Genomic DNA, 72,089 nt, shown 5'->3' with positions numbered 1-72,089 from the left:
TGTTACACGTACATCATGTTTGCTATTTCCAAGGAATTGCCTATGGTTATCGAGGTGTACGTTTCTCGCTGGCCGATTTTGTGACGCTAGAAAAATGGTGCATTTATGCTCAAGAAAAAGGAGAAAAAAAAGGTGCGGACGCAAGAAATGAAAATAAAGTGCGGACGCACCTTATATATATATATATATATATATATATATATATATATATATATATGTATATATACAACACGGGCACTTCACACCATCGTGGTGTGAAGGTGGAGTGGTGTTGAGGTTAGCACACCCGACCGGACATTGGGAGGCCCAGAGTTCAAATCCTGGCTCCGCGTTTTTTGGCTATCGGCGGGTTCCTGAAAACTTTGATTGTTTGATTCATTGGATTAACTACGGTTCATTCATCTGCACATATTCGTTCATATATATATTTCATCGAGTATATATATCATCAGCATATTTTCAAAAATATGCTGATGATATATATACCCGAACACGGCGAGTCCTTCCCGGAGGTATATTGGTTTCAAGGGCAGAGGGGCGATGATTGCCTGCGCACAGTCCGCAACATCTACGCCGTAACCGACTCCGGAGGCAGCTGCCTATGCGCTGTTGCGTAGCGGGGGGAAGGGGGAGCGGTTGGCAGTGGGGCAAAGTCGGCCAAACACGCAGAAGAAAGGTAAGCCAGTTGAGTGAACAAGAAATTTGGTCTGAAACTTCGCCGTACGGGGACGAACAGGGAAAAAACCCAGAGCCATAGAGAGGAAAGTAAAATGTCAAGTAGCCCGCCGCCCCCTGGAGCGCATTGAGGGGAATCGAGCACTCCAGTGAGCGAAGGACACAAGGAATGGCTCGGAGCAGTTCTGGCGTGTGCGAAATGGTGTCATTGGCTGTGTCGAGCCTGAACCAAAGAAAACCCATGCATGCGTCACGTGGACTCTGCTCGTGTCGTTTAGGTTTAAGCGAAATCCCGACAGCAGCAAGTCCTCCACGAGGAGGCGCACCGTAGACGCCAACTTGTCTGGGTCGGAATGGGCGCACAAGAATTGACTATGTGAGACCAAGCCCAGATTCCACGCGCCCGCATTTCCCTGGCAATGCCTGTTACCACGAGCAGCATGTAAAACGGCGCCGGGCGTATCGCGAAGGGCATACGGCAAAAACGGTAGAAACGGCGGCCTTATCTAAATGTGGTCAGGTTACGGGAGGAGGGATGAAGCGTGATATGATAAAAGGTCTCGGCACGGTCGAGCTTCACCCTATGCGCTTGGGGAGGAAGGGGTTTGCTTTTATGGCTTGGGGTAAGCGGAGTAATGGCGCATTCACACTGGAAGCGGATCCGCGTTCGCGAAGCGGTCGCGGATGCGGCTTGCGAGTGACCCCGTTCAGACACACCGAGAGCCGGTTGGCGGTTTCTCGGCGATCACGCGTGATCTTGTGAGACTTACGTTTGGCAACCCTGTTTTACCATCCAAAACCCACTTTAATACAAGTTTTAAAGCGAAAGCTTTGCTTTTTTGGCACTCGGAATATTTTTCTTCGGGCTGTTCACGCGCATCACGAGTTCACGCAGGGAAAAAAGAAGCATGGACCCGCCAAACTCGCCTGTGATTCCCTCGACTTCGCTCATAAGCAAAGCCCAGCTAGGCGCGCCTTGCTGACTCAGAACAGGATGCTCCCGACCTTTTCTTCGAAGTGGACCCTTCCCGCATGAATAGCTGACCTTTGTTCTCGGGATAGAGGGCCAGTTTTCCCCCTTCGTTGTTTACTCTTATCATTTTCGAAGTTGTGAGCCGTGGGGTGGACCGCGGTGCGGGGGAATGTGTTCGGTGCTAGCCGGTCGTGGCTTCGTTGGTGGCGGACTTTCGTCTCGTCACTCGCTCGTTGATCGAGTCTACTGTTTGTTTGACATTAAGCTCAAATAAACGCCGTATGGATTACCTCTGCATTGTCTGGTACGTACACTTTATTTCTTGAGTAGGTTCCCTTTATTTATTTTATTGGTAGTAAACGTTACAGGTCGAGCTAGCGCAGGTACCCTGCCCCCTCCGCGGTAATGCGTTGGCTACGCAATCAAGTTCACGACGTCTTTATCGGTCTTCGTGGTAGTCATGCACGGTGTCAAAAGCTTTCAATAGTTCACGCGACTATCCTAGTGCGTAGAAAAGCTGACATTTCGGTCAATCAGGGGCGGGTTCCGACGTTCTACAGGCAGAGATTAACAAGGCAGCGAGCTTGGGCTGTGGCACCCGGAATAATAAACAAACTCTTACCCGAACCAAATCACCGGTGCGAAACCCGCTAAAATTACGAGTCAATTCTTTTCGCGGCGGATTCAAGTGACGGACATGAACATCAAGTTTCTCCGTTGATTTGTCGAAAGCTAAGACTACAGCGCCTTGGACGCCTCACCAGCGACAGGTGCCATCTTGTTTCGAAAGTCACTGACGTCACGTTAGCGTCGCGTTGTGATTGGTTGCCGCTTTGCGGTTCGTGAAAGCGGTTAGGAGATATCGGTCCCGAGGCGGTTGGCAAAAACGCGCTCCAACCGCTCGATCCTAGCCGCTTTGCGGTTGAGAACGCGCGGATCCGCTTCGCGAACGCGGATCCGCTTTCAGTGTGAACGCGCCATAAGGCGGAACTGAGGTGCCTGGAGGTAAAGAGTAAGTGCGGCGCAGTCTAAAACTAAGCGGGACTTTGCGGCTGCCTCGGATACGAAGACGACGGGGTTAAGGTACGGACCACGTGAGTAGCGTTCGATGATGCCGCCAACATGGTTACGGCGTCATCGATCATGGGGACCAGGTCAGGCAGAGGGGGGCGGGCCGTGAAGCAAGAAGCCTTCGTGCAGCGAATGGAAAGTGCGACAAAGTCGGGCGGTCCGTGAAAACTACATGCCTCACTAAACACTGCACAGTCGACTTGAGATGCCTGCTGGGTCGGAGGGACTGGCGGAGGAGGTCCCGTTGCTTTTGACTTGTTGGCAGTGCTACCCATGTCCGACTCGGAGTCTTCGATGTCGCTTTGTCTGTCTGTAGTGTGTTCCTTTGTGTTGGTGTGGTTTTCCTCCTCGCCATCGTACGTGTCGAAGGAGTCGTCATCGGCGTGGGGCTCGACGACACTGTCGGTCCTGCTGAGACAGTCCAGGATTTGCTCGGCGGCGGTGGCCGTCGAGTCCGGATCTAATGGGTCGTATTCTTCGGTCCAAGATCAAGCACGCGTGCAAGGTCGGCCGAGGCGCCATCCTCGCAAAATATATAGGTGAAAACGTCCTCGACCGGGACGTTCTTGGTCCTGCTCCCCGGAGGTCGCGGTGCGAAGCCACCCCCTCGCCTCCCTCGTAGCATGGAGGGAAGTAGGGCGCACGTGTGTTGCGTGTCTCAGCCACTGGGGAGCAGGACAGAGGGCGCGTGGATGCGCTCCGATAAGGAACCGAAATCTAGAAACGCGCCCAAATGGAGCGTTTTTACTGAAAGCCGTAAAACGCTGCCCCGGCGTTATATCCTTCTCAAAAGAGTTAATTTAGTGGTTTTCGATGATGCTCAGCAAGTTCCTAATTAGAACTATATGTCTATTTGCACGAATTAAAAAGTTAATTAACAAATTTCACTTAATTAGCCTTCTGATGGTTGCGACTATCTCCCTATGTATGTAATCCTGGCCGTATAACACACTTGCACAAACCGCATAAGTGTAGCTTTAACGGCTTTTTTTAAGCATATCTGAAAGAATAAAAAAAAAATCCTGTATACATATACATACAAAAAGCCAATGTCAAATATCTGATATTTCGTTTCTTTCAGTGTTGTCTCGAAATGGTCACTCGCGGCACGTTTCAGACTAAATGAATACCAGGTTTTGTTTTCCACAAGCTCTGCATGATGGTCAATTTACCTCGTTTCTTCATATTGGTTATTATGTCCGGAACATCGGTGGTTTTGATAGAACCGAGTTCGATGGACATCTGAGAATTCTCACTTATTAGTTAGTAGCCTGAAGGCGATATGTGCTGAATACATGTAGCGATGTTTGAGTGTGGCAGATTTAGAAATAGAGTCTTTTTGAATAAGCTCGGCTACTGGTTCCAATTAAGTATATTTATTCCAAAAGTTAGATTGAACGGAAATGTATTACCAGATGCACCACTCGCTGTCAGTAACTCTGTTAAATGGCTACGACATTTTAAGATCCCTCCTCCAGGTCATACTTGAGAAAAAACTAATATTTTTATTTTTCGCTTAATATCGGTTAAAGTCGGTTACCGGTAAATAATTTATGGTTACGGTTACGGTTACGGTTTTTATAAATTTCAAGTAACGGTTTCATTCCGGTTACGGTTACTGAAAAAAATTCGTTCCTAAACGGTTTTCGGTTTCGGTTACGATTTGAATCTCTGCTTTGAAGGAAACAAAATGATGCAACATATTTTTTTGTGCATAAACTCAAAAGTATGGCGGATAACTATCTTTATAAATTTGAAAAAAAATTGAAGATGGTTTTTCTTTAATTGCCTTTTGAAGTTTAACTTTTTAATATATAACAAGTTTGGTGCGATATATAAATGTCAATCTCCGAGCAAAAGCAATGATTTATGTATAATTTGTTAACATCTGTATATGGGAGCCAATTTAATAAATAATTCCTTATTATGTTGAGTGCCCTCTAATCACATACTTCAAAATTTTCCTGAAAATGATATGTTTTATTCAATCAAGTGCTTTTTTACCAATAAACTCTCCTAACTTACGCAGGTGCTGCTCAGTATTATGTATTATTTATTTTATATTTTATTCTTAATAATGCCATTTCCGCTGGTTTTTGCTTTGAACGCCGTACTGTTGCTTCGCGGTATTTGTTTCTTGAAATAAGTTTAAGAAGTGTTGATTAACAACTTGCTCTGTTTTTTTTTTTATGTGTAGAACCGAAATCGGCATAAAACAATTTAAATCATTTGGATCCTCTTCATTGTGTATTACTGTTACTCTTTCAAGATTTAATTTATCTGAAAATGCACTGGTACTAATGACTTTTAAAGGATGAGCTTTAAAGCCACCTCCAACGCCTGAGCTTGTTTGTTTGTTTTTTTGTAACAGACTCTAAATGTCTGCTTCAGCAGGAGGGAATAGAAAAAAAATGGTGTGCTAGGTTAGTTGAGAAGTTCGCAATCAGCACCATTTGAAGGGTGTCCACTGAAGGTGCCAGATTCTAAGATATTATTATAAAATTTTCATAAAATTTATAAGCAAAAATATTTCCTGTGAGGCACGTTTCTTCAACTATAACTGCAGTAACAGTTTTTTTTCTTACATTGATATATGATTTTTTTACGAATTTGCTTTTATCATAACGGAACCACGCTCTCTAATGTCGTTAAATACTTTTTCGTGTCTTTTTCTTCAATTCGGTTACACATTTTGGTTGCCTCGTTTTTTTAAAAGAGGCGTAAGGCCTATCACGCAAGTTTGTTCTTTTGCAAGGTGCAAAGTCTATCCAAGGTTTCCTTGATTGTCTGTTTTTTTTTATTCCCGCCATAAAATCCGCTTACTCATAAAGGCATTTTATTTTTAGTATAAACAAGCCGTATACTGTACCGGGGTCAATCAATTGTAGAACATTGTTCCAGTTTACTTTCGGCATTAAACTTTGAAAGAACTAGACCTTTTCATTGTTTATCCGTGTATATGTAACTTTTTCTGTTTGCTGTGGTGTGCTGAGTGGGGTGTAAGAAAGATAAAGACTGGAAAGTGTTCACTAAGATTCGTAATTATTATACCTGCATGTTAGTCGTTCATGTGGAAGTTCGTGAAAAACACGTCCGACAGGGTTTCGGACATATTCGTTATTCTTGTCGCTACATTACCCACTAATTCACAACTAAAAAAATTTAATACATAAAAATGTTTTTGAGTTCTAGGGTCTGAATAAAACAGACATAGATTAAAATTACCGCAAATAACAACGTCAATGCCTGAAGCAAGGGTGCAGGCGAGCTGGTTCAATACTGACAGGGTAACCCTGGAGCCGAGGAAAAGAAGGGATGTTGGACGGACACAAAGTTTAGCTGTGTCTGGAGTTCTGCATCAAAGCCTATTTGTGTACAATGTTCTAGCATATTTCCGAGATATTTTAGAAAACATGGGCACTCTGCCAGATGCGGCCTGTATACAATGATGAATATTGCACTGGCATATTTCATCATCAAGGAGTTGTAGTTCAGTGTTATCAAACAATACTCTGTTAATATATCGAATTTAATATTTCTATATATAGCGCCACACCTACTCTTCTCCTATTCTTTTGCAATGTCGATGCAGTTCTCTACGCTGGAAAATGTATGATAATGATACAGTTGAAAAACCACGTTTCAGTGAAATCTCAAATGTCAAAATCATAATCTAGCCCATGAAAAAAGTATTCAACAAATTGCTTTGTATTTTCAGCGTCTGAGCATAGTGGGAATTACAAACATAGTGGACGTTACTGAAAGCGCCAGCAGACTGCTGCACAAAAAAAAAAAAAACCACTATCTATTTTTCTACATTTCAGCGGATTCTTGCTGGCCTACAATATACAGCCGCTGAAATCAAACCGGGTTCTTATTGTGGCCGTGGCTATTGTGCGCCGTCATATCAGGTACGTAACGTTTTTCTCTAAGTACTCCAGTTAGATTTTTTCAATGATACAACGGTTTCATGGGAGTGCAGTACATGCCCTTAGTAAGAGGCCTGCATTATTTCGTGCGAATCGGATGTTTACAGCACAAATATTGATAATGTTGAATGTAGCAGCAACGCTAAGCCACCGCCCAATAATAGTTTGTAATTTATTTCAGAACGACGATTCCTTTGCTGTTCGTGATTGGATTTCTTTATCTGCTTCCATTGGCCACATCGGGGCCGGGCCTGGTCGAAATGATGGACAGGTTTTACCACGAAATGGACAATCACCTTTATCAGCTGATTCTCCAAGTACGAAACTTCGGCAAAGGACTTGATAATGTGAGTGTCAAATGGGTCATCGATGTCTTAAATCATGTCGCGCATCATTGAATAGCTGATTTGTAATCTTAATAACTCCATGAATCGGCTGTAAAAAAGTGTTGATCTAAAAACGACCTAGTGATTTTTAACTCCTCCCATCCTCCAGACATTTAAAAAAATCTTATATATATAAGACATTTCTTTGTCCAATATTTGCATATGATCAAATTAGATCTTATAAGAGCATGCAATGACCATATGAGAGCATAAAAGAGAAATATACGATTACATTAGAAGTTATAAGTAACGGAGAAGTTTCTTATATCTTCTCAGTAAATCGTATATTGTTGTTATATATTCTTATACGGTTCTTGTATTCTCTTATGTAATCACATTAGATCATATACGTTTATTGGACAAAGCAATTTCTAATGCATATACGATGTATCTAGGTACAAAGGACTTATGTATGTAACTTCGCCATACATAATAAAAGAAACGGAGTTCAACAATAAAATTATCAAAGTTCCTTCTTGCAACACAATCAGTGCTCAAGTTGTTCATCGTCGAGGAAACGTGTATGCTGGAAGCCTTCGACAAGACAGTGGCGCCACGTTGCGGGCTTCTAGTAGAATCATTTCCCCCCGACATCCAGCCGACCTTCGTGTCAAATAATTTTCAGATTACCTGAGCACAGCGCTATATGAAACGTTCGGGCCACAGTCTGCGTTAGCATTTTTATACAAGGCCTGCAAATTGAGAACACGGGTTCCTCCCATGCGCTGGCGAAAACAGCCGTGTTCATTTCCATCCCGGCACTTCCACTCAATCCACGAGAGAGCGGAGATGTATCTGATAATAAAAGGAGCGGAAACAAAATATCCTGTAGATTCTATCAGCTACCGGCACTGGTGAATGTAGTCCCGTAGTGACTTGCAGACATTCTAATACAAAAGCTCTTTGTAGATACATGAAACATATGGGGAGCGTTTCGTGTCGTTTCGCGTCGCTTCGCTTCACAACTGCGGAGCACACGATTAAGTCTGAGCTACGAGCAACTCCTGCAAGTCGAACGCCGTCAGAACGTAAAAAGAACCTCGGTGGAAATCAATTTGTGTTTGAATGTCAAACTGCCAAACATTTACTTTGGAGCGAAATCGAAATGACGACCGCGGAGAGACGCAGACGCCTACAAGGCGCTGCGGGCGCCATTGAAGAGGTCGGAGCGGGCAGCAGTTCACTATGTGACATAACGCGGACGCTGTCGATGTGACGATGTAACCCAGCTGTAAAAATATGAGCGGCCCGCTTCCTTTATGAGTCGCACGCTACCAAAATGATGATTTTTCTGTTAATTTATTTTGAATCACAAGAACAGAAGTGTACAGGGAAAGGAGGGTAGTGTTCGACAGCAACGAGCACTATACCTTAACTGAGGCAGGTCTTTTGCTAATACAGTCATGTCTCGATAATAGGGACCCCGTTAATATAGATGGGGGCGCTTCGCGTCTTTATGGACACCATTTTCGGGGACAATTTTGAAAAAAAACTTGCATTTTTGTCGCTTTAATATGGTCAACTCACATTATGGACGGTTTTCGAAGTGATCGGAGGCGTCTATATTAACGAGATACCACTGTACATAGTTGAAGTTATAAACAAACGAAAAAAATTGAAATACCCATCCGTCTGACTTCGAATAGCATAAGTTTGGTTACATTGTATGAGTGGCCATAGAAATATGGTCTGTTCTCTTTTGCGAGAGGGACCCTAGATTGGCAGGAAAGCAGCCTTCTAGCATAAATAACATTTCAACACCATGCTTCGAAGGCGGCTGTCGAATAATCTAAACTCTATTCAGTTTAGAGAATGGCGAGCTATGCAAAGAGATATCGTCAATATAGGGTTTTTGTGTAGGGGGCCTCAAAGCTTGGGGACTCTTAGAAATCAGGGCTGAACACTGCGCGTGAGCGAAACCCAAACTGCGTTTTGGGTTTCTGGTTAACGCTCGGCCCCAACAGAAAATTCCTTGCAATAGCGTGAGGCCCCAATCTGCTTGCAGCCGAGTTGCATCCGAAAACATGGCGGCTTTCTTTCCGTTCGCTTCGGAGCGAAATCATTGCCGTATCGCTCTTTCTCGCGCGAGTTGAAATCTGTTGGCGCCAGTGTGTCAGTAGCCTCCTACCACATCCGGTTCGGCACCAAACGACCGGTTTCGCAATATTTGCGAAATCAAATATACACGCTACATTCAAGATATTGCCACTTATAGCACTCTCAGACCTTATTAATTTTTATGCTAGAAGGATAAGTGGTAAAAATGAGAAAAAATACTTCAAACTGATGTTTGCCGCACTACCCAACAGATGGCGCCCCTGCGTTTGTTTCCAAACAAACGGGGGGCGAATAAAGGGCAGTCCAAACTACCCGCAAAACGTTGCCCACAATAATTCGGAAGTGACGTTGACTTTACATCAACAGCCACGTATTTCCTCTACCCGGAACCGGGGATGAAAGTTCAATAGAATGATCTCAGCCGCACCCGGACGAGGCCGCTGAACGCCGGATTTGGCAAGTAGCCAATCAGGGGATGGCTGTCCACTCTCCTTTCCCTCCTCATTAACCTTGCCCGGGAGCGGAGTGGGTGTGGCATGGGAGGGGGGGGGGGGGGGGGGAGGGGGTGTTTGTCGCTGCTCGAGTATAAAATGCAAATTTCGTTTACTGTGTTGCTTGAAATTAATTTTGCTAACGCAGGCATGTATATTGAAGCAGCAACTAATACTACAAAGCTGTATACCGTGCCACCTTTTGCACTTCTGTGAATTGCGAGGGGTAGAAGACCAGTCAGTCAGAAATGCCTTTATGCCACAACCTCCCTACCGTACTTGGCCCGTGAAAATCCCAATAAACTTCAAACTTCAAGTCAAACGCTCAAATCCTAGCATATTACAAGTCAGACTGGAAGCTTCACGGTTTTAGTCTTCTCAGTCATTATAAATAGCCCTATGACTGATGTACTACATTTAATAACTATCTCTTAATCTGACCTAAAACGACTGTTATTTTATCGGAATATTATATTTAACTGTTTTGAAACAGAGTTTTGTAATCATTATTTAAATATTGTGTGTAAGCTTGATGGAGGGCATTCAGATTGTATTACGCTCTTTTATTGGCTAAACGAATATCTGAAATCGTATTTCATTGTCTTTTTTAAGCAATATGAAACAGTAGCAGTTCAGTGCACACAGATAAGAGGAAGAACACTATCGTGAAGCAAATATATCAATAGCTTAAGAGCAGACAAGTTACCAAAACAGTTATTTTCAATATTTTGCTCGTTGTTAAATTTGCTACATCAACTGTACAATCACGCCGCAATCGCTAAAAAAAAATTTCGACAATCAATTTGAGGGCATAAAATGTAGTAGTCAACACTATGACAAATATTTCAATCACTAGAATATGGCACTCTTGTTTATTTATCACAAATGCATGGTAGAGATCCAAAGTACGCAACCATTTACTGTTGACATTTCTCACGCCAATAATCATGCGAAAGGTCCTAATATGCTATAGCTTATGTACTCACCGAAGGTCTACATTTTATAGTTGTTTTACAGCAATTACTTGTAAAATGTACGGATGCTATATTTTCTTTTGATACAAAAAAGAAAGCCAAAGAACATTTTTCATTTACAGGCAGAATGACGAGACTCACACTTCTCCCACAATATATCAGACGACCGCAGAATACAATTCACAAGTAAAAGCAGTTATGAACCAAAATGTGTACCCCTTGATAAATTAAAAACATGAACGAATGTGAGTTTTAAATGAGAATTTAAGAAAATTCTTCGCGAATCAACTAACATTCAAAATACAGGTCAACAACTAAAACAATTAGACGCATGTATGTAAAATTGAGGAGCATACATTAAGTCATCCAAGATGCATCTTGCCTTACAACAATATCCATTTTTCTGTTTTGAAGAAATGTGCTGCCACTGAATGATAACAGTTCATTAAGCGCGTCCAACATTTTTAATAACGGAACCGTTATATCGAAAGCTTTGTGTTTCCAAGTGTATGTTTTTTAATTCGCGGATTAGAAAACAAAAGGGTAAATTTCGTAGATGCAAGTTTAACTTAGGTAATGGAATTCTCTGCCAGGTTATGCTAGTCTTTAAACATTGCCTCATTTTTCTTCTTTCCAAAATAGTCGGGCTGCTTCCAGCATCTGTGGTACATATCAGCGGATTTCCAACTGTTTCTCGTGGGCCTGCTTGTGTTTCAATGTTTCAAAGGGTAAGTCAACTCTTGCGTGAAATTTATGGCAAACTCAGGGTGCCTTTTGAAACGATGTAACAAAGTCGATTATTGATTACGTTCCTCCGCAGTGATCAACAAAAAGAATACCGAAATATACACGGAAGCTCGAAAAATTACAATGCCAAAATAAAACATATCGTAACGAATGACAAGCGACGAAGCGAAAAAAAGTGAAGTAAATTTAACGTTTAATGCGGCGAACTTGTGCCCAAAAATGAAAAAAAGGAACAGACGATAACAACAGAGCGTCGTCGGCGTCGATAGCGGCGTAACAGCAGAATTGAGAGCTTGGGCGAGACTGACTTCGGCTCGCCACGCGGAGCACCTTTTGTAGCCGCGTGTGTCTCTGGAGCATTCAGCCTGTACATTCGGTGCGCAGAACATTCGGAACTCGACCAGAGGAGAATGTTCTCCAACTTACGAGAACGTCAAGCTGAAAGAATAAATAAAAGGACAGTCCGCCGACTGGGGAATCGAACCTACACCTTCCGCGCGAAAGTTAAGCGCAGTAACCATTCGGTCACGCACGCGCTCGCTCGCCGAAGCGCGTGGCAATATTTCCACTGAAAAAGAGAGCTCCACATTTTACACTGAGTGCGACGCCAGCACGGGAAATATACTGCTTGGTGACTCATTTTATAACTCGGTCACCTTAAGTCAAGATACAGCTTCCTCTACCAGCTAATGAAACCAATTTAAGAGAGTCAAAAGCACACAATCACGTTGTTCGTCATGTTTCTGTACGTGTTTTTTTTTTATCGCTGAACCAATCATAAACAGAAGCAAAAACTCTGACCTGCGCTCTTGAAGCTGCTTGATTGGTCCCATTAGCCCGCAGCGTCGTCTGCGTCTCTACTTAAGCTGAAACGCAGTTTAGATTTGCTTTTTTTGTAAACCGTATATATTTTTACCACGTCGTTCCCTGAGCACCAGTGTAGTTCAAAATATATGCCTATGTGGGGGCTATGGAAAAGGGTACGCTCCCAGTCATTTTTTTTTTTAATGTTTAATAAACCTATACATTTTAATGTCTCTATGCTACACGGCGGTACCTAGCGGGACAAGGGCCTGTGACATCGCCGCCGTCTGCTATTGGTCAGCGGCGAGGAGTTGACCAATCGCAAGCGGAGGCGATGTCCCAGACTCTCTTGTCCCGCTTGGTCCCGCCACGTAGCATAGGGCCCCACAAGAGCTGAAGCTTCTATTGTACAGCAAGGCACTTAGGAGCGCCAATCACTGCTGCAATCGAGGGAAGGAATATAGAAAATGACGAGGCTGATAATACCTTAAACTATGCTTAGCCCGGAAGAAAAGGTCTGAGCAGTAACACAGCGTGACGTTTTAATATGCTCAGTGCCACACCGCACACTGTTTCTTCGGGCCTACACATATTTTACGTCTCGACATTCTTCGAGCTCCCTCCATCGGATGCTCTGATTGGCTCTCCAAAGCGCTTTGCGGGAAAGTAGACGCTGGAGATCTGTTGGAGTGTAAACATAATACCGACGTTATGTTAGATTATGTGAAGATGTAACAGTGCATTTCCTCGGTTATTATTTGCACCACGACTAATCGTGTTTTCATCGTGTGAGCATTACAGACGTGCTATTTTGGTTTTCTGACGACCGGATTCAATAAAGTTTTAGTGCGCTTTTGTGTAGGTGTTAGACTGAAATACGAAAAAAACCTCTGCTGGTTTCACACAAGACGCACACACGAACCTTCTCACATATGAACGCCGAAGGTTAAACATCACACTGAATATTCTTCACTTCTTATCGTCTTACCGCTTCTTAAGACGCGTACATGTGTGCTGATTGTGATTGTAGACGAAATGAATCACCCGACACACCTGGATATATTCGGGAAATATTCACTGTACAATACAGGAGAGGAATAGAGAAGCGTATTTGCACAGGACTTTATACACGAGTCGGTTAAAGAATGGGTAATAAGGCATAAGTTCTTAAGATTCAAATCGGAGAAGCTCACGGGGCTGAAGTTTTTAAAGTCCGGTTCAAGGATGCTAACAGTTGACTTCATGTCGATGATGGCAGCTGGCGTGGTGTTCATGATGGCAACTAGAGGGAGAAGTTATAGATGTCGCAGCTGAAGAGCCATGAAGCGTCGAAACTTGGTGGTGGTTGTTTCATGTTCCTGATCGCCTCCCGCTCAGCCGAGTCGACCTCGGGCAGGCCGGCGCCTGGACAGCTTGGGAGTTAGCAATGCTGAGCCTCTCTGGGCCTGGTCGCCAGACGGAGGTCACGCATGCGGCTCCTGCCTTCATCGCTGCCTGTCCCGAATTCTTCGGCACGCCAACCCCGCTCACGCACACTTCTCCCGCGGCTTGCACTCTTCTTCCTTCTCTGCAATGTTTCGGAAACGACCTTGACACCTCCAACTTCTCGGTCGCCGCAGCTCAATATTTTAAAGTTTCAATATTTGGTCAATTACGGTTCATCAAAGGTTCGCCAAATGGCCCTGAACGTTTTATTAAAAAGACGCGATGCGCGTGAGTTGATCATTCGGTTTAAATCTGTTTCAGTACGGGTGCCGAAAAGTAACGACATAATTTTCCCCTTAGGAAACCATGGACTGCGATTGGCGTGTTCGGAACCCTCTCTCTACTCTGCTGTTGCTTCTCGGCATGGCAGTTGTACGGAACGCACTACTACCCTTTCCCAGTTGTCATCGGCGAAACGTTAGAGTAAGTATTTTAAAGTTTTATCTTCTGTCAAAAATAAAGTCGTGTCAGATGCTTCGATACACCAAAAGCTCAAGAACAACTTAACAACGTAACTGAAATCTCAATCGGCTCAATGTTGCCAAGCAACAAATAAGCTCCGGCGATTCAAACCCGCTCCACAATACTGTGTTGCTCACTCGCTTAGACAGCCTTGGTGTAGTACGCCTCAATGAGTGACTTATCGCTTAGCTGTAGATGACATATTTGGTCACTGTTGTGCAACCTATTACCTGGGATCTTTAACCTGCACCATGGAGTAGTGATTACACGAACGCGCTTTAATGTTTCTATACAAAATGTCGACGCTGTAATTGACTCCTTTGTTACTTGGCAAAATTTTGTTTAATGTTCCCCGACTACAAAATAAGTACAATATACTTTTAATGCGGCAGCATTGTTAAGCTACTCATCACAGACATCTGGGTATCTGGCCTCTAATGTTCCCCACGAAATTGAGGGGAATATTTACGTCACGTGACATATACACCGATTCAGATTCCCTGCTAAATTTGGCGGAAAAATTGATGTCACGTGACCCGACATTACTGGACATAAAGACAAATTGAGGTTCCCCGATAAGTTTAGCAGGGAGCCTAACTTTAGCGGGCTCAGTAACAAAAGGAGGTAAACATATGACGAACGCTGTCGCAATTCATAGACAACCAACAACAGTGGTTTCTGCAGCCTGTATCTGACCGACTCTTTTGACAATCTGGAACTCCCTTGAATCGTGTGCAACTTTTCTATAATAAGTCAAATAACCCTGATATATATTTTTCGTGCCCTTTGAAATGTTGAAGCAAAGTGTGCGATCAACGATTGCTCATGAGGTTGTGACCATATTTGTTTATTTTCTTTCTTTTATTTTTATAGCAGCCTAATTTAACCCAATTTAAGTGTTTAAAACTGATGGCATAAATAAATCTAAATCTATGTCTAAAGAAAAACTGAAAGAACGCGCAGAGAGCGTGCGTTAACGAGGCAGTGAAGTGCGCGCCGTCATTGGCTGATATCGGGGGGGGGGGGGGGGGGGGCGGAGACAAAAGCATATGGGAGCATGCGAAAGGTAAACAAACGCACGAGGCAGGCACGTATCCAGGTGGGGGAACCATGGGACCCGCCCGCCCCCCCCCCCCTTCCCCCGAAAGCTTCCTATTTGCTGGGGCCTCCTCTCTTCCCTTCACCTCAAAAGCGTTTGTCATGGGCGCCCCCCCCCCCCCCGTGAACAAAGTCCTGACGACGAGGTGCGCGAAAATTTGAATGGCTTGCACGCCGTGTTGGCTCAAGTCAAGCGTTGCCTCTTCCCGGTCAATCCTCCGCAATGAGCTTTGAAGTTGGCGTTCACTCAGCAACAATTGGACGGCCGGACAGGGATCGGCAACAAATCTAGAAGGAACATAAAAGCTTCGCTCGTGTGCTTTAGCGCCTTTTTAGAGCGCAGCTCTTAGGGGCCCGTTCCCGGCTTGAGCGGCGTCGGCGTCGGCGTCGCCGTCGGCGTAACCAAGGTCATCCCAAGGTCACGTGACCCCTCCCAAGGCCATCTCAAGGTCACGTGACCCCCAAGGTCACGTGACCTTGGGGGTCACGTGGGGTCATCTTGGGGTCACGTGACCTTGAGATGACCTTGGGAAGAATCACGTGACCTGAAGGGGTCACGTGACCCCAAGATGACCCCACGTGACCCTTTGAAGGTCACGTGACCCCCAAGGTCACGTGACCCCTCTAAGGTGACGTCACCCCCGAGGTCACGTGGTCTCCTCCCCAAGGTGGCCCCCACGTGACCCACCAGGTGACGAGACCCCTCTGAGGTCACGTGACCCCCGAGGTCACGTGGTCTCTTCCCCAAGGTCACGTGACCCCCCGAGGTCACGTGACCCCTCCAGGTCGCGTGACCCCCAAGGTCATGTGACCCCCTGAGGTCACGTGGGGGTCACCTTGGGGGTGACGTGACCTTGAGGTGACACCCAAGGTCACGTGACCCCCAGGTCACGCCTCCCCGAGGTCACGTGACCCCCTCCCCGAAGTCACGTGACACCCCCCCCCCCCCCCCCCGAGGTCACGTGACCCCCCCCCCGGAGCATATTAAAGAATGAGGGGAGGAGGAGGAGAAGGAGGAGGGGTCTACCCTCCCCTCAGTACCCTTCCCTCCTCCTCCTCAAGAGCTGCGCTCCAATTCGGCGTTACAGGGATTTGTAAACGGCTTTCACTTTTTTGTTTTTGTTTTCTTCATTTTTGTCCCTGTTTAGCTAAAAGAGGGAGGCGAGAGTTTCGTTACGAAACAATCACCGGAATAATGAAAAACTGGAAAACTAAAAGCTATAAACTGGAAGAAAAGCTTCATAATATTGAAATTAATTTTTGTGAAAGGAAAGCTTCGAAAAGAATACGTTGATGCCGTCAATTATTTTGAGTCGGACTGAACAAAAACGAAAACGGGCCTGCACAGCACGACATATTTTTCGTAACTATTAAATACGCAATCTTTACTATCATTTGAGACAATAAATAATATATCCCGCTCTGAGGACTTAACCTAACCTTAGTATACATATGGCGTAGAAAGTCGCAAAACCAGTCGCGTGCGTTCACTGGCGCGATACATTCTGACCAATGCATGGTTTTGCACAATCAAAAAGTGCACAGTGAGACGAATACTGGTACCTGATGCAATTGCGCGCCGAAGTGGTAGAGGATTACTGTCACTTAACGTTTTCATTAGATAGCGACTCCAACAACTTATAAGGAAATTCCGCTCCATTGCGGAATTTCTTTTTTTATGTTTCGGCAAGTGTTACTAGAAACAATGTTCAAAGATTACTAGCTATGCAACCTGCGTTGTAAGTCCGTAACCCTGCACATTATGCAGAATTAAATAACCTACATACTCTAAAATAAAGAAAATAAGAGCACAATGTTGCCTTTTTCTTTGATCCACTGAGTTGTCTTTAAATTTTCGAGGACACAGTGGGAATGTTTGTTAAATTGTGCGCGTCACCCAGAAGTCAACTTGCGGTGCGTCAACCTATTGCCGCGTCTGAAGTAAGAATAATAGATCCGGACATTGCTTGCACGAGGAATCAAAATCGAGACTCGTTGACTTGCCCGCGATACATTAGAGCTAAAAAGATATTAAGGTACTAACAGACCAAGTTTTGTCTTCATGTGTGCGGTAGAACATTGCTAGGATTTATTTATTTATTTCATTTTATTATTTGAGATACTATCGGTCCTGCACAGACCAAGAGAGGAGTGGATTTGCAGAACACAGGAACACGCACTAAAAAGGCACATATCAATAACACGTATACAACAAAACGACGAAATGACAACTCAAGGTACTGCTGGTAGTACCTAGAGTATATGCAGAGATGCTATAAGAGGAACTCCCTGGACATATACTCCAAAACTCACAGGACGTTGTAAATCACCACTTCCTTTACATGCCCGATATGGTAAAAAGGGAACGCTGAACACGTATATATTCTGTAATGACGGCTACACAAAGTCAAGGCAAGGGAAAGTTTACTTGGTAAAATATCCGGACGCGAACGGATATGACAACGCTGTCTTGAGAGGTACAGCTGCGTTTTTGTTTATTTTGCTGGTACTATGAAAGCACGTGTTGCCTGTGCTCAGCAACCCGAGAACAGTCTACAGCAATGGGGCGTTTCACTGCAGTCATTCTATAGTGCTAAAATGAAGTAGAGAACAATGCAATAATTTGGACACGCTTGTTTTCTGTGCTCTTCTATTTCCAGTGCTTTATGCCTGTAAAATTACTTTCCTGGCGCAAAAAAAAGCCTCAACTGGACATTTTTGGAAATAACCACGCTTTGAGAGCTCTCCGCCAGTCTCAAAATCAGTTAATTATAAAAATATACAATTCTCCTGAGTGTTTTTAGAAGTCCTGAAATTATTTCTTACATAATCCGTGTAGGCTGTTTAAAAGGCCTAGGTTTCTGGTTGTTTTTATAAATGAGTTTACTTATTTATTAATGAAGACTATTAGTCTTATAGAGACTTTTTTCAGAACTGAAAAAGCATAGCTTAAATTAAAACGCGACTAATCATGGACACGGAAACTGAAATAACGATTTCTCAAGATGGTAAAGTGTCTTCTTTTTTTTTCGCTTATGAAGCAGAAGTTTAAATGAACGAAATATGGACAAACTGATGTTGCGCCGTTCGCCTATTTATGTCGGGTGGTAAAATGACACCAACATAAAAAAGATTTACGCTGTGCATCACTGTCTTCAAACGTTTCAATCTATTTGTCTCTCAATATAGCTCTGTCCTTGGAACAATCAACGACGTCTACGTGCTACCCAGCTATCATGCTGCTTGCTACTTTGCGGGAGGAGTCACTTATCTGCTAATAGAAAAATACGGCAGTGCCAAGATTCCCAAGGTAAGTAATGCAGAATTGTGGTTACAAAATGCATTTTTGTGGTCTATCAGTTCCGCTCCTGAATCAGGGAGCCCCTTTGATTCAAATTTTCTACAAGATCCAGCTATTTCAGTATTGTAAAAAGAATCCAATCGGAACAGTACGAATCTTACTCGAACATTGCAAGAATATTATTACTCATTCAATGATCCAGCAACGCTTCACAAAGGCAAAAAGAGCGGTGTAAGCCAAACCCAACCATTCCTTCACTTTGGTGCTCGGACATTCAAAAACGACGAGCGTAAAATTAAATTTTAATTTATTCCATTACTCACACAAATCTGTTGCCCTGCGCTCCGGCAATGGTTTGTTGTTTATACGAAGGATGTTTTTGTTCTAAAGATTTCAATATAATTAGAAGTAAGGGGCCTTGGTAAAAAGCAATACACTAAAAGTATACTTTTAGTAGGGAAGCCTACTAAGTATACTTTAAGTGTGAAACAGTCTACTTGAAGATTGTACTGAAAGTGCGCTGAGTTAGTTTACAGTTATTAAAGGAAAAATGACCCGTTCAGAAACAGTGAATCCTGTATTTTTGTTGTTTTGTTTTGTTGCTGAGCTGAAAAAGAAGATAGTTGAGGTAGGAGTAAAAAAAATAGTTAATTACTTATGAAATGTGAAGGTTCTTTTTTTTTCTTAATTACAGCAAGTTCCCGTAAAATATATCTAATTTCCAATATGCCCATTTTTACTCAACATACATTGACGAAGCAAGCTTTACATTTGTTCAAGGTGCTTCTTCACGGTGATGGACTACCAGATCGGAAAGCCAAGTAAAAAAAAAAAAACTATTTATTTTATTTGCTGCTGCATTGCAGACAAACCGTTAAAAGAAGGCTCCTGTGATTTTGGGAAGTTTTTTAGGGATTATTCATCTCCGATTTCTTTGCGACGAATTTGTTTAAAATGGCGTTATTCAGGGCCGGACTCGGCCAACGCGAGGCACCGAGTAAAACAAAAGGCGATGAAATAAAGTTATAAAAGAAAGCTCATAACTTAGCAGTATAACAAAAAATCAAAATAAAATAAAAAAAGCTCGTAAATAGAAAAACCGTATGGTTTAGGCCAAGTATCTAACAGCTTTACACACTAGGGGTACCGAAATATTTATTTTTCAAGCAGCTGCGCAGCCATTTTGGAAGGGAAAACCTTTATTATCGGCTAGAGTTACAGGTAGGTACGCTGATCCAGCAAGGTCCAGGATTTTTTTCGGCGTCTCGCGCAGCGGGGCGCCCGTTACATGCCTGCTGTCTTCCGCTTACCTTTTCACTTCCGGCGGCCGCGTCACGTGACAATCTGCCAGGCTTTGTCAGTATAGAGGACGCTATGAACGTATACACCAAGGGGCGTCCCTGACGTCACGATGCTGCCGAGACGCTAGTATTGACAGGACGGATGCGCAGACAGTCAATTTTAATACAATCTGCTTCCCGTTCACGCCCATGTCCTCGTGGGGGAGCGGCGCGTTTGCCCACACCTCGAGTGGGCAACCGCGGGCCTGTTTGTAAACAGCGCGTTGACAAATATGCAATTCTATCCTTTGTTCACCGCTAAGCTGATAGTGCAGTGGAAGCTAAAACGAACCTTTGGACATCCACACGTCCATCCTTTGCCGCGTTATCAAGCTCTCCTGCCAATACCCAGCGTAGAAATAGGTGTGTCAAGCGACAAAATAGAAATGGTTGATTAGTCTAGCGAGCGGACACCTCCTAACGGACTAATGGCTTAGGGGAAGTGAAATGTGCGCGTTCATAATTTAATCTCATCTCCGATAAGAGTATAAAGGATGGTTCACACATTTCCAACGGTTGCGTTTACAAAAACCAAAACAACAGAAGCGACCAAAACACAAAAAAAAAACGAGATTCATGGATTGCTTCGCGAAGCTACCCCCGGCATCACTTGCCACGCTGTGTACGGCGAACACTTGACCCGATGACTTGATCGTAAGGAGGTTTAAGTCGCTGCGAACGCAACCGACGCAAATATGTTGACCAGCCTTAAAGGGGCCTAGAAATGAATTTTGGGCAGATGCAAGTGATTTTATATTTGGACTTTTTGATCGCATCTTGGTTAGTGGGCCAAAAAAAGAGAATAGAAAGTGAAAAAAAACTGTTTTTCGTTACGAACTTTTTAAAATATAGCGGACTATTTTGTACCTCTTTTCCTTCGAAATTTCTTCGTGCTTTTACTGATAGATCTGCGGTACATAGAGCACGTCAGCTAGCCCAGCTCAAGCATTAAACAGACGAACTGCGTTACTCGGACGTATGGGCTTATCAACCATTATTCCGTCGACGAATATTTGGATTCGCATTTTATTGCCAATGAGTGCCCTGACGGCACTTATTATCACTTCCGAATGGCATGCTTCTATGGTATGAATAAAAAGCACGGTGGAAGCTTGGAGTCATCCTACCGGTGCCCAAGCGTGTCACTAACACGTGATTTCTGAATTGGCTTTTGAGTTGAGGATTAGAGCTAAGCTGGAAGAAGTTGAAGAATCGTTACATGGGCCCTTTGAATTGAACTATACTCCTTTCTACGCTTGGTGTACAACACTGTCAAAGCTACTGCATTGAGCGCGTGCTTATAAAACGATAAAATAAAACTCGCTCTGGCGCCAGCAACTTTCTCACCATCGAACTCAAAACATTAAACGGTGGGTAGGTGCGTGACCACAGCATTGACCGCGTAAACTCAGAAAGGTATCCTCGTGTGTGTCAGAGCTATGGACGCGCAATCACTGTATAAAGAAGGCGTAGAAAGTTAAGGGATGTTTGAGCTCAGCGCTCTTATGTGTGGTGCAAGGTTTTCTAACTTCCCAAGACGGCGTATACATACTTGTTGGGCTGTGGAGAAGGCACACCGGACTGTTGATGTTATGAACATTTCATATTGAATGGAAATACAAGAAACGATGGGACTCACCTGTCAGCTGAACGGGTTCCCCCTGTCTTTCATGTCTCGCCCTCAAGGGTGTCCTACTCTCCGAAGCGCATGTTGTGAAATAAAAAGAAAGCTTGGGGATACCCGAGCCGCGAAGAGGGAAGGGCAAACGACTTCGAAGACGAGCCGAAACCGAGGCACCAGCCCCTTTCCAAGAAACCGCGAAGAGGGTCGGGGAGCCGCGGGGAGGGCTCGCCGCACCGTGGGGTCATAAACTACGGGCCCCCTTCTTGGACCGACGCTTGGTGCGGGCAACTGTTGCTTCTTGTTCGAACGACGGTCGAAGGCAGACGTGCCTTCGCTAACTTTACTTAAATATGTTTTCACTAGAAATAAACAATGTTCTGTTATAAAAAAAAGAAAAACGCGTCCTTTCCATAATTTCACACTAATAAAGAAATGGTGCGGAAACCTAAGAATGAAGGAAATTAGGACATGACTTTAACGCAGAACATCCAACAGCAGAAAAGTGAAAAGAACAAACGATAAGAAGGCAGAAGCCATCTTGGATATCTATCTTGGATTCAGCCAACGGCCGAGACAACGAACTCCGGACCATGGAACGACTCAAGGGGAAACGAACTCCCCTGAGAACACAGGTGACCAAACTCCTTTCTGAAATTGATTCGTACATCGAGAGCAATGAGAAAAACGAAAAGAACCTCAGCATCTCCTCCGCAAGGCTTGGCGCCCTCCAAGCCCAACTGAACAAGGTGGACGCCGTTATCGAGCAACTGGTGCCGGAAGGAGAAGCCGAGCAAAACTGTATCCGAACAATTTAATACTATGATTGGGTGCGAACAATTGAATACAATCAAGAAAGTCCGAGCAACGGTACTACGAAATTTTGATTCATCGCCGATGCGCAGCAACGTAAACGCGACAATTCACTCTAAAAGAATCCCGTGGGTCTACTTTCCCACATAACACTCGGAGAGCCAATCACCGCAGTTTACGGAGGCAGCTCAGCGAATGACGATGCCGAAAAATATGTTTAGACCAAAAATCGCAGTCTGAGTTCTGACATTAAGCAATGCTTAATGTCACAACTCAGACCGCGTTTTTTGGTCTAAACGTATGTTTCGGCATCGTCATTCGCTGAGCTGCCTCCGTAAACTGCGGTCATTGGCTCTCCGAGTGTTCTGTGGGAAAGTAGACGCACGGGCTTTTTTTAGAGTGAACGACTGCCTGCCGAGTGAAGCTCCCAAAGCTCGAGCTACACAAGTTTGACGGCAAAAGCATCTCCTTGCAAGAGTTCTGGGAGTAGTTCGAGCAAGTAATACACACCAACGACCAGTTAACGACCTTGGACAAGTTCGGGTACTTCAGAGCTGCGGTGACCGGCGAGGCGTCCAGTGCCTTCAGAGGTTTGACTCCCACATCGCGGTGCTACGAAAACGCGGTGCTTCTGCTGAAGAAACGCTTCGTAAATGAGGACATCCTCGTTCAGACACACATGCGGAATCTCCTAGATCTACAGCCAGTGCGAGACGCCGACGACGTCGGGGGTCTCCGTCGACTCTACGACACCATCATCTTCTATCTCTGAGGACTAGAGGCACTCGATTAGAAGCATCAGACCTTCGGTGCCCTTTGTTTTCAGTAGTTCAGCGTGCACTGCCAATAGAAATCCTCCTGGATTTTAAACAGAACGATTGTAAACGAGCAGGCATCGGGAAGTGTAGACACTGGACGCTTCAGCTGGTGCGATGTCGACGAGATCGGAGGACTCTCAGGAACGACTGACTGGGACAAGGACCACTGAACGAGGTATCATGCCACTATTCTCACGACTGCTTGCCTTTTTGAGAGTCAAAGTCCAGAGCCATGAGAACGTAGCTGCACAACAAGCTATGGACACGAGGAAACAGGCGCGTGAATTAAGGGAAGAGAAGAAAACGAGAAGAAGGGAAGTCCCGGAGAATGCTATCAATCCTCCGCAGCATTACTCCATCAATCAATGAAACCTGATAGCTGTTTCTTCTGCAAATAAATAACCCACGCGACAGCTGCCTGCCCTGCTGGCATTTCAATCGAAGAGAAGACTGCTGCGCTTGGAGAGACGATGCTTCCGTTGCACGAAGCCTAATCGCCGCTCGAATGGATGCAGAAGCAGCATGCAATGCAGGAAGTATTCCAGACGGCATGCGACAACAATGTGCGACCCAGGCTACACGCCAACCCTGGCAGAAGTAAACCGAAACGCGATAACGAGCGCTCCAGTGAATCTGGAATCCGCCACAAGCGGAGCTGCCGGGCTAGCTCTCCTTCTCCAGACTGCAACGCTCTGGAATGCAGAAGGAACCAGCGGGACGGGACGTTCGTCCGAACTCTCTTCGACGGAGGGAGTTAAAGTTTTTTCATTACAAAGAATCCGTCCGAACGTCTGGAGTGCAAGATCTTGGGACCGGAGTCACTGACCTTCGGAGTGTTCAGCGGACACCAATCAAAACAAGTATTTAAAAGGGTACTGGTTTCCTTAACGGCGCAAAACGGCCAGATCATCAGCTCGAAGTTCTTGAAACGGACGTGATATGCGATCAGAAGATCTCTATTGCCGAACACAACCTGAAGAAACTACTCGGACACTTGAAGATGGCCGACTCGACTAACAACAAGCAACGTAGCGATATTGACGTTCTCATTGGCTCAGAGCATTACTGGGATCCTGGGACAGGGAAATCCAAACCACTAAAGGAGAAACTAAGAACAGTCAAGATCGCATTCGAATGGAGTATCCAAGGCCCTGTGAAACAAACAGTTCACGATGTACATTGTACGCAAACGATCGCCCTGAAGACATCCATGGCAGAGACTGAAGCAACAGACTGCTTGGAGTGGTTTTGGACACTCAAGTCAATCGGAGTTACTGAAGACGAAGGAGATAACTTGGCAAAGCGAAACAACGGCAGCTAGAGTTCTTCAAGGAGAGAATCAAACGCGTTGGTTCCCGATACGAAGTTGCTCTTCCCTGGAAACCAAACGTGAACCTCGACAACAGTAGGAAATAGCAGAAAAACGACTGGCCCAGCAGACGAATCGTCTTCAAAAAACACCGGACCTGCTTCGCAAGTACGACGCTTTAATGAGACATTACTTTTCGGAAGGAATGGCGCAGCCGGTAATGAGGAACGACGTCAACGAGCAGAAGCCGACCTACTACATGCCACATCAAGCGGTGCTCCGAGAGTCAAGCAGTACGACGACGTTACGCGTAGTGTTTGACGTTTATCGCATGGCAACAAGTCGAGGGCACTAAACCAAAACCTTGAAAGCGGACCTAACTTGACCGCTGACCTCGTTGGCTTGCTAGTCAACTTCAGAAGCCAATGGATCGCGTTGGTGGCAGGTATTGAAAAGGCATTCCTGCAGATTGTAATACAGGAAGATGAATTACGCTTCCTGTGGTACCAGACGACACCAGACGTGAATGGACCGCAACCCAAGATACAAGCTTGGTGCATGATGAGAGTTCCCTTCGAAACTACAGCCAACCCTTTCCTGCTCGTGGCAACCCTCAGGCATCATCTGAAGAGCATGGAGGAAGACTACCCAGACACGGCAACATTTCTTGCGGAGTGCCTGTCTGTCGACGACCTCCTGACGGGAGCAGAAAACGAAGAGGAAGCTCTGAGGCTTCACAACGACGCAAACGCCATCTCTGGACTGCTTCCATGACACTCCACAAGTCGGCCTCAAATAACCAGAGTACGAACGAACGCTTCGTGAATGACATTTCTAAGACCAAGCACCTAGGATATCTCACGGGCGTCCTCAAAGTGTTGGGACTGACGTGAAGCCCCAGCACGGATCACCTGACCTTTACTCATTCGACGACTACGCAACCAAATCCTGGAATGAGCACGAAGAAACCCAAGATACAAGCTTGGTGCATGATGAGAGTTCCCTTCGAAACTACAGCCAGCCCTTTCCTGCTCGTGGCAACCCTCAGGCATCATCTGAAGAGCATAGAGGAAGACTACCCAGACACGGCAACATTTCTTGCGGAGTGCCTGTCTGTCGACGACCTCCTGACGGGAGCAGAAAACGAAGAGGAAGCTCTGAGGCTTTACAACGACGCAAACGCCATCTCTGGACTGCTTCCATGACACTCCACAAGTCGGCCTCAAATAACCAGAGTACGAACGAACGCTTCGTGAATGACATTTCTAAGACCAAGCACCTAGGATCCCTATTGAAAATTCCATCAAGGTACGTAATTTGGAACACTGACTGCCAGTCAGCAGCCTTCGTGGAACGTGATGGACCATCAGACGTCATCTGACGGTCCATCAGATGACGTCTGACCATAGGTCGGCATTTTAAGCTGTCCTCACTCAAACTCACGATCACTATTTTTTCCTCAATCAGAACTCACGCCCACTCACGATCACGATTTATTCAAAATAGGATCATCACCCGGACTCACCCTCACGGCTCAACGCAAAACCAAAACTCACTCGCCGTCATCATCACGGTCGTCACGCTCACAGATCATCACGGTCATCACGCTCACAGGTCATCAGGAATCATCAGACTCACAGGTCATCACACTCACAGTTCCTCACGGTCCTCACACTCACAGGCCATCACACTCACAGATCCTCACGGTCCTCATACTCACAGGTCATCACGGTCCTCACGGCACTCACACTCTCAGCTCCTCACGGTCCTCACTGTTACAGGTCATCATGCTCATCACACTCACAGGTCCTCATACTCACAGCTCCTCACGGTCCTCACACTCGCAGGTCCTTGCGGTCCTCACACTCACAGAGGTCCTCACGGTCCTCACACAGGTCTTCACGCTCATCACACTCACAGGTCCTCACACTCACAGGTCATCACGCTTGCCGGTTGCTTTCTTTGTGCTTTTCTTTTGTTTCTCTCAAGCCTTTGGTTTGTCTTCGCGTGAGTCGTGCGGCGGGGAAACTTCTGAGCCACTAATCCAATTTGAAAGAAATGTACTATGTTAATGTTTATGCTCCGCACATTTCTACCAAATTTCGTCAACCTGGATGAATTACGAAAGAAACTAAATGCAAGCTGACTAAAGTGGGTGCGTTTAACTTTCGCCTGCTGACAAGGGCGGCGGGAAAACAGAAACGCGCCTTCCAACAGGTTACACAGACAATGTCGCAGTGATTAGAACATCGCCTCGCTCATTTGTACACAAATAAACAATTACTACATATATCACTTCCGTTTCTTTTTTTGTGCCACCCACAGGTACTTCTACGGAAGTTTATGCAGAATGTATATATAGTAAACATATGGGCATCGACCCATATTTTTTTTTTTTGTGTGTGTGTGTGGGGGGGGGGGGGGGCGGTTAGGTAGGGTGGTTGCACGTGACGACGGTTTGAAATCTCACCATAATCCCTGTTGACAGTGGTGTCCGTCAGTCGTATGCTATTCTATGAACAGAGGCCGCGGTGGCCGAGTTTTCTTCTCACTTGAGTTGCTTCTGATTTTGTTGATCGACCGTGCTTGCCGGAGTGCTGCGATTTAAGGAGAATCATCGGCTGGCATTGTTTTTCAGTCATCTCGGCCTTTATAAAATACTGTCAGCATTCATTATCTTGATACATGCAGCCGTCCTTGAATTGATTTCGTTTGGATTGGTTTGACTTCGGCATGACTTTGCTTGGTTTGGTTTCGAGTAGTTTGGGGGTTTGCGGCGGTCCCCATGTGGTTCTTTGTCGCGCTCTCGATCATGTAGGGCGCGCCACTTTTCATGTGGCAAGCCGCGTCATTCTTGACACGCAGTTTTATAATGGGCAATCAGTTCGTCGAACAAGGTTTCATAGACAGGTTGTTTCATCGACACTGCGATGTTTCATCGGCAGATCGTTTCTTCAACATTTGTTTCATCGATGTGTCATCCGAAGATCGTGTCTTCGACATTCGATGCTCGACAGAGCTTATCGACAGATGCTCGACAGAGCGAAAGAGCTCGACACTTTTTTTGTTCGTTTTGTTTTACTCGTACATCTAACGACATTTCTCTTTTCTCTCTTTCATCGACGCGGCGTTGGCTCCTTGACGTCATGCGTTCTTCGCGTGTTCGCAGCGCACTACGCTGTCCGCTTCGGACAGGGCGCAGGTGGCGCAAGCGCAAATGCTCCTCACTCTTTGTACGCATGCAGTGCAGTGTGCTGTGCGTGGTGTTGGCTGTGCGCTTACGTCGCTTACGTTGCTGGAGTGGTGCGTGCGGCGCCGCGGCCTTTTGCACACGTATGACCGTTTGGCCGCGTGCTCGGCCTGTCTAGCGGATATTGGTTTACGAAAGGAGCGTGCCCTATAGCGGGGGGGGGGGACTGAGGTTCGGAGCTCGGCAGCCAGACGGTCGGACGTAATTGTGGCTTTCTGTCGTGCTTTTGGCCGCGTGCACACTTGACGCTCGCGAGATGCTGAATCATTCCAAACTTTTTCTAAAAGGAGTTTTTCTCGACGCAGTGGTGGCTTAGTATACCGCTCATTTTTTGTAGCGTCATGTGAGGCTGATTTTGTGCCCAGTAATGCACGCGAAATTCCAAAACTGACGTTTTGCAAGTGTTCCGAAATAGGTAGTGACGTAGAGGTTAATCCGTCGGTTTCGGTAGTCTTTAAAAGTCCAATGAACGAGGTATTTGCATTGTTATAGAGTCGGAGCATAAGGAGTTTGAGCGAATATAGGGGGCACTCCGATCGATCCAACATGGCGGAAAAGAGGGGGATAGATTTGCGGCGCCCGTAGATCGGTAGCGTATAAATTAAACAAAGCGTGCTGTTCTGTTTGTCTACGTGTGCGAGACGATCATCGCTTCAACCAAGACCTACCGTGATGCTACAAATGAAGTGTTCAAGCCAGTTGAAGGCAAGCAATCTTGCCATAGTCAAGATATGTGTGCAAGTGTTCGACGTGAGCTCTCACGCTGGTGCAGCTGCCATCAAGTTGAACCGAATGTACTTGGGTCCAAAGAAAGGCGCACATCAACAATGTTGGCGCGTTGAAACTATGACGCGTACTTTATCTAAAACTAAACTTATCGGTCTGCGGCTACAAACATTTTCGTTGACGTTGCTTAGATGATGTAACCATTCAGGCCTCGCATTAAACGGTGTTGCGAACTCTTCTGTTGTTCTAGTTAATAGTGCTAAAAAGCGGTTGGATGGAAAGTATGACAGCTACAGCATACAAGGGACGACTGAGGTCTTTATCCTGCGTTCTATGTATGGAAACATCGGTATCCTTGGTGTTATATTGCGATCAGCTGGTCGCCGATCGTCCTGTTTCTATGCATAATGTAAACAAGCCCCGGAAGCGCCAATCTCATTTCGATGTGCTTGTGCACCCCTACAAGCCTCCTTTTGGCTCTTGTGGAAAGCTTTATTGTAATAGCAATAGTCTCATCGGCCGTTCGAGTTGTATGTACCACGGTGATATCTGCTGTGTGCGATCTGCAAAATAAACAAGTCTGTATTAAATGCCAGAAAGAGAACAAAGGTAAAGCTTTTTTAACTTTTTTTTTCTTTTTACAAAAGAGGGCAAAGCTTCTGAAACAAGAGCAACCTAAGCTGATATTTGAGTGTGCTCAAGAATGAATGGCAAAAGGTGCTTATGCTAAGTGGCAGATGTACACAGTTAATTTTCTTTTGCCTCTGCATTGTAAATTGAAAGATATGTATCAGCAGAAGGCACGTGTCCTTTTGAAAAATGTATTTTATTAGGGCGAAAATAGGTTTTCATACACAACCGAAGAGTTCGCAACACCATTTAATGCGAGGCCTGAATGGTTACATCATCTAAGCAACGTCAACGAAAATGTTTGTAGCCGCAGACCGATAAATTTAGGTTTAGATAAAGTATGCGTCATAGTTTCAGCCTCAAACGCCAAACATTGTTGATATGTACCTTTCTTGATGACAACTGCACCAACGTGAGAGAGCCCACGTCGTCGAACACTTGCACACATATCATGACTAGGGTATGGCAAGATTTCTCGCTTGAAGTGAAGATCATCTCGCTACGACTAGCTACGACCACACACCGCAGCGATGCAGGCGTCGAAGGGGTGCATCGCAGTCGGTCGCCGTCACCCGACGCTGCTCGTTTGACATTCACGGCTTTCCGCCCAGGTGCTTCGTTTGTACTTGGAACCAAGTGTTATTTTCTGTGCTTGTGTCTGTGCTCAGTGGCTGGATATGGGCCTCAAGAGCAGTTCTTCAGGCTCAATAGCATTCGCCGAAGAACTTGCGAAGAAAATGTCACCCAGGAAAGGAAGCACGAAGACACAACGCACCAGCTTGGTGGACTATGCACTGGTCGCGGAAACCAGGCCCTGCGGAGTATACACCAAATGCAAACTATCTAAAAAAAATCATTTTTAGGTTCAAATTGGCTTCTGCGGACTAAACGCCTCGACACTGCCTGTTGTTATGCATTGTATATTCACCACTGTTTGTTGCGGCTTGAGACTGCCTTCCTGTAATGATGCAGAGGGGTCAACTGAACCTTGAAATAAACATATTTAAGCACATCTAGACACGATGTTCCTTAAAGCCAGATGGTCAGGGAAAAGGTGTGCCATTACCTAATTTGCCAACAGCACACCAATGGTCACAATAAAAACTCACCGAGTCAATGGGCAGTTTTCCACCGCATTATCGCCGTGTAATCACCCATTTGGTCCATTAAAAACCTTGAGGCTGTAGCCACCAGCACACCCATTCTAGATCTGGAGAGCTTATGCTGTAGACGAAATTCCCATATCATCACATTTTTAGCAAACTGAATGGTCCCACCTGTTACACTTTTAGCTTTGGAAGTAAACCAGTTCACAATACCACCAGTGGCATACATCGTGCCAAGCATTCGCGTGTGGCAGCAAAATGTCCTAACTAGGGAAGCAAACTTAATCGATCGTGTTGATTAAGGCATCTAGATACGGGAGAAATTATCAATCAATCAAAAAAGGACCCTCGAAAGGGAAGTTTTCTCGCCGAACGAACATTACTTTTTATTGGGCGTTCCGCAATGTAAGGCCGAAGACATTCACTCCGTGATCGGTACAGAAGCATTTGCTCAGTAGTCGGTCGTGCGTGATAAAAACAACAACAAAAACAAACGTGGATTAGAAACGCGATAGATTCGCCTTTGCACGGAGTACTTAAACTTAAAATCGTGTCAACATAAAGCGACTATGGCCCGCCATGCTAGCAGCTATCTTAAATTTTACCCGTGTAGTCGTCACACCCGTGCACCAAACGAAAGCGTTGCTGCAAGCACCTCCGCCGTCAACTTTGAGTCGCTGTTGAGTCTGAAGAACTGCTCTATGAGGTCCATATCCAACCACTGAGCACATACACAAGCACAGGAAATAAAACTCGGTTCCAAGTACAAGCGAAGAATCCTGGGCGGAAAGCCCTGAATGCCAAACGATCTGCGTCGGGCGACGGCGACTGACTGCGGTTGCGCTCCTTCGACGTCTGCATCGCTGCGGCGGGTGGTCGTAGCTAGTCGTAACAGATTGTGTCAGCTCTGTTGCTCATACCGGAACACTAGAGCCGCGCAATATTCTTGCTGCTGAAGTTTATAAGCCTACGTTCGTGGCCAACGCATTTACACAAAGCCAACGCCCAGCTAACCTATCCCCCTCTTTCTCTTTCGGCGACCGGCCGCCAGGGCGGTGACATCGTCGCTGAAACTCCTCAATCGCCTACGTCGTCTTCTTTGCCATAGGGCAGCTGACCGCTTCTACGTGCGCGAGCTCTCGCTGGAAGCGTAATCCTATTTATATAGTGCTCATCCGTGTGTACTGTAGCGAATATTTCAGGCCCAACATATCCATAGTTTATTGTTATCAACCAGGAAAACGCAATATCTGTAAACACCCCCCGACAAAGAAAGAAAACGAGAGCTCGCCGTTCGCTTCGACCAACGTTGGCTTTGACCAATAGACCGATCTCACCAACCGTCAAGAGGGTGCGTGACGCAGCCATAGTTGTGCTTCACAGGAGGCAGCGGTAGTGCACGAGACGACTCGTCTCGTGCACTACCGTGGCGTTTACCCTCGTGCGGAAAGATCACAGTTCCCGCAATTCATTGCGACAGAGGAGGCATTGCGAAACTGGCGATGAGGTCGGTCTATTATCCCAAGCCCGGTTCACAAATCTGCGTTTCGAGCGACAGAAACGACAAAAACAACACGAACGACATGACAAAGGGGACGATTATGTTCGTATTACAGAGCGTGGCAGATAATGCAATGAGCAGCTTTGTCAAGTAATCATGTGTCACGGTTGTCCCGGTGTCATGTCGTTCGTGTCGTTTCTGTCTTTCCTGTAGCTCGGAAGGCAGATGTGTGAACCGGCCTTTACGAGCCTACTCTGATGGTACGCTTGAACGTCACGGAAAATCGGTCTCCTCGCCTTTTCGAGGTGTCGCCACGGGTACGAATACTGGCGGGGTATTAAGTGATTTGTTCGGCACACAAGCGTCACTACAGGTTACGACTTTGTCAACATTGCCTGAATCCTATTCTAATTGTAAAATAAAATATCGAAGGTGTCTTCCCGGGCACAATGTCCGCCCATATCAAAATCCAACTTGGCGGTTTTTTTTAATGCAATATTTAGCATTATTTCGCGCATTAAGTTCCCGGAAATTAGCAGCACATTCGGGAAATTAAAGTTGAGTGTTTTTTTTTCATAACTCGCGGAAATGATGACAAACGGTTTCTCCGGACATTTAGTTGCAAATTCACAAGATATATTATAATTTATGTTGCATAATTATCAAATTCGCGGCCTTTCTGTAACCATCGGTTCGAGACAGATTCTCTGTCGCTCGGTTAACAAGTGTTCATTCAACGCAGTAGCGCACTTCAACGAACCGCTGATCAATCTTGCCGTCCGCTACACCATTGTACAAATTCATTACGGGCTTGAATCATCGCGATATGTGTCATATGCCTTCCAACGATAAGAAGTGTTTCAGAATTGAATTGTAAAAAGTTGGTTATCAGATATATTATTTTTGTTTTACAAGAAATTCTTGCCTCACTCTGAGCACCTATGCATTAGACCATAACAACGTAAAAAAGAAACATGAATAAACAACGGCCAAGGGGAGCACAGCGTCACGCACGAAGCCCGAGAAGCCCGGGCAATCGGCGCCTCGGAGTCGCGTCCAGCCGGCGCGCCGGCAACCCGGCCGTGGCCGTGGGGCAGGCGCCGCGACGTTGCGGCCACTGCGCGCCTCCGTCAGCGAAGGCACACGGCACACGGCGAATTCTGCGAATCCCGATGAGCCAGTAGATTTATTGGAGTAAGACACATGGCAGCGTCTCACAGGCGTCCATTCTAGATGCCACCTGTCTCTATGCGACGCTCTAATTGGCCCACTGAGTCATAGCTTCCACAGTTTGCTAAGTGTGCCCATAGGCAACCCCATGCCCATAGGCAACCACTAACCTCCTTGGGCAACCAGCAATGCAGCTTGGAAGTTGGCACGACACGTTGCGCCATCTAGCGACTGAAAAATAAAACAACTTGGATAGTCCAGGACGGCCTGAGTCGCGAGGACTGTGGGCGGGCGCATTTAGAAACCACGTGTGAACGTGGCATTTTGGATCGGCGTGAGCCTTTTTGGAACTGTTTTTTCATAAAACTAAGTCTCAACTTCACGTCTCTATGACCTTTCCGGGTTCCTGTGACATCTCCGCTAAGCCTAGAGTTTCCCCCAAAAATAAACGCCGCTACTGCTGCGTGAAAGACTGCCACGGTCGTGCAGGTGACCCTAGCGTCAGACTTTACCGCTTCCCTTTAAGACCTTGGGAAGCGACACGGCGACAAAGTGGATTACTGGAGTGCGATGCATCAAGTAAGTGAATTTTACATTAATTGTTGAAGTGAACGAAAATAGATGTGGAAGGCTTGGAAAGTGGTCTGACAGACTCCTTTTGCAAAATAACGTATTTATACTATTTTTTTTACGAGTCTCTGAGACAACCATTTAGAGAAATACAGTAGGAAAAATTGGGCCGATTGTTGCTTCGCTTTGACGTCGAGAATCAGGCGATCAGGTCTTCAAGCGAGATGCCCTTCGACCTGTTCCCGGCACTCGTAGTTGTAGGCGTGCATTTGGTTGCGACCGCGCGCGCCGTTCGGCACGCGCGGTTGCAACCAAAACCTTTTAAGCATGCAAGTTTTTAAATAGTGGATTTTCGTAGAACAAATTTTTGTTTGTTTCGGCTACCAAATTTAATGCTGAGTCTGGTAACAAATGTGACGGCGTGCGGAAAACAGGATGCTCACTTTTTTTCTGGGAAAAGCTCATGCGAAGCGTAAATATCCTTCTCATATCCTGTCGCCAGACTTGTGCACTGTTCTCTAGCACGGAGAGTTTGGTTCTAATTACCCATATTTTATTCTAGTGTCGTGGGGGCGCCGGGAGAAGAAGAGGACGGTCGAGCGAGGCGCGAGCGGGGGCCAGCCGGCGAGGAAAGAGGAAGAGCGTGCTGCACGAGGCTGGGGCCGGGCAGGAACGATAGAGCCGTTCTGGCTGGTCCGGCCCATGTCGGTCCCAGGAGCGTTCCACCAGCGAGCTTCGGATCAGGACCGGCGGAAACGGCGAGCCTGGCCTTATCGGCCTAGTCCATGACGGTCCAGGAGTGGTTCTGCAGCGAAACTCTAGCTGGGATAGCCCGGAACAGCTAGCGTACGCAGTGCGTGGGAAGGACGATCCGCAGGCGTGGACACGGACTCCGACTGCCAGCTATGAACGACGGGCGACAACTAGGGTCGGCGGGTCCGGACTGCCGGCTCTCGAAGACGGGCAACCGGGAAGTACAGTAAACCTATTCGCTGCCTTCTCGTTGCGTTGTGTCACTTCCTGGGAGACGAGCGAATCACAGACCGATCGGGCGGCGATTATTATAGAGCGACGCCGCAAGCGCACGAAGACAGTTCAAACAGGTGTCCAAATGACAGCTTCAGATTATGCTCTCAACACTTGGACCTATCAAGGCTCCCGATGGTCTTAAAGAAACGCATAAAATAAAAAGGGACATGGCGGGCACGTGCACACGGGGACTGCTGAAATCGGTTTCGCCGCCGCTCGCCACGGCCCGACGGGCAGACTAGCCACTGGCCGAGAGACCCCTCCACTTGTGGCGCCGAATGCAGCACTCTCGTGGCGCCGCCTGGCCATTGCCGGCTGGCTGTCCTGCACTTGCGCCATCTTGCCCCAAACAACACTTAAAAGCATGATATCGCACAATGTGAAAGACCTCACTCGAAGCTTCGATCGATCATGACACCGCCTTTGTCGCACTTCCTGAGTGATGACTCAATGCGAAAGGTACGTTGAGGTGCGCGGAGAAATGAAATTCCGGGTGCTGATGAGGATCATGCGAGTCATTTAATTTTATTGCAGCTGTGCGAACGTTATAGTTGACGCAATCATAAAATTCTGTGCCCACTGACACCAACTTGACGACAGGAACCAAAATACACACGAACCTTTCTATGCCACAGAGAGAGGAGCGCTACCCGTTTGGAGCGCTTCCCCAACTCCGACGTTACCGCGCCGCCTCGAGGCGCCGTCAGTCCGTTGGCGTCTCGCAGTCTGCCGTGAAGCGAAGAGCGAACGCCGAGGAGAGACGAAAGCGACCCCCCCCCCCTTCCTCATACCCCCTCTGCCCTCTACAGCTGGTTGAGACATTGCGGAGGGCGCTGGCAAGGAGGAGCCTGCAAGAACAAGCACCCCCCCCCCCCCTCCTCCGCCCTCCACAGGAACCGGCGCGTTCACGTGGCGAAGGAGCAGGCGAGCGACACCCAAACCAACTCTGAAGGCCCGAACCCCACGCAGTACTTGCGAAGCGAGAGTCTCCTCGCCCACTAAGACGGCCCGGGGGCTCACGTGACCAAGCCAGCTAAGAATATACCTGCGCTCACCGCGACTCATCCTGGCCATGGTCCTCAGGCTCACGCCATCACGCAGACTAATGCGATCACCGGACTCATGTCCACCCAAAGACTCACGTCTTGATTCAGGCTCATGCTCATGAGCCTCGAAACTCACAATCACACTCAAGAGACCTCAAAACTAACACTCATGAGTACTTCACTTAGCGCTCAATCTCACACTCACACTCAAGAGTTTTAAGAACTAACAATCACACTCACGGTCAAACTCACGTTCATGAGTTCGCAGGGCTCACACTCGCACTCACACTCATTAGTTCTCAGAACTCGCGATCACACTCGCGATCAGACTCACGCTCATCAGTTCTCAGGACTCACGCTCACACTCACACTCATAAGTTCACGTACCTCACGATCACACTCACACTCACAATCACAATTTTTCGAGACTCGCGGCCTCACTCACGATCACCTCAAATCTGATGGTGAGCGTGAGTGATCGTGAGTGATCGCACTCATGAGTGAGAATGCCGAGGTATGCGTCTGACTGCCACTGCCAAGGGAATTTCATCAACAAGGGCACCATTTATATAAGAGTAAAGCTATACGCATTCATAAATATTGCCAAATGCCTCGATAAAACAAAATGTTCAAGAAAAAAAAAAGAAAAAAAAAGCAGGACAACCGCGGATTCGAACCCGCGACCACTTGCGTACAAATCGCACACCTTAACCGCTATGCCATGGCACCGTTTTTGAAACTCGATTTCACTAATCGTTTTATACGAGATGCTTCGGCTCCAAATGCCGTTAAGCCGTCAGCATGTTATGCCACGCACTCGTAGATCACTCGCCGTACTTCAGTTCTACTCACCTGCCATGTAGAGTACTTTCGCTTCTTAGAACGATCCTTTTGTTCGCGCGTCACCGGCCCAGTAGACCTGGTACACCTTGTCGTCTTCAACTACACCGCTAAAGTCCCTTACATCGTCGGAACTCACAACAGGCTGGGTCTTGTCGGGTAGAAATTCTACTAAAACATAGGACATTGTAGAACCCTGGCAGGATCAACAGGTTGGAGCAAGCGGGCAAACAAAACGAATCGAGAGCGATCGTTCATGAAAGCTCGGCGAAGCGGCGAAGCCTCTATGGGCGAAGCGAAGTGTCGTTTTCGGCGCTTCGGCGGGCTTCTGATCAAGGTTGTCGGTCGGTTGCGTTTCAAGTATCTAACATCAGCGGTTTTATGGGCTCACGTCCCGAAATCGTTTTCTCGTGCATAGATTACTTTTCGTATTCATAGATTTGACGAAATAGTGGTGTCCGAACGAACTTTACGTCCTTTGACCGTACGTCTGTCTGCACGTCAAAGCTTTTTGACGTACAGTCAGAGACAATCGATGTACAGTCAGAATCGCCACCAAGACATCCTGATGGAATTTCGCGGCGGCCGACTGCCACCAGGATACCATCAGAAAGCCGACAAGCAGAGTCTGACTGGAGTTTGACTGTCGGTCAGAGTAACTTGTTGGCCAATCCCACATGCTTGACGTACAGTCAGGCACAGTCAGCGGTCCACTAGAAAACATTGACTGCCAAACAGGGTTACATTGATGGATTTTTCCTTCGGGATATCTCACGGGCGTCCTCAAAGTGTTGGGACTGACGTGAAGCCCCAGCACGAATCACCTGACCTTTACTCATTCGACGACTACGCAACCAAATGCTGGAATGAGCACGAAGAAACCCAAGATACAAGCTTGGTGCATGATGAGAGTTCCCTTCGAAACTACAGCCAGCCCTTTCCTGCTCGTGGCAACCCTCAGGCATCATCTGAAGAGCATGGAGGAAGACTACCCAGACACGGCAACATTTCTTGCGGAGTGCCTGTCTGTCGACGACCTCCTGACGGGAGCAGAAAACGAAGAGGAAGCTCTGAGGCTTTACAACGACGCAAACGCCATCTCTGGACTGCTTCCATGACACTCCACAAGTCGGCCTCAAATAACCAGAGTACGAACGAACGCTTCGTGAATGACATTTGTAAGACCAAGCACCTTGGATATCTCACGGGCGTCCTCAAAGTGTTGGGACTGACGTGAAGCCCCAGCATGGATCACCTGACCTTTACTCATTCCACGACTACGCAACCAAATCCTGGAATGAGCACGAAGAAATACGTACTCAAAACAACGGCTCGCCTGTATGAACCTCGGGTGGTTGTCACCATTCACTGTTAGGGCAAAAGCTCTATTCCAGCAGCTATGGCAACGACACGTGTAGTGGGACGAAAACCTGGCACAGGGCTCGGACGGGAAATAAATGCAATGGTGTAGCGAACTGAACGATCTGCAAAACATTCGGGTGCAGCGCTACAACCAAACCGGTACGACTGGGAGTACGGAGAAAACTACCCGGCAGGTATTTGCCGACGCCAGCCCGATCGGGTACAGAGCAGCGGCTTACATCTGTGTCACAGACGCGGATGGAAATACTAGAACAACCGTCCTGATGAGAAAGTCACGAATCGTTCCACTCAAGCAATTGACACTACCGCGACTGGAATTGATGGCATGTCTGTCGGCGGCGAGGTTGCGCAGCTAAGTCATGCGAAGCTTGAAACAAACGCCAGACGAGTCACACTTCTCGACGGACTCAACGATTGCTCTGCGCTGGATCACAGGGGAGCCATCTCAGTGGAAACAGATCGTGCAGAACAGGTCCAAGCAGCTCGGATTTTCGCCAAGCAATGGCCAATGGCTGGGGATGGTTTTGTGGCCAGTGGCCAGAGAGTGGCCATTCTTTCGCCAATGCTTGGCCGATCGCTGATGGCCAGTGGCCATCGGCCAATGACCAGAGCAACGCCAGTCATCGGTCAATCTCTGGCAACTGTCTGGCCACTGGCCAAAGGACCATTGCCATCCATGGCCAATGCTTGGTCAACTCTGTGCTGCTTGTGGGGTGACTGAGATTCAACGCCTCACAGAGATCTCTTCGTAGAGACACTGTCCCAGACTGGAGAACCCGGAAGATCTCATGACCAGACGGATCAATGCTGATCAGCTTCTCGACAGTTCTCTCTGGTGGGAGGGAGCTCCGTGGATCAAGATGCACGGGAGCTTCTGGCCACCACACTCCCCATTAGTTGGTGGCTCTCTGCTGACAGTGTTGGCGGAGAAAAGGACGATTGAGGTCCTTCAGGCAACGAGCTACACTGCAGCTCCTTCAGTGCTGAATATTGAACGTTACTGCGATGCAGCACGCCTCTTTCGGGTGACAGCGTGGATTCTGCGCTATGTCGGCAAGCTACGGCACGTAAGCAGTAACACCGGTCAACTTAGAGCCATCAAACTGGATCGGTCCGAAAAACACTGGATACGTCACGCAAAGAGGGAAGAGCTTCAACGAGAAATAGATTGTACGCTGAGAGGGGAGCTTCTTCCATCGGACTCGCCTCTATGAGACAACCCAGTGTACATTGGTGATGACGGCATTCTCCGTGCCACCGCTAGGCTTCAACAGAGTGACAAGCGTACTCCAAACGACGCTCCAGCGTATTGATAGGCAAACATCGCTTGGGAGAACTGCTTCTCCGACAGCCGTACTTCAGGTGCTACATGGGGGAGTTTGGGACACCCTGGTCTAGCTCAGAGAGAGGTACTGGGTGGTGCGAAGCACGGAATATGGTGAAGAAGATAATCAAGAAATGCCTGACGTGCAAGAGCTTCAATGCACGCCTGGCGACAGAGGTGACCGCTTTGCTTCCACCAAACCAAGTGGCACAAGCTCAACCCTTCGAAGTTACTGGCGTCGACTTCGCAGGACCACTGCTGGTCAAAGGAGAAAACGGACTGCACACGTCCTATGTGACTTTGTTCACTTGTGCTGTAACGAGAGCGATTCACTTCGAGCTCGTCAGAGATATGTCCACCAAGTCATTTTTAATGGCGCTGAGGCGTTTCATCTCGCGAAGAGGTGTGCCTCGGACCATTTACGGCGATAACGCACTCTCATTCAAGAAAGCAAACGGAGACTTCCAACAACTGTGGAGCGCTATTCGTGATCCCGAGGTCCTTGGTTACGCTACCAACGCACGACTCGAGTAGAAATTCATCGTCGAGCGCGCGCCATGGTGGGGCGGGTTCTACGAGCGCCTTGTCAGATCAACGAAGCTCTCACTGAAGAAAGCGATTGGTGCGAGATGTTTAAGTTTCGACGAGTTGGCAACAACACGGTTCGAGATGGAGGCGGTATTGAACTCGAAACAGCTTACTCACGTGTACGACGAGCCCGGAGACCCCGAGCCACTCTGCCCTTCTTTCTTTTTGACGGGCAGACGACTGAATACGCTGCCAAGCATGGGGAGCAAAGATATCGGGGATGTTCACACCGACCTCCGCAGGTTTTGGACCCACTGACAGATGACAACGGAAGCCTTCTGGCGCCGATGGAGCCAAGAGTACCTGGCGGAACTGAGGAATGTGCAAAGCCAGAAACAACGCCAAGGAAAACTGCCGGGGGGGGGGGGGGGTGATTTGGTTCTTCTCCGCGACCGCCAGCGACCCCGACAGCAGTGGAGACTCGCTAGGGTCCAGATGGTGTTTCCGGGAAGAGAAGGCAAAGTACGATCATGCCTGCTCAAAATGCCCGGAGGGTCAACGCTCTAAAGACCCGTACAGTTATTGTACATTCTAGAGATCGCCTGGTGGGACAAGGAAATGACTTTGTCATTTGGGGGGGGGGGGGGGGGGGGTGCTGTAAAATAATAAGAAGAGAACTTCAGGATGCCCGAGCTAAGACGAGTCGAAACCGAGGCACCAACCCCTTTCCAAGGAACCGCAAAGGGGGATGGCGAGCCGCGGGGAGGGCGCGCCCCACCGTGGGGTCATAAATGACGAGCCCCCCTCTTTGACGGGCGGACCGACGCTTGGTGCGGGTCACTTCTTGCTTCTTGTTCGAACGACGCTCGAAGGCGAGCAAGCCTTCGCTAATTTCATTTAAAGAAACAATAAAGACAATTTTATTTAATTTTTCTAAATGGTGCTTTTAGGCTTCTTGAAAACCTAGCATGCTGCCCAATTTTCGGTATACATTTATGACGCGTATTTCTGAACCTACGAAATAACTGAAGAAACCGAAACTTAACTATCTCCATTCCCATTTCTGGGCCTCCGAAAAGGGATGTGACGTAGGGAGTGACGTGAAGTGTGAATTGTCGGTATCGGTTGTATTTATGAGATCGAGACTCTGGTTACCGCGGTGGGTAATAGTACCGCGGTGGCGCGGTCGTTTCGTCAGATCTGTCAACATGGGAACAATGCCGCTCTCGCGAGCGAGTTCGAGCTTCCGTTCAGTGACCTAACACCAACGGAACGGGAGCACGTGTGTGGCGACTTCCGCCATCACCCGACGGGGACCGCCCAGCCGGCAACGAGCGGCCCGCAGGCTACGAAGCAGTGAGCAACATTCGCACGGGCGAGACGGGAGCGGCGCGTTGCCAAAGGACGGGGATGTGGGGGAGATGCCAAGGGGAAAGCGGCAGCGACCAAGCCGTTCCGGGAATCGGTTCCTCCGCGGGGGACGCTCCCCAGAAAGGAGTAAATAAACAGCACAATTTTTGGTTTTCACCAAAGTCAGACGTCACTTGTTTTCGACGTCAAAGAACACGAACAGCAACCCACACGTGACAACTAGCGTCGCCCCAACGAATACTGGTCTTCAGTCCACCGTTAGAACAGCCACCTAAAGCGCACAAAATTTGCATGACTACCATTTTGCACAATCCTTCGAGTGCCGTGTTCCCAAAGTAAACACGACACCGACATCTGAAAACAAAAGCTAACGCCTCCCGCGTGTTCTTTTTTTTTTTTTTTGCTCATAGTTGCTCTTTGCCCGTTTCGCGTCCAGCGTAGCAAAGAGAAAAACAATTATGCTGATTTATTTACGGTTTATTAATAATTTCCGGTCCGATATATATTTTTCATGGTTATTCAAGAAGAAATTAGAACAGCTTTCCTAAAAATCGCGAACCAAAACGTGACCGACTACATGTTTCTCATTTCGACCAATCGTTGACGCGTCTCTTGTGACGTCGCGCTTCTTGGCCCCGCAACGGTCACGTGAGCTCCGCTTCTCCTGGCTTCTCCCGTAACTCTGGCGGCGTCGCCCCAGTCGATCCCGGTAGGATTATTACCGCGACTGTTTCATTGATTTGCGCTGCACGCAAGCGCCGGTTTCGGCTGAATTTTGGGCACAGTAGCCTGAGACGTACCGGGAACCCAGTTCAATCGCCAAAAAAATATCAGAAATTGCCTTCATTGTCTCTTTAAATAAGTTTTCACTAGGAATAAACCATGTTCTGTTACACTAAAAACGACGAGTCCTTTCCCTAATTCCACAGCGCACAGCGGTCCGCCGTAACGCGAGACATGAAAGGCATGAAAAGTGTACTTCTCAATCTGCTTGCTGACCGCCAGCGATCCGCTGCTTACCGGTGGCCGGCAGTCGAACCATAAAGCACACCTTTGGCGTATGTTAAGTACAGATAAATTGTACTACCTAGTACAGGTTAAGCTCTCGAAAGTGTGCTTTTAGTTTTCCTTGGTTTACTCACAACTATATACTTTTGGTCTACTGAAAACGAAGTCATAGTCTGGTTCTACTACACTATAATTATTCTTATTCTATATTTTTTTATTCCTGAAAGTAAGGAAGAAAGATGTTTTCATACATGCATAAGTATACAAAGAGTATACTTATAGTATATTGCCTTTTTTAAAGGAAGAGGACACAAAACACAAAGGCGGAAAGTCTCCCCTTATTGTGTATTTACTGTTACCATCAAGGTTTCATTTCAAGTACGTTTGATATACACAGAATGTGGACACGTACTTTAGCTCCCTCTTCAAATAATCACCACACAAATTTAGGATATTACTATGACTTGACTCAAGCGTTTGTATGCTCTCACCGGCAAATGTAGCCGCCTGGGTTCTCAGACGTTGCGTTACGAGCTCAACAAGACTTTTTGTTGCCGCAGACGTTCTTTCCTGACCCTGATCATAACGGACGTCTTTCCGTATTTCCTGAAACTTCCTGCAGTTTCTTTCATACATATATCCCGCCTGCGGCGAGTGACGGCCTTGCTAACGCATGTTGGAACGACTAAGAGCCTTGGCGGCAACCTTCTTTCATGAGGGCATTTGAAACCTTCTGCAACAGCATATTAAGTGCCTTCTTGTGCGCGGTAATTGCGCGAAAAGAAAAAAGAGTGCAGTTTCGCTGGTGAAATTCCCAGGCGTAACTTCATTTCTCTGAAATATTAGGCCAACAAACCTGCCATGATCAACGACGGATGGCTTCGCAGACGACCAAATTAGCGATGTTGACAACGAGTGCGCCATATCCCGGTAGGCACAGCGACCAGATGATGCACTCTGTCGTAAATTTCAACTATATGTGCTGGCATTTTATGATGTTTTATTTTAGTGAAAAGTTCGGGAGCTTCGCCAAGCAGCAGCACGATGGCTTTTTCTGGCCTCTCGTTCATCACAATTGAGTGTATTGCGTTCCAAAATATAAACTTTACGTTTTATTGCTGTTCATCGACTTTTTGTTCTCCTTTCATAACGGTTCAGGTGGTCACCGGCGTACTCTGGACCGTCGCCGCTGCCTGCTGCCTCGTCTGCGTGTTCATCAAGTACGACTGGAACAGGGGCCGCGCACCCAAAGTTGACTGGCCCAAAATGGCGGTGGCATTCTGCGACAAGATACTCTGGGCGTTCACACTCTCTTGGACTGTGTTCGCTTGCGCGACAAAACGCGGAGGTGAATATTCCTTTTTGGATTATTGCACAGTATGGTGCGTCGAGCCGGCTCGGCCAAAGCAAGTTATAAGCTTTTGGAGTCGCTTTGTTTAAATCCTAAGCAAGTAGCGGTGCTGCTTTTTTTTTATTCATAGAACTCCTACACTCTCAAGAAAAAATGGTGTCAAAAGGTGTATTCTTACGCCCTTTGTCCCATATAATACACCCCCAAAATTCAATTCAACGTACAGCGCCCTACAGTCGAACAGACGGCCCCAAGTTTTACGAGGGGCGTGATAGCCGTGTGGTACAACTTATTAAAATAGCTAATGTACGTTTTACTGACATCAAGAAAAATAATCGGGGTTTTCTTGATCCTACTGTAAAAACTCGGTGTTTTCTTTATGTGGTTTTTGATACGTACTTTAGCTATTTAAAATGTTGTACCACACGGCTATCAAGCCCCTCCTAAAATTTCGGGCCGTCTGTTCGACTGTAGGGCTCTGTACGTCGAATCGAAATCTTGGGGTGTAGTATATGGGACAAAGGGTGTAATGATACACATTTCGACACCCTTTTTTCTTGAGAGCGTAGAGTCAATCTCTATTTGGGACTCGATTGGCGTGCATTTCATTCCTGATTATCGGTTTCGCATATTCACCGCCTGGCCGCGATAGGTTTCGCTGCACATTTCCATAGGCGCAGGCACTCCCTGTTCTAAAAGTCACTGCTTCGCCTTTGGGTGGGTTCGCCCCCTCTGAAGTTGCGAATAATGTGGACTGTTGTGCTATTTGTTTTCCAATAACATAACCTTTGCTCTGGGAACATTATGTAAATATATGACACGTCATGTTCAGTGCCAAGCCGTTGACTCTAGTTTTCAGTTGGCACATTTTTCAACCTCAACATGCACCAAGCAGATCAAACCATCGCATAGGTTTTTTATAGTTTTTAGTAACTTGTTTCTTGCATTCTCCATGAAAATGTAAAGAATCGGAAATGTCTTAGTGTGTAGTAAGTAATCAACTCTCCGAAAACGTCTTGTAGGCACAGATAGGTTTAAAATTTAAGTATATGGCCATCCCCAATCCTCTTGGCATTGTCGCCATTACAGCCCATGACCCTGTAGTTTGCGTCCATCCCCCCCTATCCGCCATTATTATTAATAAGATACGAATCGTCGAGTGACGAACGGGTAATAACGATGACCACGCCTTGTTGCAAGTGAGCAAATCAGGATTTTAGCAATCTGTATATAATTCAAAAAGCCTAGGCTTAAAAGAGGAACCAACTTAAACCGCAGAATCCGTTTGAATTTAATTGCTATTGCCTCCTGCGCGCACTGGTTGCTAGTGCGCATATTTGCGTTGCTGTGTCATGGTGTGTGTCAGGGGCTCTAAACTCGTCAAATGCAAACTTGGGGCCGAAGTTCACGAAGCGCACCGATTGCACTATCGTGATGATGAATTCGCGCTTTTGTCGCCGGCGTCCAATCGGTGCGATTTTCGAACTTCAGACTCCAACTTGGTGTTTGATATGTTTAGGGCCCCAGGTGGAGGGGATGAGGAAAACTTGGAGTTCTTTACTGGGCGAACTCATTCTACTCGACTCATCTGCATTAGTCAGCGCGCCTAAAGAGCCAGATACTCCCCTATACTTAGTTTCAGCTTAGGTCCGAGCTCTGCCGATGTTATGAAACGAAGGGCCAATCAAACAGCGCAAAAAGCGCAACATCATGATGTGCTTTCTGCGCTTGATACGACAAGCCGGTGAAGGAGCATACACAGAGAGACGGCGATTACCGGATGGTCCTATCAACTGCAGAGCGCACGCCATGACGTTGTGCCTCTTTCACTATTTAATTGGCCCTTCGGCTCATAACATCGGCCGCGCTCGGATCTAAGCTGAACGAAGTATAACAAAGTAGAAACCTGGCGTCCGAAAGAACGAATACGCTTCGCCATGTCTACGCCTTCGCGGTTTCGTGCTGCGCCGAGGGAGGAGGCTGCCGCTGGCGCACCGAGATACCGGTCTCATTAGGAACGTTTTGCAAATACTTACCATGTCCCGCGTACAGCGGAACACGGTACACTCTTAGCGTTGGATTGCTTTGGTGGGAGGAGGAAGGGGCGGGCTAAAAAAATTGCTTCCTCTGGGATATGCTGTTACCAAGCCCAGCGCCGTCACATCGATTGGCCCCATTTGTTTGTTTGTTTACTTGGAGGATGAAATGCAATGCAACGAAAACAGACCGAATTCGGCGGGACTAACAGAAAAGACGTGTTGAGGATGGTCCAATGGAGGAGGTCCAAACGAGAAAGTCGGAACGAGTGCGTACTCAAATGATAACTCGTCCCTGGCTACAGCCTCCCCGCCCAATTCAAATGAAAAACCCTAAGGCTTCGCCCGTACAGCCTTTCTAAATACGCAAAAGCTGTCGGCGCCATGGCTATTCAATTTTCGCGGTGTAAGATGCATTATTGAGTAAATATTTGCTCTCACCATATTCCCGTAGCTCGTACCATGTATTGCAAAGACTGTTTCTAAACCAAGTTACCGAGATTGAGTATTTGAAACAACTCTCAGACATAGCACTAGTGAACGTTTGCAGTCTTACGTGTGTTGGTAATTAATTGAACATTGCTCTTTCATCATCCAGGTTTCGTGCAGACATTTTTGTCATTCAAGTTCTTTGTACCACTGAGCAGGCTTACGTTGGGTATTTACATGATCCACCTGCCATTCATTCTTGCTGTGTACAACACGTCCAGGGAGCGCATTTATTACTCCAAATTCAACGTGGTAAGTAGACCAGCGAAACACTGCGTTCTTTTTTTTTATAAAAGGCATATCCCACGAAAGATATATATTGTGCTCTAAAATTTATATTTCACTTATCTAATGGGGCTCAAAGGGTGCGGTGATAAATATTCGCATATTTTTAGCGATGTCTGTGTCTAACGTTTTCTCTCAATCATGTTTTGTTTGTTTTTGTCTTGTAATATACAAACATGCAAAACTAAACTCGTTGTGAGATAAATTTCGCTTTTATTTTTCATAAAGTACATTCAGATGTACCCCATACCGTGACAAAAAGCAATCAACGAATGAATGAATCAATATTAATGATAATAATAATTGTCAAGTTAAATAGAAGTTAATCTAACTTCAGGTTTTATAATTTTATAGAATGATATTTGAAACGTTAATTAACGTTTAAAGTTCTAAAGATATTGCTCTTCAGGGTATACGGAAATTGAAAGTTTCAGAGCATAATTCAGAAGCGAAATTTTTACTGCAGAAGGGAAGAAGAAGCGGGATTAAGATAGCTTTTGCTACTCTAGCTATACGATGCTAGTTGACGAATATGCAACAAGCGTCCGATTGTTGAAATCCGGAAGGTTAACTTTGAGCTTCATGTGACGGGGATCCCAAACATGTACGGCACTTTCGAACTTCAATATATGTCTTTGTACGAGAAACACGTTTTATATCATTGAATGTAATGTGAAGTAAAATTTAAAAAAAAGTACCGCATGAATCGACGTTGGTAATAATTTCATAAATATTAGCAAACACAACATTCGGGCTGTGGTACCCCTACAAGAAACCATAAGCTTCACTAGTAAGTAAATATTAGCAACTTTGGCAGGCTGGTCAACCACATGAACAACCCCCAGGAGTCGGAGCAGCGTGTCACACTATTCCAGTTTTTGGTGCTATGTCCTTTGGGTTCTTTTTATTTCATGCCGTCTTAGTCTTATTTTCGCACTGCCGCGACTAACGAAATGCGCCACAATCGTTGCATGATCAATATATATATATATATATATATATATATATATATATATATATATATATATATATATCTTTAAATCTGACTCATCTGGCTTACATGAACGGTGGGATTCCAATGTTGAATAGGAAAATTCCAATTAGAAGTAGGCAGAAGTAGTCATTTTTTTATTCTGTCATTACATGTGTTTGTTTGTTTTTATGGCCGTACCCTGACTCCCGCCTTCGTTGATAACCTTACTCTGCAAAAATAATTTCTACAGTTTCAATGTTGTTCTTTTTTAATGTTTGCTGTCTAACTGTCTAAGAAAAAAAACAAAAAAACTTCGATGTATATCAAAATGCACAGGAGAATACTCGAAGATCCATGGGAGAAATATGAAACAGTGTAATTCTTCGAGGAATTTAAAATATATAAAACTATAATATTGAATTTTCCTGTGATGTTGGTGATCTATGCCAACTCGTTGAAAATTAGCTCGTCGACGGCCAACTCGTCGGCGGCCCATTCGTCGAATAGGCTCATTCGTCATAGGGCAACTCGTCGAATGAAAACTCGTTGAAGAGGCCAGCTGGTCGCTGCTATTTCAAAGCTAAACTGTATAATTTTCGCCCTGGATCTTCGAAGCAAGTACTGCCCTATAGTAGTCCATAATATGGCCGCAAGGTAATTGGCCCCCAGTGTGCTAGTTCCTGTCGAATTTAACAAATTGCCGCTTTCTGCACTTTTACGGTGCACCGGTGGATGGTCGTTACCATAAGCGTGTATCACTGGGGCACATATTAACCTACCCGGTCAGTGGCGTCGGAAAGAGGGGAGAGGAAGCGCGAAGTCGTCGTCAACCCCCCCCCCCTCCCCCCCTCCTCCTCCACTCACCACCGACCACCGTCACCCTCCCATCTCCTGAACAACTCCAACGCCTTTGTATCCGGCCCACCCGCTCGCGCCGACATTGTGGTGCAGCTCATTACAAAAACATCGGCCCACCTGCCCCCCGTTCAAGACACTTCGCGGCGACAGTCTGCGGCGCAACATTACAAATAGTAATAAAGAAAAGAAACAAAGGGGGGTTCCAGAAATAACACATTTCTCAAGTTCTCTCAAGCTTCTGTCGTTTCTTCGCACTTTTGTCACTTTTCTTTGTCTTATAACCTAACAAGAGCGCTGTTCCTAGTCCAAACACAAATACATATTTAGGTCGAAAGATAACAAAAAATCACGAAATTTTCCCCAGACCGTCACTTCGCCAATGTAAACTGTCTTAATTTTTGCGAGGAAAAAATTTTGGTGAACTTCGCAAATTGCCTACAATCCGCGAAAACTAGGTCCCGCGTACAATTCCGGTAAACCCTAAACACATTAGAATCTACATTGAGATCCCACCGCGTCGCGAGAATTATAACCTGCGAATCATTCCAAAACTTAATCTTTGACGTAAATCGCAAAATACTGAGCACGCGAAAAATAAGTCGTTTGCACTATTCGTCGAATCACCCTTCGACAAATCGCCACTTTCGACAAGTTACCCTCCGACAAATTGTCGTATTACGAGGTGACATATTCGACGAATGGTCCGTCGATGAGTTGGTCGTCCACAAGCTGGCTTTTGACGAGTTGTCCGGATCTCAAACTGGGGTAGAGAAGAAACATCAAAACGTTGAAGGAACAGAAAATAGACAGGACGACGTCTCAAACTAAGCTAACTCGTTTATTCAGTTCACCCCCTTATATAATTTCGATCTCATGGTCATCTCCACCAAGATAAAAGGACGAAGTCTATACAGTTCAAGCGCCATAGCCTCCATAACGCAATGTAAGAATGTTGGCAACCTTACAGGTTGACGCGGTGAGACAACATTCATCATCATTCAAACTTTGAACAGAGGGATCTCTTCCCTTTGTATTCTAACCACAGTTCCCCAACTGGTTCAAAAAACAACCTCCATCTACTACCGCAAAGAGAAAACCACACCGAAACGGCGTTTAGGCCACCATACGTAAAAACAAAACAAAACAAAAGAGCCAAAAATAAACAAAAAAGTGTGTTTTGTTTTTTGGAAATTACAATCAAGGGGTTCCCAGTTCACACATAAAAACAAAACAAAAAAAATGACCATGTATACATTTTGAAAAAGCTTCTTGAACTGTTTCCGAACGTGGAAGACGTGGAAGTTGTAACATTGTCCACATTCTTACTTTGCGTGATGGGGACTGTGGCGCTTGAACTGCATGGATTTTGTCCTTTTGTGTATGCGGAGACGGCCGTGAAATTCAGACTATATGAGGAAATGTACTAAATAAACACGTTAGCTGAGTTTGAGACGTCGTCCTGTCTATTTTCTGTCTCTTCTACTTTCTAGTGTTTCTTCTCTACCTCAGTCTCAGGTTAACTCAACACGGTTAATATTTACCAGCTCGCCTGCGCCCATACCATATTTCTCTGATAAAATTATCAATTGTGCCACATTGCTAACGCACGCAAATGTTTGCAAGCAAAACACACGAATATCACATTACTGAAACGTTCACGTATGTGCATACGAGGCATACTAAAAATCCCAGAAGCAAGCGTGAGAACAATTTTGGAATTATATTCCTTTATATTTTATAATTAATATACTTCTTAGCATGTGCAATATTTCTTTTTTAATATAGAGGGGGAACATGCATACAGACATATACATAGCTCAGTTCTCGCCGACATCGGCACATAAATTGACATTTTGCAATACTTTCGTGAAGCGTTTTGTCAGTCTTTATATTCAGGTAGATTTAATAATATTACCAGCACGTCAATTATAAGGAAGTTTGACAGTACTTTGATGTATAAAATATTGTAATGTGCGTCATATATATTTCATGTGAGTTGTAATAATAATGTACAGGGTGTGTATTCTAAAAAAAAATGCAAGATACGTTTTCTTTGTTTTGTTTTCTTGTACTGAAGGCAACTGTGCTCCAAGCAGGATTTGCAGAATTACAAGTACAAATTACCCGAAAAAACAAGACAAAGAAGCCCCAGTTCACACAAAAAAGCAACAAGACTTAAATAGTACAGCAAAAAACAGCAAACAAAACTTCTTATTGTTTGTGGTGTGTCATCAACTCATAATATTTGTTACTGCTAAAATGTCCTTCCTCCTACTAATCATATTATTCAATTGATGAATATTAAAGATCAGTAGTTTCCTTGGGAGTCTTATTCTGATTGTAACAAGAGTCATATCTGTTTTTTTGCAGGTGTCTATGTTCTTCAACGTTTCAATATGGTCAATTCTTTTAAGTTGGATATTGTTCGTCGCCTGCGAAGTTCCAACAGCACGTTTGGAAAAGATGCTGTTCACTTTCCGAAGTGACAAAAAGGAAAATGTGAAGAAGGAGAATCTTCAAACACACGTGGCGAAGTCCTCTCAGCCACATATCGACGAGAAGCCCGTAATCATTTCCCATCAGACCAACGATGTTGAAAGCTCTTACGCACCACCGAACGTCTACCATATTCATCTATAGAAAGTAACTTGAACACCTAAAGTTGAAGGTCGCCATCTGTCAGGTCGTTTGTCAAGATGTTTACTCTGGTCACGCATAAAACGAAATATGTGAAGTTCTGCGAGAATTCAGGCTTTAAATGTTAAAGGGAGCATGTAATGCACTGTCAATAGTTTATTAAAATCGCATTGCTGACTATAAAAGAAGACTATACTTTGTTTGCTCCTGGTTCAATTTCTAGGATAATCTCTGTGTACATGAGAACATAATACAGATTATGAAAGTCGGCTTCACTTGTTCTACCTGAACAGATATTTTAAACTTAAGGATCGTTTGTTTGACCAGGCAAGATTATTTTGTATGTTTTAATAATCAGTCCTTAATAAAAAATAGGTTTCCACTTTGTAGTAAAAAATACTTTGATAAAAACCGTCGCTAATAGGAAGGTGGAGGAAACAGTAAAAAAGACAGCAACAACGGTTAGTCTCTTTCCTTCATTACATCTGTACTCCTTACTATTAAAGCTGTTTGGATGATAAACACTTGTCACCGTTCTTAACTCTACATTATCTTGAATTGGCTAATAACAAGGGTATTCATTTCATGTGTCCCAAGATCTTAGTTTTTAATAGTAAGATCTAGCACCACGTCGAACAGGGTGCGGCATAGTGTCCTGCATTCATCCATGTCGTGCAAAGTGATTTCTCCACGCCCGCAGAACTTATCGAAAGTGATCACAAATTTGATAAGCTTTCTCAAAACGCAAAACATGACCTTAAAAAGGTATTTTAAAGTAATTTTTATAAAACCAGAAACCTTAATTTGACGAAACTCACATTTTTTAGTGGATAACACATATTTTTTGAAAACAGACCCTTAACCTTAATAGTCAATTAGGTGCGTTAAAGCCGACAACCCTACAACCTGTCGGCCTATGAACCGTGTAAGCCTTCCAAATCAGCTGCTTAGTCTCTCGCCTCATTAGTGATTGAAGCAATGATTAATTTCCGCTTCAACCCTTCCAGATAGGAACGCGTCTCACTAAACTGTATAGAAAACATTTTTCCTATAAAAATACACTTTTCTCACCAATACGAAACAAAAAGGCGGAATAGGTTAGATGCAAGGTTGAGCAGTATCGTAATCAAAATGTGTAATGATACTATTTTGGAAATACAATATGTGTTTTATTCGCCTGCCGCGATCAAATATTTCTCGAGTATTTGTGAATATTTATCCAAATACGTATTCGGGCGATATCCTGATATCTCTGTGCAATCAGAGGCTGAAGTTTCTCGTTATTAATTTCACGTAATCTTTGTACTTAAAGAAAATCAAGCCGATGTGTTGTTGTTGTCCCTGGTTTTGTTGTTCTGACTGTTTTCGCTCGAAATAGTTGGAGGGTGCTGCTATGGGGGTGCTGAGACTTTGTGATTGAGCAGGCCGAAGTGCCGCTCGGAACATTTTTTTCCTGTTGCGTACCACAAGTTTTTCTTTAATAAGAAGAGATTATGGATATTATTCTGGATGATTTACATGATTGCCAGTTTTTGCACGTTCCAAAATTTCTAAAATGCTTTGCCATTATTCTAGCTTGCAAACAAAAAGTAAGGCCTCGGTGTTGCTGATTATATTAAACTACGCCATATAGCACTGCGCCCCTTTTAAATTTTATTTTGAAACCTAGGTGGGTGGGTAGGGTGGCAGGTATTTATTTGCTCCATTTATGCGCACGCGACACAGAAAGGTATCTAGCCAGTACAAGTGCCTGTGAAGCCCGTCTCGAGGTAGTGTGAGTCGCCGCTTGGAAAGGGTGCTTTCAATTGCTGTGAATAAAAGTTAGCAAGGCGTGTAAGAAGCAGTGATTGTATTCTCATGGAAACAAAACGTGTATAATATTCAAGTGAGGAAAACAGAAATGTATTTTCCTTGACTTGGTCCAAATAACTTGTAATCTAACCAAATTGCAAAGCACTTCGGTCATATATTTTATATTTAAAAAATATTTTGCTCTAGAAACATTTATGTTAAACTATACGGAAAATAACACTATGCTTCTCACAGTTGTGCGTGACCTCTTTCGGAATATAATTGTGAATTCATGTTACACGGCGATGGTTCAGAGGAGAGATCATGACAGTTAAATTACACCCCCGAAAATTCCCAAAGTAACAATTGTTCAGGTTATTTTTGTTTTCGTCATTGTACTTAGAACATAAAAAAAAATTTTTCTGAATAAAATGCAAGCGCACAAACAGGATAATGTAATAAAACATGATAATAAAAATGTGTATATGCACATTAAAATGTAAGTTTTGTAACTGGAGTTTTTTATTATATTATTATTATATGTTTTGATACTATTAGTAGATTAAGATATAAAAAAACTGGGTGTGGGTGATCGCTGAAATATAAAAAAGGCGTTACTCTCTGACCAGCATTGTTGTTATTAAAAAATTGGTTTGCAATTTTTCTAATACTCCTATTCTTAAAAGGCTTGACTTAATGTTGACATAATTTTCTTTTATAGAAGAGGTGTTCCATCTTAAAGAGATAGCCACGGCGTCTTAAAAATACGCGCCACTACCTGGGGCCAGCAAAACCAATGACGCAATTTGCAAAAAAACAAACATGAGTTAAACAAAAAAGAAATATAAATGAAGGAAACTTGTAATGCGAATGTTGTACGACTTCTTACTGTAACTAGACTCGACCGGTTTTTTACTCCCTCTCCCTTTCCTCCGAAACAACTCCACTGGAACACGTGGCCTTGAAAGGCCAGCCAAGCTGCTAGACTGCAGCAGATTCGCTATCGCTTCGTACCATTTATTTAGAAGGACATCGAACAGCCACGTCTTTGGCGGAACGCTTCAGCTGTGGGGAAAACAAACACAAAACCGGTCAAAAGGTCAAATCAGTCGTTAGTTGTTTATACTGCAGGAGGTTCGTCTTCCAGAACATGGCGACATTAAACCCGCTGTAGATGAGCAATTTAACCAGTGCAGTACGACTGTTAGCCTGGGGTCTTTAACATGCACCACGCAGTAGTGATAAACGACCGCACGCCGGTACGATGTTTATCCAGATTGAAACGGGCAGGGGTGGCGATTGAACCCAGGATCCCAGGGTTCTGCAGACAACAAACCGCGACATTTCGAAGGCCGCTCCTCGTGCGACCAAAGCACTGGCCAGTGCGGAGCGCTCACCCCAGACCGTGCTAGACGAGGTTCAAGTGATTGGTTATGGTCTGTTATTAAACACTGAACTGTGGAGAAAACAAGCTCAACAAAGCGCCCCCTATAGTTTGATATCCTGGCCAATAGGCTTCTCAGACATTTACCAATAAGCAGTTTACCGTATCGGCATTGTACAAGGTGTTTGATTTTAATTCGAGCATATCGGTCTGAACAAAACAAAAAAGGCCATAAACGATACTTTATAGTGCGGTTTTCGCAGAAGCGTTATACGGCAGGGAGAAATAATAAAGTCAAAGATTTCACTAAAATGTGTACATTATTTTCTTCCAGTTGTGATAAACAACATACGGTTGAATTAAAAATGCAAATAAGAATATCATCCACGTTTTCTCATCGCCAGCCTTGCCTTGTTGCACGGGTGCTACCGTTAGCAAACCCCAGAACTTTACACGCACTCCAAATGTTTCTAAACTTTACTAATAAGTCACTTTTATTAGCGCTCAGCAAGGTCCTAATTGAAATTATATCTTTATTTTCAGTCAATAAAAAGTTATGCAACACATTTTATTTATTATAAAACTAATTGTGACAATTAACCCATTATATTATTCCCCCCTCGCCGTATAACTTACCTGCAGTAACTGGATAGGTGTAGCTTTCATTTTTTAATTAATCTTTCCAAATTAAGAATGAATCCTTTATGCATTCATTTGCAAATTGAATTCCCTAATAACTCGTTAGAGGGTGTTGTGTTGTTTTTCATACAAAATATTATTTCGTCTTACTATGTTCATAATAATCAGTTTCTGCGCAATTCTGAAAGCATGCCGAAAATTATTGAAATGCCTTCTCCAGCAAATTGCTCTCTTGGAGTCAGCTGATGCTTTCATAAATATGCGTTTGCAATGAAATAGACGCTGTAGAACACATTAGGGTAGGAAGACAGTCAGCTAATACCCTATATATTGCGCCAGCCCGTGACTAATTGCCTCGAATCGTTCTCGGGGTTTCTGTACGGGTCGCACGCACTGACGCTAGCAACATAAAGTACGTACAGAGCACGCCCAGTTTTCTTTACATTAAGTAAAAAGTGCTTTAAAAGAATACTTCCGTTTGACGCGTGCGTTCGTGCGTTAAATATTAAGAGAAATATTATTGATTAATATTAATTTTATTATAATTATTATTTGTAATGCCGCGCGCGCAGCTGGCCAAGAAGGCAGCGCACGCATGGGCTAACGGATATCGTGCCTGCCTCCCACGCGAAAAGCCAGGGTTCGAGTCCTGGGAGCAACGCATCTTTTGTTTATTCTTGAAATTTAGTGCTCTGGTAAAGTCGAGAATTCTGTCCCTTGTTCGAGGTCTAAATGTTCTACACGTCGAGCCTTCTAAGCCGAGTATTTCAGAAGCCCACGCATGTAAATAAGGGGCTACGCGTGGCGAGCCGCAGTGAGTTTCGCTTCAGCGTTCCATCCTGCTGTCTCGCCGACTTCGACGCCCGCAACGCTCTGCTGTTACCATCTTCATTCTTGCTTTGGGCACAAGATCGCCCCGTTAAACGTTTAGTTTCCTTATTTATTTTTTGTTTTATTAACTCTTCAACCGTGACATTTAGGTGGAGGTGTTGGGTAACTCACGTCCGTGCAGAGCTCCCCTCCGAGCTCCCGCAGTGCAAGTCTGAACCCAAGCCCCCCAGGACCCAACGAAGACCAGACAAGATCCGATAAAGTCGCCGCAACCTCTGTCTACCCCCGGAATCAGAACCCCTGCCAACCAAGACCAAGCAAACAAGGAGGATGACAATAGACAAGTCGTCGCAGACCCCGGCCGCCGCCGCCGTCGTATACCTTCCCTTCGCACCCCGGACTTCGACGCCCTTCCACAGGGAGGTCCACAAAACGATTGAAGACTGGCTGCAGCATTATGAACATGTGGCCTGCAATAACGGTTGGACAGCTGAGCAGTGCTTGCAGACCATCTACTTCGCGCTGGAAGGGACTGAGGGGTACTGGCTGAAAAACCACGAGGCTTCTTTAACTTCGTGGGAGGTGTGTAAGCAAGAACTGAAGAAGACGGTTCACCAGCCAACACCGATACGAGAGGGCCGAAGACGTCCTTCGAACAAGAAGCCAAGGCCCAAATGAGAGCATCACCAGCTTCGTTGAGGATGTTCTTCGTCTAAGCGCACGCGCCGACCCTCAGGCTACAGGGGGGAAGAAGCGGCGCCACCTGATGAGGGGTGTGAAAAGCGAAATTTTTTTCGGTCTTATCCGCAATCCGCCGACAACAGTCGGCGAGTTCGTCGGGGAGGTAACAAATATGGAACGGTCCCTACAAGCGAGCGCCAGACGCTACCAGTGACACCCCAAGCAAAGCAAATTGTTTTGTGTATGTTTATACAGCCGGAAGTTAGTCTGCCTCAGTGGGCGTCTGGTGTCTCAGCTGTAGATGAGCAATTTAGCCAGTGCGCTACAGCCGCTACCCTGGGGTCTTTAACGTAGCAGTAGTGATACCCGACCGCATGCCAGTACGATGCTCACCCAGATCCAAACGAAACAGATCGAAACGAAAGGAAACCAGCGAAACCCCGGCGTAACTAGTCTGGCGGCATCCGTAGCTGAGCTTTGCTCCAACCTCGTCGGCATCCGAGACATCATCCGTGAGGTCGTCCAGGAGGAGCTGAAGAAGCTGCTGCCCACTGCCGCACGCCCGGCTTCGCTCTCTATCACCGAGGCCGTGCGGGACGAACTCCAGAGAGCCATCCAACCAGAGGCTCCCATCAGCGTGGCAGCGCCCGTGGAACTGACGCTAACCTACGCCGCAATGGTTCGACGAGCACCACCAGAACCACGTCCGTACATGGCGCCTCCTCAACGTAAACCGCCAGCCCCGCAGTATCCCCGACGGCAAAAAGACCGGGCGCACGTCCGCCCTGAACATGCTACGGAGAGAAAGAACGACGTGTGGAGGACGGCCTATCGATGCTCGATCTGCTTCCACTGCGGGGAAGCCGACCATATCTATCGCCGTTGCCCCTGCCGACTACTGGGGCTGCGTGGGGTCCACCCGAACGACCCACGCCACAGGTACGGCGAACGGCCTCCCGTCATCGAGGAGTACCCCCGACGCTCGCCCTCCTCAGCGCCGTCTCTCTGGCGTGAATCCCGCTCCCCATCGCCACGACGTTCAGCGTCCTTAGCGCCACGACCCCGCCAAGACAGCCTGTCTCCCCTGCATCACCGGGAAAACTAAGTGCGGAAACACCTCTAGGTGACGTTGCCGAAGACGACCGAAGCATAGAGCCTCCAAGAACGCCGGAGTGCTCCCACTCACCTGATGCTACGCATCGCAACGACGCCCCTGCAACGGTGCCCAACAACCTGAACGTTGTTATGGACGGCCACGATGCATCGGCTCTCGTGGACACCTGAACAGACTATTCAGTCATGAGTGGGAGGCTCTCTCGCTGCCTTCAAAAAGTGGCGACGCCGTGGGATGGGCCGCAGACAAAAACAGCTGGTGAGCACCTCATCACGCCTGTGGGAAAGTGCACTGCTCGCGTCAAAATTCAAGGCGATACATGCCCTGTGAAGTTCGCGTTCTGCAAGACTGTGCGAGGGACGTTATCCTCGGAATGGACTTTTTCTACGAATATGGCGCCGTCATCGACCTTGAGGCAAACCAGTTGACGCTGCGAAAGCCAGCACTGCCGCCGGTGGAGACCAACACGACGTCAGCCGCGATCCGAGTTGTCGCCGACCATGTGAACCTACCGCAGCCATCGAGTGTTTTCGTCACCGTCATAACCGACGCAGCTATGCACGGTGGAGGTCTTCTGGAAGACAGCGTCCAACTGCTCCTTGAAAAAGGAAACGGCGTCACAGGAGGCCTAACGGATCTCCAGCAAGGACGTACAACTGTTCTCGTGGCAAACTTTCGAGAGGAGCCGCAGCACCTAAAAAAGGGTGCCACCGTGGGCCACATCGAGGAGCTTCAGGCGCCAGCCGTGGTCACCGCAATGTCCGAGGAAACCTCGTCGTCACAGCAGAAGAGCACGTCGCCACCGCCTCTCGACATCGACCCTGAGCTCACAGCTCCCAAGCGCCGGCAACTGGTTGATCTCCTCGCCGAATACAGTGACAGTTTTTCCACGTCGTCGAAAGTTCGGCAAACACCAATGGCGAAACATCGCATTGTTACCGAGGACGACGACCCTGTCCACCAGTCGCCGTACAGAGTCTTCTTAAAGAAAAGGAAGGCAAGTCAATATCAAGTCCAGGAAACGCTCGACGACGACATCATTCAACCCTCAAAAAGTCCGTGGGCGTCCCCAGTCGTCCTTGTAGAGAAGAAGGACGGAACCCTACAGTTCTGCGCGGACTATCGTCGACTAAACGCTGTGACGAAGAACGATGTCTATCCGCTCCCCCGTATCGACGATACATCAGACCGACTTCGCCACTCCCAATATTTTTTGTCGATGGACCTGAAGAGTGGTTGATGGCAGATTGAAGTCGACGAACGTGACCGGGAGAAAACTGCCTTCGTCACTCCCGATGGACTGTACGAATTCAAAGTGATGCCTTTCGGACTTTGTACAGCACCAGCCACCTTCCAGCGTGTCATGAACACCGTACTGGCAGGTCTGAAATGGCAGAGATGCCTCGTCTACCTGGACGATGTCGGGGTATTTTCACGGGATTTCGACGAACACCTGAGACGACTTCGAGCCGTGCTTCAAGCCATCAAGACCACCGGCCTGTCACTCAAGCCAACAAAGGGTCGATTAGCTTATGGTGAACTTACGTATCTTGACCAGGTCGTGAACAACAAAGCTGTTCTCCCTGACCCCGAGAAGACCCGCACTGTAGCTGCATTTACGCCACCGTCTGACAAAAAGGCCGTGAGAAGATTCTTCTGACTTTGTGCCTGCTACAGACGATTCGTTCAGGACTTCGCCAAGCTGTCTGCACCCCAGACGAACCTCAAGAAGGATGCCGTGAAGTTTGAATGGACAGAAGAACACCAGCGATCATTCGTTGGGCTCAAAAAAAGACTCCAGACACCCCCGATTCATGGCCATTTCGACCAGTTCGCTCAAACAGAGATGCACACGGACGTCTGTAACGTCGGACTTGGCATGGTACTAGTCCAAATACAAGACGAAGAAGAGCGAGTCATCGCATACGCGATTCGGACGCTGTCGGAGGTGGAGACGAACTACTCAACGTCTGAAAAGGAGTGCCTTGCTGTCGTCTGGGCAATAACAAAGTACCGCCCATATTTGTATGGAAGTCGTTTTCGCGTCGTCCCGTACCACCACTCCCTCTGTTGGCTCACCAACCTGAAGGACCCCTCCGAACGCCTCGCGCGGTGAAGACTACGACTGCAGGAGTTCGACATGACCGCGGTGTAGAAGTCCAGCCGGAAGCACAATGACGCCGACTGCCTGTCAAGGGCCCCAGTCAAGGCCGGTTCTGCCTGCATCGAAGACGACGACGATGAGTGTTTCCTCGGCGCTCTGGATGTCAGCGACATGGCAGCAATCCAACCAGACGACCCTGAACTGCGAGTGCTCATCGAGCACATAGAGAGACGAGAGAGTGCGCTTCCCCGTGCTTTCTTACGAATCCTGCCTATCTTCTCCATGCGGCAAGGGGTGCTGTACAAAGAGAATGTCGTCAGCAACAACACAGCATGGCTCTTGGTTATTCCTTCCAGTCTTCCAGAAGAAATTTTCCAAGGATGTCACGACGACCCAACGGCTGGACACCTTGGCTACAGCAGGACGCTCGCCAGGATTCGAAAAAAGCACTACCGGCTAAAGCTAACGAAGACCGTTCACCTCTATACTCGATCATGCCACGAGTGTCAGCGACACAAGAAACCGTCGACGAAGGCGTCAGGACTTTTACATCCGATTCCTCTCCCGTCTACGCCGTTCCAGCAGATCGAAATGGATTTACTTGGCCCTTTTTTGCCGTCAACGTCGGGAAACCGCGTGATAATCGTCGCCACAGATTATCTCACATGGTACGCCGAGGCGAAAGCCCTTCTGTCAGCTACGACAGTTGAAGTCGCCAAGTTTTTCATCGAGTCCATTGTCCTCCGGCACGGCGCCCCTGATGTCCTCATTACTGACCGTGGATCATCGTTCATGGCCCAGCTGACGCAAGAGATGATTCGTCTCAGTGGCACTGGCCACTGTCGAACCACTGCGTACCAGCTGCAGACAAATGAACTAACAGAACGGCTAAGCAAAACGATCGCCGACATGATCTCCATGTGTGTTGACGTAGAGCACAAGACTTGGGACGAGGTGTTACCTAAGACATGTTTGCTTACAACACGGCGGTGCAAGAGACCACTGGATAACCCTGTTTCTGCTGGTGCATGACAGGAAAGTAACGACCATGCTCGACGCAATGCTGCCCCACGAACCAGCCGACGATGAGAACCCCGATGCCCAGGTAGTTGCTCAACAAGCCGAAGAGGTTCGCCAGCTCGCCCGACTCCGAATTCAAGATCAACAACGTGTCGACGCTTCCCGGTGCACCTTTCGTCGTCGGGATGTCCACTTCCATCACAGAGACGGGGTATGTGATGGAAGCAGCCGTGGACTCAGCGAGAAACTCCTGAAACAATATTTCGGACCTTGCTAGATACTTGGTCGACTTGGAGATCTCAACTACGAGGTGATGCCCGACGGAACAAGAGTATCATCACGCCGCCCACCACGACCTGAAGTCGTCCATGTCGTGTGCCTGAAGCCGTACTATGCTCGATGGGATGTTGACCTTATGTGTTTCAACCGACTCTTTAGTTCACCGTTCTTTTTATTTGCTTTGTTTTGTTTTGTGTTGCATCGGGGCGCTGCACTTTTTAAAAGCGGGAGTAATGCCGCGCCCGCAGCTGTCCAACTAGGCAGCGTGCGCGTGGCCTAACGGATATTCTGCCTGCCTCCCACGCGAAAAGCGAGGGTTCGATTCCTGGGAGCGACGAAGCTTTTGTTTATTCCTGCAATTTAGTGTTTTGTAAATTAGAGAATTCTGTTGCGTGTTCGAGGTGCGAATGTTCTACGCGTCGAACCTTCTACGGCGATTATTCCGGGGGCCCACGTGTATATAAGGTCTCCGCGTGGCGAGCTGCAGTGAGCTTCGCCTCAGCGTTCGATCCTGCTGTCTCGCCGACTTCGACGCCCGCGACGCTCTGTTGTTATGTTCTTCCTTTTTTATTTCGGCACAAGTTCGCCCCATTAAACCTTTAGTTTCCTCGGTTATTTTTTGTTTCATCTACTCTTCCTTCGTGACACTATCTACACATGACCTGTATGTACTGTAGTTTGCGGTCTCTTTTTCTTTTTGTCCTTGAGTATGAAGGAAAATTTTTCTATTTGCAAAAAGTTTCTTTAGTAGGTACCTTTGTGTGCCATAAGATCTGCTTGTTAGTTCTTTTTGGTCTAACAGTACATGTTTCTGTGTTTTTGCTTCCTGATGTGTGTGGAAATTTGTTTTGCATTTATCTTCTGTTTTTCCTTTCCCGCCTAACAAATTGCCAAATCAATGTGTATAAGTTTACGTTGATACCGGGTTCAGCCAACAAGCCGCTTCTGGCTTCGACGGACCCGCTTTCTTATGTAATTGGAATGTGACCTGCTTAATAAGGTGTTTTATTATTTTTCCCTACTGAAAAAACCCGTATAAAAATTCATACTGGTTGACCCGTATATCTCATACGGTGTTATGGGATACGGGTCTCCCGTATGATACTGGGAACCCGTACCTGTACAGGTTGACCCATTCAGATACAGGAACCCGTTCAGATACGGGGCCCGTACCTGTACGGGTTGACCCGTTTAGGTAAGGGAAACCGTGCCTGTACGGGTCGACCCGTTTAGATATAGGAACCCGTACCTTACAGGTTGACCCATTTAGATATAGGAACCAATATTTATGCATGTTCATCTGTTTAGATAGAGAAACCTACATCTTTAAAGGTTTATCCCTTCTGACGCAGTAATAGGAATCAACATGGTGTCCAACGTTTGCAAACGGATGGATGGATCTTTGCAGGTTTAACAATTCGCATGCATTTGTCATGCAAAGAATGAGCATGAGCCAGGTCATTTCAGGTTATACGTGTATTTAGTGAACGCAAATTGGCATCTGCAGAACACCAACAAGAAGCTTAACCTCTAAGCAAGCTTAGAAGTCAAACTTCTAGTTAATATCCTGCAGTAGGATATTAACAAATATGCATACTGCAGTAGATTCACCCGAGCTGTCCTCTTCCCTGGAGAGGCCTCTTGAGGATGCCTCCATAAGTACTCGTTGAAGGCATCTGCAGGGAAAAAGAATACAACAATAAGTCATGTATATCTACAGTTCCCTGAAAAATTTAATATTTTACTTCCTGCAATTATAAGTAAGCAATTTCCGCTACAATTTATGCTTTGTTAATATCTTGTGATACCATGTAGACCCCAAGAGTAACTTCTTACGATTACGCAGTCTGCTTAAAACAGCAGGCATGCATGATTCGGCCCGAAAGTTTTGAACCAGTTCAGACCGAGTTCAGAGGAGTGCAGAAGCAGTGCGCAAGTCGGGCTGCGGCTGCGTGAACTTAAGCTGCAGCGTTACAAACGACCCTGTAATTGGTTTCCGAAAGACCGAAGAGTTGCCATCTGTTACTGCATGAACGCTGAACTGACTTCGGCCAGCGCAAGATTCTGTGGAACTGAGGCTGAGCTCGTGCAGCACTGGAATAAATCGAACAGGCCAGTTCAGCGTCCATGGAACTTCCGGTTGAATCTAATGAGTCAGTTCTTACACTATTTGAACTAGATCGGCCTGTTCAAGCAAATCGAAAAGACCTAGTGTGACTTTCCACAACTATGCACTTAAAGTTTGCTTGCAACAGTGTGTTCCTTGCATTTCAGTGTTTATAAAAATTATAGACCTTGGAGCACGGGACAAAAAGGAACGGAAAGACACGAAGCTCCAGAGCTTCGTGTCTGTCTGTCCCTTTTTTTCCCCACGTTCCCGGGTAACGACGTCTATCCTTAACCAGCTCGCCTGCCTGTTAACTTAAGTAAAAGTATGTTCTATAAATCTAAATATGTATTTTCAATTATGAACATGGGCCTCTGATTGCCTACAACCTCTAACTTATTTCATGCCCAACAATGTCACCATGGGAACAAGTAAAATGAACACTGAACACACAATTCTCGACCGGCAGTTTTAGTGCGAAAGAAAGATTTTGACCTGCAATTGTTGTTCTGGGCATGTATATAAATTGACAACACAGATTTGATATCAAGAACCATTTAACTAATTTAATATTCGTGTTAAGACCCTTCAATGGTCTATTCATACGAGATAGTTCCCTGGTAAGAAAACTGAGCACTAGAAAGGAGGAACACCCACGGTGAGAAGGCGGTTCAGAAAAAAAGGGCAGTACTGAAAGGACAGAGCCAAACATAGTTCGGCTGTAGCAGTTCTAGTGAACAAACAGACTCACTTTCACAACTTTGCTAGTGCCAGCTTTTCGTTCAAAAGAAAAAATAAGTGCCTCAGCAGAAGGTCCTGCAAGCAGGCCACTGATATCATGGACCTCCCCCAAAACTTGCAGGGATTAGCAGATATTTGCAATGCGGAGCATGTTACTGTAAAACCTCCTCAGTGTGAATACTTCAGAAAGCACCAAGGGACCTAGATGACCGTGACAAGGTAACTTTACTTTTCTTCATATATTAAAAACAAAGAGGGAGATAGGGCTTCTTCATTTCGGTTTTGCGCTCAGAGCTTCACGTTCCTGAAGCTCGAACTAGTCGAACAGTGACCTTTTAACAGCCTATAACACTGAAAGTTCTGAAAGCCTTGGAATATTTTATCACATTAATTTTGTCGTAGCAGGTTGCAACTTCAGAAGCCATAAGGTTTGAGTGACTGACTCACCAAGTATGAGACATCTGTGAGAAGTGGGCACTTACTGCTGCCAACTTGACTGGAGTCAGGGCCCTCTCGGCGACAGCGCCCATGAAGCGCCGGCATTGCACCCCAGTCACACTCCGCCCATGCAGGTTCTCCCTGCCGAAGATCAACTTCGTGGCCTCTTTAACGAACATGGAATCTCCCCGGGCTCCCCTCACGTAGAACAGTTTGTCCTTTTCCACCAAGACACCATGGCAAAGGTGAACCTAGAAATAGATAGAAATGCTCTACAGGAAATGCAGCCAGCCATTGGTCCCGATCTCATTGATCTTTCGGAAACTTGTGCAGACGTCTGCCGCACAATGCCACTTTTTTCGGACGCAGGACATGCAAGGCAGCTCTTCACGCAACATCTTGGGGGTATTCTTTTCAAAGCCAATCACAGAAATTCACCACGGGCACTCACTACTCGTCTCCAACTTCTCAATGTAAAGAACACCTCATCTTGAAGTACAGAACAGAGAGTGGAACAAACATAACTGCAAAAGAATCGCATAGCAAACAGTTCCAGCCACGCATGTCGTCTGCTATGCACACAAAAAAAACACGGAGGGGAAAACAAAAAAAGCTCACGGTCGGGTGTAGCCACGTGACTTCCCCCCGCTCACTCTCTCCTCTCCACTTCTCAGACCTCCGTGCGCGGGTTTCAGTTTCAGTTCTGAGCAGTTGCGTTTTTTGGCTTTAATAAAAATATATGTGACTGTTGCAAAATATTAATTTGGTAGTCTTTCGACACTATTAAAAATCGGCTGGCAAAAAATGAAAACTTTTATTGGGGGGTTAAGTGTCCGTTTAAGTGAGTTCAGAGTAAAGAGAGAAAGCGAAAGAAGGGTACCAATTATAACACAATTTTAATTGGGCTACTTGGTACATGATTTATGAAAAAGCTCGAAATAAGACAAGGACACTAGATAGAAAACGTTTCAGAAAAGTGCCAATTAATTGGGAAGAAATATCTTATCAATGCCCGGCCCTACTCTTTACATTCATCAGCATTCTGAAGCAGCCCGATGGTTCAATTTAAGGAAGCATATAAATAACCTCATTCAAGGAGCTGTGGAAACAATAAAATTTAGTCACTTGCCCAATATCTGGAATGAATATTCCATGAAATTCTGAACTTACCTCGTCATCAGCCTCTGCAAGCACTGGCACACACTCGGGAAATGCCTCCGGCGGGCCTGCTACAAGATCCGCTGCTGGAACAGCAGCATCAGCGGCCGGTACAGGTCGAGCGTGATCCACACCAGCTCGCACTACGTGAACTGAAGCAGGAGCGCCAGCTGCAGGAACCACTGCTGGGCAAGCTGGAGGAGCTGACCCAACACCGCCAGATGGGACATTGTCCACTGCAGCATAATAAAACATTCTTTAGAAACAAGACACAGTTCAGGAGTCAGCCGATTTTTCGGACGCCAAAAATTCAGACAAGCTTGATTATTCGGACTTCAGCACTTTCCTGGTTCGTTGATGGCATGAGGGCTTCATAGTACTTCATGCCACAGAAGACTACCGGCAGTGTGCTTATTTGTTTTTCCGTAACACACCGGGACTGGAAAAGTAGCGCAAGCAGGACACAAAACAAAAGGATGAGAAACAAAACCAAAGAAGAAAAAGAGGAAGAAAAGAAATGCGCTCAAGTTCGCCGGCAGTGGGCGGCAGAGAGGTTGTTTAGTTTACAAAAAAAATACCGGTGAATAGCTAATGAATATTCATGCCAAGCATTTCCAACGGTTTGCGAGATATATGCTCAATCTTTCTGACGAAATCCAATGCTGTAGCAGATCGTCTGCTCACCTTTTAACCAGTTGCACAGTTGCGTCGCTAGGCACAATCTTCCGCCCGATTAAAGTTCAGCCTTGTTGGTGCTGTGGTCATGCCTACGACCAGCTTCCTCACTCCCTCCTCCTCAACAAAAATAACTCCTTTCTCCCCAATGACGAAAGGATGTGTGCTGGCCGGGCTCATCAGAAAGCGCATATTTAAAATGTTTTGACAGACAGAACAAACTTTCACTTCAAGCCTCATCTATGCGCACAGACCATGGTGTCTTGGTATGACATAATTGTTTGACATACTGCAGAACCAGAAAAATATTTCTGCAATCAAAGCAAAAGTGCTGCCGAGCAAAATGGGCTCATCGCCATCAGCAACAAGAAACAAACTCTCAAAGCTCCATTTGCACCCTAAGAGAAGAAAAGAGAATTATAGAGACCTCTTAAACTCATTGATACATTGAGGCACCCCTGTAGTATATGCTTACTTCTGTTTGCGACCAAAAAAAAAATTAAAATTACTTTTGATCCCTCAGATAAAGTGTGAGCACGTAATGTGTAGTGTGTGAGGTAAGCAACTGAAAGTGCCTCCACGCTTACCTAGTAGTGCCAGCAGCTGCTTCTTGATAGCGTCCTCTCTATCTGGGGCTCCTGCTCCAGGTTCAGCACCCTCTGCTTTGCCGACCTCAGCTTTTCAACCAGTCGGGCATGCTCCCCAAGCGACACAGCGGACGTCCTGTCCTCTGTCTTTTTTTTTTTTTTTTTTCTTGTACTTGCCACCCACTGCAGGGGATGGCGACATCAAAATCTGGAAAAGAAAAAGGTCCAGGTGTTGTAATATTTATTTAATATAAACTCCAACACATAATTGGGACACACATAGTTCACACTAAATTGCTCCCCCCCCCCTTTATTTCTTGGGTGCAGGTTTCAGCCCTATACCTGTGATTGCCCCCTCCCTGAAGAAATGCTTCCAGACGCCCCTGACAAGATATCCGGTATTCACTGTCAGTACAGGAAATAATTGGTATATCGTCCTTTACATACTCTAGTGTGTAAAGGACGATACCTGTTGTCAGAAAACACTGTGTAGGTAAACGAAATAGTATGACAAAATATTGTGTTAAAAGGTACTTCTAAGTTAGTTAGAAAGTAAAATATGATAATACTACTTTGCTCCCAGTGTACTTTCTATGAGGAACGTAAACTCTCAGTTGCTTTGTACTTGCAATTCAGTGCTTTTAAATACGATAGCATCTATAAGCAAAGCATATGCACTTTAGGCGTCTTTTGGTCCGAGGATTTGTAACTGCTTTTGAAAACAGCATGTGCCGGCACATTATAATTCAGAAAAGAAAAACATGCCGCCGGCACTGCGCCTCAAACCCACAACTGTTGAAGTCTAAGCCGGGCATCGTATCCGCTTCACTACGAGCATACATGGGTAAGCATTTGCGAAAGAGCTACTGGTTGCAGGCAAGAGCTGCGTTGATGCACGTGCCAGTGACTCAACGCCATTGTTGCCATATTAATGTGCGCCGCATCTGGTCGCAGTCGCACATAGCCACATCTGAGGAGAGCTCTGTGAACCAGACTTGAGTATCATCTTTCGTTGTCGGTATGCGAAAGCAGGTCTCACCAGAGGAACATTACGCAAGCGTGCTGAGGCACAGTGAAAGCAAAGTGCCTAGGGTACTTCGGAACAACATAAAACATGTTTGTTGAAAGCTGGAGAGGCAAGTAGCAACAAGAGGACCATTGAAGCGGATGAAAAGATTAAAGAGAGGAAACTTCGGCTGCAACGCAAGCAGGACGCCAAACAAATGAGGACGTCTTGCGATGTAACTTCGTGTACAGCGAGATTTTGTCTTGAATTAGAGCAGGTGAGCACATCTCGTAAGACTGAAGAGTGTCGAATTCAGATTTAATGCGGTCGAGAAACGAGCAGGAGAGTGTCTCTTGAAATTAAAGAGGGACAACTGCAGCTACAGCACAGTCGAGACCAGGAGTGGCCAAGCTGCGGCACTTTGTGTGTTAAAGTGCGGCTTGTGGTCCACTTTCATAGAGCGTTCTACCCACCGGATCTGTGTACCAGAATAGCAAGCAATTTAAAAAGTGTCTTTACAAATAGTCCTGACCAGCCATATTGAATGGACACAATTACTCATAAAGCGAACAAAATGCAAGATATTCTTTAGCCTAACCGTTCAATTTTACCCACAATTACTGCCCACTGGTAACGGAAGTGAAGTATGCTGCTGATTTGAAAAAGGGAAACAAAAGACGAACCCCCTCCTTCTGAACAGAGTCGAAGATGAGGTAAGAAAAACAGCCTAAAGGCACACATAAACCTCGAACCTTGAGTTCAATACCATAGGGATGGCCACGTGCTTCTTTTTCAAAGCAGCAACCAGCTCAGCTCGTGTCTCTGTAAAACAAAACATGCACACTGAATTACATCTCAAAGTCGTCGTGTTCGTCTCCCTTTCCCTTCTTGTATCGGGGTTTATAAATATGACCGTTCACCAGCCAGCCTGGGCTATAACCCTTGTTTCAAAAATTATTTTTTTCGATATTTTTACACATTAAATGCACCACCTAGTCGAACTTATGTGGTAAATTTGTCGAGCTTACAAAGCCGATTTGTTGCAATTTATTTTGAGTGTCGTGGCTACCGTCTGGAGCGCCCTGTAGTTAAACAACGTAAAACCCTTTGCTCTTGCCGCCCAGTTCTTCACAAATCGGGCGCAAGGACCGAATCGGGCGCAAGGACATATTCGTGCCCACCACATTTCGCGAATTTTAGACGCCGGAACGGGGGACGCCGGAACGGGGGCCCACAAAATTTCCGCTTTCCACGTGTACTTAAATTTCGCTAATTTTTGGACGCGTGGAATTTGCAAAAAATCGGGGGCTGGCGAACATTAGGGAGTGTTCGTAGACCGCGTTTCCCCCTCCGCAACGAAGATGCGCCTGCCCGCCGATAGTCTTGACTGTAGAGTTCCGGGTATATAGCGAGTTGCGGAGGGCGTTGCGGGACAGCGAAAACGATCTACGAAAACTCCCTATTAACGGTTTGCAGTATACGTTGTGCTTCGAGCCCCTGATGCGTAGACAACAATTTACCATTCCCCGGCGCACGCTCCAACAGCCTCCCAGTAGACGCTTTTCGGCACGTCGGGGTCGAAGTCGCCAACGCTCGCCGGTTTGAACTTCTTGATACGGTTCACCACGCTGACTATTGCCTTCGCGCCATCAATATAAATCACGTACGCTTAGTACATATCGACACCGATACACAGCGATCGAGATAGCCCTAACGTCAATGCGACTTTGGTTCACAGCACTGGCTGGCACTGGCATAGGCACTGGCCGGCTGGCCAGCGGCGCTGGTATGTAAGGATTGGATTGGATTAAATAAATAATCTGCCTTAGTTTATATTAATACTATTATTACTCAAAATAGTTTTAGAACATTTAAAAGCATAGAAACTTACCATGTTAAGTTTATTTATTGTTAAGAAAAACATTGTTTGTCCGTCGTTGGTTGTTTTTCTGCACTCTGGCTTGCAGCTACGAAATCCAATCCAATCCGACGTCAATAAACCGAAACCGAAACTACCGCGGTACAGGGCTCAAAGCTATGAAGCAAACTCTCGTTTATCTCGGCCTCGCTTCCCATGGATTTGGTTTTCTCATTTTATGACTTTAAATATGCATGTCATAAAATGGTTGAGTTTGATAGCTGAAACTGTTAAACTGAAATGACCTAATATGTGATTTTCTGATTAAAATTCTTTATTGAAAAAAATATCACAGGTTAGTTTCGCGGTGAGCGCGTTCCCGTCGAGGTCTGATAATTTCTGGTCGCGTTAAATAGACCGATCTCACCGGCCAGTTTGACTACGCCACCGCTGCCGCAATGCAGCGAGGGAACTTTAGTCTTTCGGCACGTGCGACAACCTCGCTGGAGCTCTTCGCGTGCAGAGCACGAGAATTCACGAGCCCTCGCGTGCACGGCCGTCTGCCTCCTGTGAACTAAAGTTATGGCGGCTTTACGCATGCGCCCAACGCTTAGTGAGATCGGTCTATTGTGTATACCGCTAGAGCCTGTACAAGGTTACCGACCGCCGGTTTAAGTGCCGGCGCCGGTAAGGCGTTACCGGTCGCTCCGATATGTGGTTGCTGTTAGCCGCGCATCCATTACTGGCCACCGGTACGTTATTACGGCCCAGCAGTGTGGCGTACCGGCTTCGCCTGTACGTGTTCACTCGCCGCCTGTACATGATATGGGCAACCGATACGGCGCATCGGCTTCGCCGGTACGTGGTTACCGGTTACCGGTGTGGCCTACCGGCTGTTCCTGTACGCGTTTACCGGCCGCCTGTACATGGTATGGGCAGCCGGTACGGCGTATCTGCTTCGCCAGTACGTGGTTACAGGTCTCCGGTACAGAGCTACCGGTTACCGATATGAGAATACAGGACTCCGGTGTGAACCGGTATAGGCCGGTATACATTTGTACAGGTTTTTTCAGTAGGGTTATTAATATTATTATTATACCCATTGCATCTTCGTCATTCTTTGTATCACTTTGTTTTGCACTGCATAATAAAAAAAAAAGCATGTGGCTACTGCTGCACATAATGTAGAGGTTAGAGACCCTCTGTATTACGTTTCATCGCCTTGCGTAGGCGCGCCAATGTTTAGCTGTCGGCCGCCCGACATGATATGCAGGTGGTTTGGAATTACATTGTGTGTTGCGAAAACAAAAAAGCTTCCTGCGCTATATTGTAAAAAAAAAGCAAAGTACTCGAGCTCTTGAGCAAGTGAATAGTCATACTAACTGTGATAAACCGAATTGCCAACGATGTCGAAGTCGCTAAATAGCTGAAAAAAAACCTAAGCAGAAGACAACACACACACGCACACGCACATACACAGACACGCTTATACACGAACACACACGTAAACAGATACACACATACGCACGCACGCATACAGATACATTGGCCCGCGCTCTCAGAGATCTTCCCTCCGTTAAAAGTAAAGCAATCAATCAAGCTTTCACCACAACGTTGCGAAATGGCGCTGTTGCGCCATGTGATGAAGTGTAACCAAACACTGTCGTACTTCGATATGCTGTCGGCAGCCAGCGATATCCCGAGAGAAATCATAAATGCCATCGTTCAGAAGTCTTCGGAAATCCTTTGAATACTCCCACGTACTTAAATTCTAATTATGTTGGTGAAACTTGCTCTTCGCGAGTATTAACTCCGCACTTGGGACATTTGCTTCGGCCAATTGACTGTTTTTTTAAATGCAGAACTGCATTCTTACCATAGCCAAACTCTGATTTCGTACATATTGAAACATGCCACGGCGGCACCTGAGAACCTCTACGGCGGCCACGGTCCAAGTGAGTTTTACGGCTGACTAGCACCTGCACCGCGAGCTCCGCCGATCACGAAAGGCAATTGTGAAAAAAAAATTAAATAAAAAATGAGCAGGAGGACTTGGGGACACTTTGAGAAGCATTACGAAAGCTTGGAAATCAAGAATAGAAAAAAAAAAATAAACTGCACACTTTGAGGATCTTACTATCCCAATCCTTTAAAGGGCATCTCCGCCGTAATTTTGATGGTCACCGATTTCTATAAATTTTCACCATGTATTTGGATGCTCTTCCTGAGCATGTGTACAAAATATCTCGGAAAAATAATAATTTTTTTTAGAAGAAAATGAATTTTGAAATTTACATGTACACACCCAAATCACTTGCTGCAGCCCTGCTGGCAACACTGAGCAAGAGCGGCACACGGAGGCTGCCATGATGGCGCTGACGTTCCCGTGACGTCACATGTTGGTCAGGGTGCTTGCTTTGTAGCTAGTTGGTGCTAGCGACTGTCTGCTTTTTGCTTATGTTATCGGTTTATACAGTTATGTAAGAGCGCGTAATGGCGACTGGAGGAAATTGGTGTTGTGTGTGGAAGCGTCGCTTGAAAACACGGTCTACTAAAACCGTCTATTGTCAGACCCCAAGATATAACAAAAAGTGCCTCCAATTAAAAGGCATAACGTCGATCAGTTTTTCTTGGCGTGCTAGCAACAAAAGCTGCCTTACCATTCCGCTTCGGAAGCGGCATCTGGGTCCACATGGCGGCAGATCACGAATGCAGCCGCCGCTGGCGGTTTTCTCGGAGGCGATGCCGGCGGATCGTATGAGAACGGGTTATCGTCATCGTCCTCAACATCTAGCAGCATATCCTCATCGTTGCTCGATTCAGACGAGCCTGATGAGTCCATTTTTATCCGCGGCACGAACACAAAACAGTCACCTGCTGCCAGGCTGGCCAGGCTCAAACTGCACACGTGCGAGTGTTTATACCATATGTGACGTCACGTCAAAATGGCGGACCAGTCGAGTGGCAAGTTAGTTTCGGTATCGGTTTCAGCGTATTTTAACGATTATAAATTATGTAAACAGTTTTTTCATGATTTAACCGCTGCTATAGGCTAAAATTTTAGTACCTTTTCCGAAATTATGTTTTGATAAAAACGCTCAAATTGACGGCGGAGCTGCCCTTTAAGAAAAAACCCCAGCTGACCATAAAAAAAACGATTTGTAAGTACATTTGGGACACGGATTTATTTTATAATTTTGCCGAGAAAAA

General features: G+C 46.1%; 1 protein-coding gene across 1 annotated transcript; it reads left to right on the top strand.

Moving 5' to 3' along the window:
• Positions 1-45,890: 45,890 nt before the first annotated feature.
• Positions 45,891-50,469, top strand: LOC8026715. The gene is made up of 2 exons (XM_029985497.2): positions 45,891-45,965; positions 50,200-50,469. Exons 1-2 carry the CDS (start codon positions 45,891-45,893, stop codon positions 50,467-50,469), a joined length of 345 nt encoding a protein of 114 aa, XP_029841357.2.
• The last annotated feature ends 21,620 nt before the right edge of the window (positions 50,470-72,089 follow it).

This window comes from Ixodes scapularis, unplaced genomic scaffold, assembly GCF_016920785.2.
Source record: "Ixodes scapularis isolate PalLabHiFi unplaced genomic scaffold, ASM1692078v2 PGA_scaffold3__209_contigs__length_174095766, whole genome shotgun sequence".
NCBI lineage: Eukaryota > Metazoa > Arthropoda > Arachnida > Ixodida > Ixodidae > Ixodes > Ixodes scapularis.
This window is presented reverse-complemented; position numbering and strand designations above follow the sequence as displayed.

Bases quoted from the DNA above. Each gene is read 5' to 3' on its own strand.
- LOC8026715 (XM_029985497.2), top strand. From the start codon at position 45,891: ATGATCCACCTGCCATTCATTCTTGCTGTGTACAACACGTCCAGGGAG. The intron at 45,966-50,199 runs GTAAGTAGACCA...GTTTTTTTGCAG, and splicing joins ATTACTCCAAATTCAACGTG to GTGTCTATGTTCTTCAACGT.